The sequence below is a fragment of the Passer domesticus genome, chromosome 2 (assembly GCF_036417665.1).
Source record: "Passer domesticus isolate bPasDom1 chromosome 2, bPasDom1.hap1, whole genome shotgun sequence".
Taxonomy (NCBI): domain Eukaryota; kingdom Metazoa; phylum Chordata; class Aves; order Passeriformes; family Passeridae; genus Passer; species Passer domesticus.
In genome coordinates this window covers 19196413-19268501 of record NC_087475.1, presented here as the reverse complement: position 1 = coordinate 19268501, position 72089 = coordinate 19196413, and the positions used below count along the sequence as shown (strand labels likewise).

Below are 72089 nucleotides of genomic sequence, written 5' to 3'. Positions count from 1 at the left end.
CAGGGTAGAAATGAGGGGGACGCCTGCACAGATGGGCTCCGGTCTCAGCCAGGACATGCACAGATGAGGGGCAGCCAGAAACTGTTTCTTAAACCCCATCTCAGCGGTGATTTGCCTTTCAACCCACAGGCAGGTAGCTAACTCCCCTCTGAGCTCCAGGAGCTCTGGGAGGGCCCCAAAAGCAGGTAAAGGGATGTCATGGGCCTTTGGGGTTTGCATAGGGCTGCAGGTGGGGATTTAATGTTCACATAACCTTTATCAGCCTTCAACACTCCAGAAGGACCTGCCCAAAAACCTTTGAATAAATTGCACAGTAAATTCACAGAGCAAGATATTTGTGTTTCATTACTGGGTCTGCTGTATTGCTGTCTGATATATTTCAGCCTCTGAGCTTCAGTTTTCCCCAGAAAACTGCAGAATAATATTTCTGTTCTCCCTTTTTTTTGGCATATGGCATTATAAATGCAGTTTTCAAGGATCATAGCTGTGGTCAGAATTCCCAGTATGGCAGTGTTCCTTTTTTTTGTTAAGTACCTGACATCACACCTAGTGCACATTTTGGCTAGATTGACATCTGCTTTCTTCTCTTTTGTGGTGGAATATCAGTTTGATTCTTGTGAAGTTTCAGGATATGATTGATCTAAATGTATGTTTTTATAGAGCATGTGCACTACTGCAGTATTTTAACTAGTTATAGCAGAGTTTATGAAAGAAATTATTGAAGAGGTTTGTAATTAAAATAATATACTAATACAAATTGAAAAGATACTTTTGCATTTATTTTAAAGAAACAAGCAATGGCAAAGACCAAAATAATTAGCTTTGTTAGAGCATCTTGGTTGTACTAAAACAGTAATTAAAACCCAATTGTGTTCTTTGTATTACTAATGGGAATCTTCAAATTAATCAGATACTTTTTTTTGCCTGTTTTGCAATGCAAGCCACATAATCAGATTTTTGAAAACTGAAACTTAATTCTCTCTTTCAGTAGCAAAGATGGATGAAATAAAGACAGATGGGTTTTCTTTAACTGAAAAGTTTATTGAACACCAAACACTTTTTCAGCAGAGACACATTCATATTTCCAGGCTGGGAGGTAGAAACAATCAAAATATGTAATAAGCCAGGAACTATTGTTTAGTGGAGCTTCTCTTGATTTGAGTAGGTTCTGTATGACACTGTTAGGCTATTTATGTGTGAAAATTACATGCCCTGAGCCACTGCTTAAAAACTTATCATATTTCTAAAAGTCTGGTTTAAACATATGCAAAAGAAAGGAAGTACAACAGGGATATTTGGAATCTGTCTGTTTTGGGGGGGATTTTTGAACCTTAGTTTTGTGACCAAGAGTATGGACATGCTCTGGTCCAAGCTACTTATGAGCAGCTTCATCCAGGATATCATCATAGCCAGGGAGGCAGGTAGGAGAAGGAGACTGCCAGTGAAGAAATAGTTGAGCCTGTTCTTTTTTATTTAGAAGTGTCAGCACATCTTAAGACAGCAGACAATGTCTGTGCACTACACTGCAAATGCATATAAAATGCCTCTTCTGAATGGATTTCTCCTTCTTCCAGGGAAGAATACATAGAAAGTAGGAGTCAGTGTGAGCTCAGCTGGACTCTCCATGGTCAATGACTGTTGTATGACTGCAGCATCTTATGCTCAAGGACCATGGTAACGACCACAGTAATAACCACATTTATTTGTTTGATAGAAGAAAAACTTTTTGTATTAAATTACATGGCTAATTCACTGGGGCATGTTTAGTGTGATGGAATTTGCCCCTAGTTGCAGCATCTGGAAGTTAACATTACAGAATGAATGAGACTTAGAGGTGCCAGGGTGTCTCTGCTGCCAGTGAGAGCTCTGTGGGCAGTGTGACTGGTGCTGGCTGGTGCTCAGCACATGCAGCTGGGAACTAAGTCTCCAGGCATCCATTTAGGTGCTTGTAAATAATATATTCTTCTTGCTCCTCTAATGATGGATAATTTCTTCTTCATTCTGCTAGAATAAGGTATTTTATTGACCAGCATCATCTTGTGAATGTTCCTGCTCATTGCAGGGGTGTTAGACTGGATGACCTTTAAAGGACCTTTAAAGGACCAAACTATTCTGTTATTCTAGGATTTACCTTCTTGCAGCACTTCTAGATTTGTGGGCATTGCAAAACCTTTATTAGAACTGCTGTAACTTGCAGTACATTAGTAGTGTGCTACTCAATTTTCTTCTGTTTTGGATAGAGTGTAGACTGGAAGCCACAGAGTGAGTAAAAGTGCATTGCAAAACAAATAAATCCATAAATGTAAGTCAAGACAATTAATGCTAAGGCATAATCAATCCTATCTGACTAGTGAATAAACTCACTAAGCAGCTAACAGAGAAGAAATTTATGCATACAAGAAGAAATCTATTAAATAGAAGTTATGAAGCTTTTCTCCCTTTGAGTTTGTGAGGGAAATAGCCTCACAACTAAAGATTTTCTATTTCATTTACATATTTATATTCTAATTTTATATGAGGCAGTTACTGTAAGAAAGTAACACAAATGATAAATCTGGGCAGAAAAACCTTAAACTATACCTCAGTTTTCTTCCATAGGAATCATAGTGTTTACTGCTCTGCTAATGCAGGAGCTGAGCTGGAGAAGGAGCTTTGAGAATGTGTATGAGATGATAGCAACCATTTGTTCTTGCTTGGGTCAGTCCACTCTGTATTTTAATAACTGGTCAGTTCACAATGTATTTTAATAAATGGGCTTCCAGTGGGGCAGGATTTTTGCTAAGATAGAAGATCTTGTCCTTATATTTGTTTTCCACATAGATACTCTCTTTTCTTGGGTGCTACTTTTTAAGATGGCTTCACATTTCAATCACTACACTATGTAAGGGTCTCAGATTAATTTTTTGGGGGTTTGGTGGTTTTTTTTTTTTTGTTTTGTTTTGGTTTGGTTTTTTCTGTATGAAATGGGAAAGACTTTGTTGTTTGGTTTTGTTTTCAAATCTCAGTTGCAAGGGGAGAGACCAGAATCACAGATATTTTACAGCTGTGATTCTCAAACACAGTGAGCTGCCCAACTCCTACATGGCAGGAATTCCTCTGTGTGTTGGAGGGCCTGAGCATGACTTGGTTGGAATCACACAGAAAGCACGTGGCTGACTGGGGAATCTGGACAGTGAATTGGCCTCCTGTGTCTCCAGTGAAAACAGGCTTGGTGTGCACGCACTGAACAGCCCTCCAGCAGCAAGAGGTGAAGATAAGTGACCAGAGGGGTTTGGAGAGGGTGCTGCATCTCAGCCTGGGGCCTTTAATGATTCTAACCTGATCCTCTCTTTCAGCATGGCAGTACCTTATGGCATGAATTATTAGATTGTACTGAGAGGAAGCACTTCATTGGTAGAATTAAAATCCAAAATAGAACTGCATTTTCAGGATTTGTGAGGCACAGAGAAAGGAAAGTGTGTTCATACCAAACATATTTTAATACAAATATATTGATGTCATTACTCCCTGTTTCTGACTCGCTCTCCACAGTGTATGTGTATGAAGAGATGAATTTTTCCTGACTGCACTTGCTGAAAGAATTTTGTTAATCTTCGCTTTAAGCATAAGAGCACATCTGCTACAGTCTTTACACATCTTGCCTTTTATTTTAACCCACAAAATATTCCCTTTAAATTTTAATTCTAAAGACTACAGTATAAGAAAACTTTTTCAAATGGGACATACCATTTGAACATTTTAATGGAGCAAATTCTTTGCTAAAAATCTGCTGTAAAGCTGGTCCTGTTTTATTTAGCAAAATAGACACAACATTGAGTACCCATTTTTGGTTTTTTTCTTTGTAGCACAAATAGCTCAAAATTAAATTATTTGAGCATTAGTGTGACAAGGGGACAAGAATACACCATCAGTCAACTGCTACCCATAGAAAACCTACAAAGAGGTTTATTTAAAAAGCAAATACCTTTCACTTTCAGATGCAAAGCCTGAATGAACAATTGCAATCTAAATAATGCCTTAAACTGAGTGGTTTTGCATTCTTTAGGACCACTAAAAATGTGAATTCCCAAAAAGAAAATTCATGCATTGAGACCATTCTGCTACTAGGTGCTCAAGACACAGTCAGGACTGTTACCTCTATGTCACCAGCCTACACAGACATTCATCCTGGTTAGACAGTGTGCCATGCACTTAATAAAGGTCTTCTTTCATCCTCTGCAATCTTGTGTAAACTGTCACTTCTCCAGAGCTTTGCAAAGTGTGGATCCAAGCATGCAAACTCCCAACCATACAACAGGAACTTGTACCAACACAGTCTGGGTACAGCATTGAGGTCAGGCCTGGAGTTCACTGTCCTACTGCTGGGGACACCAGCCACCAGTAAACTCCCAAACCACCTGTTCCTTCAGGGACACAATAAAAGAGAGTTTACTTGAGTGACAGGAGATACCAAGATTTACAAATTTTCCAGTACTATCAAGTACTGAAACACAGTTAAAGCCTTTGGAAATGAAATATATAGGGGTCTTTACTCCACCAGCTGAATTTGTGCTGAGGTCAACAGCTCACAAATCTGTAGTGGAAAGAGGAATAGAAGTCCTTGTCTGCTGTGCCTTCCTGATATATAACTGCATTTGCTCTGTCCCTACACATGAACACCCCACATCTGCCCCTCTTACACTGTGTGGGAAAAAGTAGTTGTGCCACTTGTGCTAGTTCATTTTGCTATAGCTTGGTGTCAGATATATTTAGGATGGTAACAATACCCTAACACAGTTCTCTATTACCCTGCCCCAAATCCTCAGATGAGGATTCATTTATTCTCTGCTTGGACATGTTTACTCAACAAGCAGCAATGATTCTGCACTGCCAGCTATCCATGACATTTGTGACACTTTAATGGCAACTGTAATTTCCTTTCATGCAAAGAAAGAGTTCTGGCAGCACAGCTCAGGAAGAGGGATCATCTTTTCTGAAAAAGAAACTGCCTCAGGAAGAAAATCCTCATTTTGTGATTATATTTGAGATTATTTTTCTCCACAAGAAATTCTCAAAGTTTTCAATTAAATAAAATTAAGACAATCAATGATAAATTTTGGGATAGACACAAGCTTTGTGCTTGTGGTATACAGCAAGGATATAAGAAGTCAGTGATTAGTCCTGAAAAAGAGACTTTAGATGCTCTCTTTCCTCCATTCCTCCAAAAGTCTTTGCAGCTTGGTGTTTAGATCCTTCATATACAATACAGGAGAGTCATGTTCAAATCTTTGCTCAATGTATATTTAAATTATTTAAACATAAAAAGCTCCAACAAGGGCAGTAAAAGAACTCTGACACAGGAATCCCTAACCTTTGTCATCCCCCCCCCATTCTCGTCCCTCCCCTCCAAATAATAGTCTTTGTGGTCAAAGTAACTTCTATTGCCCTTTGCAAACAGTGCCACAGCAAGTGTTGGATGTGGAACTCACACCAAGCAAATGTGCTGTTCACCATCTCATGTGGCTGTAAGAGACTTGATCCTACCTGGATATTCCAGCATGGAGCAAAGAAACCCTTCCTGACTAAACTGGCCAAAAATATTGATATGTTCCCATGAAACCCTTCTTTTGAGATATGAACTATTAGTTTTCACAAGAGAAGCCCTCGGTCAGTTCTAATCACCACCTCTTTGCACACTTGGTGTTACACATAGCACATCTATCAAGATAACACATAACCCATCTTATCAAGAATTCTTGTGGTTTCTGACTTTTTAGGTGTTTTTTTCTGTTCCCACTGTAATTTTCCCCTTATGCCAGATGGGGCCAGCTTCTCATTTCTCCCACCATCCAGGAGAAGAGCTTAGCTCCTGGGACACTAACACCTTCCAGCTTTTCACTGTTGTCCCTGCAGGTGCAGCAGACACTCTGCTGTCACTGGTACAATGGCATAAACTTGCCTGCACCCTGCATGGTGTTCATTCAGCCAATGTCAAAGTGGTTCAAGACCCAACATGAGAAGCAGGGCCTGTGAGAGGGAACTTCTCCAATTTCTTAATAAAGGCTTTGTTCACCCTGTCTTCTCAACTTGGCGGTCTATAGAAGACCCCTACCACTCTGTCTCCTTTGTGACTTCCCTCCTGATCCCATATTATCATATTTTCCCTACCAAGGTTCCATGCAGCTGAGCTGCCTCACTGTGCAGCACAGCCCACCAGAGCACTGGAGTCTCAGGGAATATCCCACAGCATGTTGGCAGCAGCACTGACTGAAGAGGCAGCTTTGATGCAGTGTTGCTACTAGCAAATGGTTTACTGCCCAAAGGGTTTTCTTAGAGGTCTCCTACTTCTTAGCTCTGACCCAGAGATGATCAGTCTGGTGACTGGTTTGATAAAGCCATGCAGAGATGGCACTTTTATGCTTCCCTTTACTTACAGAGCAGTAATCAACTGCTAAGTCATGTTTTAGGCAAGCAGCTCCTACAGCAGTTCAACAAATGGGAGATGTTCTTATGAAGAGCAGACTAAATTTGTCCATTCTGTAGCTATTGGAAAAGTAACTTTTCTCAGTTGCTTTCAGGTTGTGAAGTAGCTTTTTATAAGAGCATCTTAATCCACTGTTTGGCATTGCAAGTTTCACACATGGACCATCTGCCTCTTGTTTACCCTCTTCTCTCTGGTCCTTCTCTTTCATTCTCACCTCATGTTAAATTTCTGGCTGAAGATATGCTGAACAGTTGGTCTGAACAGCAGAGCCACCTGACATCTGTTTTCAGAAAACAAAGCTAATCAATTGACAACTCAAGGACCAGACCTTTTGGGTTTTTTACATACACTTCTGAGCAGCTACTGACAGCAGTGTTGCCAAAAATCTGGACATAATGCTTTATAAGAGCAATATCTCATCCATCTGAGAAAACTCTTCATGACCCTATTACTAAGCCCTCTTGAGCATTACAGCTATTATACTCTTACCAGTATTAAGGACTATATGCAAGTCATTCCTTCTTCATATCCTATAGAAAATAGCATTCTGCATCACACATGGAAAACAAAGGTCATTTTATATCATAGATGACATTGTATCTGTAATCCCAGTGTGCACACAAATGTTTATCAACAGCTTTCTGGTCTCTCTCAAAACAGGTACAAAGACATACATATATGCTATAGGAAAAGAGGCCTTGGGAAAATATTTGCTCACAGTAGTTTTAGAATACATCTGAAATGTCTATGTAATATAAGGAAAAATATTCAGAATTTCCTAATGAGACATAGAATACCTGAAGAATAGGAGACTAGAACTTAAATTTAGTCCTAGGTCTGACTGCTCTGACAAATAATTGCCTGCCTGCACAGCAGGTACTTCAGCTACAAGGCTGACAAAACACTTGGCAAGACTCTTGAGGACTGAGTTACTTGGTAAGGCTCAAAGCCAGCATGAGTGCCATAACTAGAACTGAGAGTTGCCTTCCTTTACTAAATTAAATATGTATTGCCACCTACTGGCTATATTGCTATGTTAATATAGCAAACCAGTGATTTCAAGGGTAGTACACTTGTGTTCTGTCCTCGTGAAAATTACAGACACCAATAGTAGAATAATTAAAAGTTTGTTTCCATCTTTTTTAGTGAGGAAATTATGCTTGAATAGTTTTTTCACCTTTTACAAGGTATATGAATAAAAACAGTTTTGCACATTCAGAGGTTCCATCATGTGGCCATATCTGGCTATGCTAGAAGGTATAATGTGACTGTTAATAAATATAATTAGTCTGGCTGTTTGACACAATATGTCTCAGGGAAGAGAATATATTTTTATTCTATTTGACCAAAGCAGAAGAGCTGGCTGGGTGTAGGTACTAGGAATGTAATCAAATTTAAGCAAGGCTGTGGTCACAATCTACCTGAAGAATGGTCATGCATCAACAAATCTACTGTATAATTTCTGCTCTTAGCAATCAGTGAATTAAACTGCATTAAAAGCACTGCTAATTATCTATCTAATCTATGAAGCAGCAAAGCAGACTGGCACCACATTCTGGAGAAAAAAAATTATAAGAGCATAGTTAATCTGTAAAATAATATAATGCTGCAATAGTGCTTTTTTCCAAGAAAATCCAAACAAGATCTAATTCAGGGATTTTGGTAAATGGTAAAGACAAATTGCATTTGATTCTGGTCCAACTCAAGCTTTGCCAATAAAAACCCAAGAATTGCCTAGGATGAAGAAAACCACCTTCATTTACATTGGCTCTAAATTTATTCTGCCACCCTCCTCCAGCTGATTGATGCTGTATCACATAAATGTTATTCTACCAATTGAGCCAGTAAAGGGCTTTTTCAAAGCTTTGATGTAAATTACATCACTTAAAAAAAAGTTCAAATGTGGTTTGCCTAAATTTATATGGAAACAAGTCAGAGAGTGCTCACTGAACCTGCACCAATTGAATGGAGAAAGGCAGTAACCTTTGCCTGCTGATGGAGGTAAATAGTTGCAGAAAGGAATTTTTTAGTTAAGTGTAATCAGAATCACAAGAGGATGTTTTTTACACTTCCTAAATTATAGCTTATTACATAGTATTGTAAAGTAATTTTACCATTTAGCTTAGTCTGCAGTAAAATGAAATGTCTCTAGTCAAAGATGAGATTTTCTGAAGAGGAGTTTCAGATACAGTGATTTAGATGTATTGACTTTATATGTTCAGCTGATTTCCTTACATTTATATATTGTTCTTGTGCAGACTACCCCTCCTAAATTTCACATAAGGTTATGTCTTCAGATTTCATTAGTGTCAAGCAGAATGCAGTGGAGGAAAATTACATATTCAGCAGAAATCTGTATTAGATAACTACATAAATGCTCTTTTCAATAATTGGCAGCAGCAGTAACCATTTCTAGTGGGACATGTACCAAGAAGCAGCCTCAAACAAAGAGCTACTTGACTTCCATAAACAGAAAACTCCTCAGTCCTTTCCTCCAATTGTTGGGATTTACTTTGAGGATTTCTACTGAAAACAGAAACCGTGTTCTCAGGTTCAGAGAGCTCTGAAGTCATTCTTCAGAAAACACTTGGAGAATGAGCAGTTGATGTCTTAGAAAGCATCTGTAAAACCATCTGTGAAGGATAGGCTATCATGGGTCCCTAAACAGTATTAGGTATTAGACCATGTCCTCTGAGCAGCTACAGTGTGCTGAAGTACTGTGCAAGCACTGCACAGTTACTGCAGCCTCACTGTTTGCCTCTTTGCCAAGAACAGTAAGGTTCTGGAAAGACACCAGGGTTAGATTAGATATTAGAAAAAAAAAATCTTTGCAGGTGATGAGGCACTGGGGCAGGCTGCTCAGAGAAGCTGTGGATGCCCCATCCTTGGGAGTGTTCTAGGCTAGGTTGGATGGTGTCCTGAGCAAAGTGGAGTGTCCCTGCCCATGGTGGGGCGGGGGGTTGGAATGAGAGGCTCTTTAAGGTCCTTCCAACCCAAACCATTCTATGATCCTATGATAGCTCTGCTGCAGCACTGAGCTCGACAAGCAGCAGCATCCAAAACACTTCTTTCAGGATGAAAAATTATCTATAATTTTTTACCCTGGAGGTCTATAATACAAGTTCCTTTTAATCTCTCTATGCTGTACTTCTGTTTTAATATTTTCCCTGTGCTCTCTTACCTTTCTCACAGCTGTGAAAGTTACCTGTTGTAGGCAGCTAAATTTTCAGATTTTTGGCAGCTGGGAAGTTTAACACAGCACACAGCATGGCAAAACAGGATATTTAAAATATGGTGAGGACAAAGTGCTACCTTTTGTTTCAGTAAAAACACCTTTCAAGGAGAGACAGTGAGGGGGACAGCTGCTGTGTGCTGGAATTCCCGTGAAGACTAACCTGTGAGCAGCCAGGGGATGGCGACCTCGACTCACACAACCACAGCTTGAACACCAGAATGCTGAAAGACTTGCACAAAATAAGTACATCCAGCCACTTACTCTTCATCCAAACCTATGGCAAGTAGTGCCACTAAGACCTACAGGCTGCGAAGTCTGATGTTGATCCACCATGCAACAAGGAGGATTTTTCAGAAATATTTTATTAGAGACTTTGGAAATATTCAAAGAGAATTTAATAATCTGAAATAGCTTAAGGTACATCCAGTGGTATAATGAATAATGGCACTTATAAAAACCAGTGATCAATTTTATATTCAGATTGTCTGTACTAGTTAGTTTCAAATTTGTACACTTTTTTCTGTTTCAGGTTTGTTGGTTTTTTTCTCAGGTATCAGATTAAAGTCAGGATAGCTACTGTAGAACAGATACAGTCATAGGTATTTTATCAGGGAGAGAAGCTGAGTTGTATTAGAAGTGACACTAAAATAAAAAGAAGAAATTTTTTTAAAAAGTCAAAATCTTGTCAGACAACCATGGTTATAGCCCCTGAATCTGATTTGGATGAGTTTAATAAAGTGGGAGCTGAATTTTCTTCAGGCATGTCACAGTCTGAGATCTCTGTGCATAAGCAGGAGGTCAGGCAAATATGAATCACATCAGCAAAACTACAAAAAAAAATAAAACCCACACAGTGCACCTTAAAAAATATTTCAGGTTGCAGCTCTACATTCTAAAACCATACTAAGTTTTTAAATTGCTTTCCATCTTCAGACCCATTTGAATTCAAATTCGCTTTGTGGAAGAACAGAAGACATCAGAACAAGAAATGACAACCTACAATTGTGTGGGGACAGGCCAGCTCTCATTAACTGAGTATAGAATTACAGTATATTATACAAACTTCCAAAGGATAGCTCAAGCATAAAAGCCCAAAGAGCAGCCAAAGGGGTCTCTCTGAGAGCTGTTGGGCACTGATTGCTGTTGGTGCTGAATTCAGATTTTTGGAGGGTCTGCACTTTTGAGAAATGCTGCCACAATGTGTATGTAGCTAATTCCACCAGTGGACTGATTTTTACCTGTAGCATACTACAGTTAGAGATGATGAAAATAGCAGAGAAGCTGAATGTTGTAGTCATGACCTGGATGTTTAATTTTTGTTAAGCTCACAAATTCTTAGAGAATTTGTGCGCTTAATTATTTTTTGGCTTGTCCACACAATAAAGTCAAAACACAGATAAAGAAATGTGTGGATTTACAGCCAGTTATTCATTGGAGTCGTGGAGCAGCTCTCTGTATGTTCTAAGGTAAGATGCTTCATACAATGCTCTGTAGGTGTTTAAGCAGAGAAATAGCATAAGATGTCTAGATAGTTTTTAAGTTCACAGCTTCATTTACTGTGCACTGACTTTTCTAGGCAAACAAGCTTGTCTTGATCAAGAGCAGGAGAAGAGAGCGTCTCATGGACAAGTTACCAAGGAACAGGAAAATAATTGAAAGTAGCAAAAGAGTATGTTGCAACTAAGTAGTGTTCATCCTGTTGCCTTTTAAAAATCTTTCTAAATTTTTCATGTGGCAAGTGGCTGGCTGCTGCTCAAACTTTCAGACTTCAGTGCCATAAACAAATGCAAGAAGATTCCCTGATCTAATTCTTTGAAGCTCTCTGAAATGCAAATGATCCCTAACAAGCAAGTCAAAGGCTTCTCCCTTAAGAGGGAACTGGAAAAGCAATGGAAAGGGGCAAAAGACAAAGTTACAACTAATGCAAGGCAGAGAAAGCTGCCCTGGCTCTCAGCACTGAGCAGCACTGGCTCCAGGCACAGAAATGCCCATGTTGTTATATCCTATGGCATCTCCTGTGTTTGTGGGGGAAGGGGAATAGCTCTGGAAATATTCAGAAAGCTTCAGTACAGCATTGGCAAGTTAAGTTATGGCAGAGGCTTTCAACATGTGGTCTGTGAAATCAGGAAATAGGTCTGGAAACCTGTCTGAGAAGAGTGAACTTACTAATGTTAGGAGGCTGCAGTTTATCCTCAGGTCTGAACTTCCACTGGGCAAGCTGGTGACAGTCTGCAAAGCAGCACTCCACGGCTGGGGAGAGGCTCTTACAGGACGCCTGGACACTTCAGCAACTACCCGAGAGTAACCTGTGAAATACCATCAATAGGGCCTGCCTGAATGTGGTCAGCAAGGAAAAGCACTCTGTGTTTGCTGTGTGGGGTCAAGAGCACAGACAGCAGCCAGTGCTTTCCAGGTAACTTCTCTCTTGTCCATTCATACCTTAACTTGCTCTCACCTTACATCTGCCCCTTGCAGCTTCCTCTGCCTGTGTAGCTGCACCATTACAATAAAAATGGTACAGTTTCAAAACTGCTGACTTTGCAATCTGTTCAAGATCCGTCTGACCAGGCAGTTCTGTGTCAATGGGTAAATGGACTCACAGCACACATGCAGACTTCAAAAAAAGCTTCAAAAGGTCTCTGGGTAAGGAAAAAAAAAAAATAAAAGCAAACTAGCAAAACCGGAATATATGATACTTCTATTCATACATCAATTTCAATTTGCCATATCAGATTATGTTGCACCTGGATGTTTGATGTTGTCAAGGATGATTTAAATTAAAGTACAGCTTATCTGTTAACACAAACCCTCACATTCCCTCAGACTCTTCAGTGCAAAGATCATATCTTTGACTTTCATGAAGTGCCTGAAAAAGAGCCCTAAAAGCCATGAAAAGTATATTTTCTTTGGAAACAGTGATGTGATATATGAATTGAAATAACATCGAATATATAAGAGAAAATTCTCTATATTTGAGGACAAGATAATAAAAGCAAATAACAACCGGATAATTCCATTTTTCCTCACGATTTCAGCCCATACACTGAAGCTATATTTCATCTGAGCTGATGTGCTGATGTCATGCTCAAACCATAGGCAAAAATTTTCAGTGTCAAAAAGTGAAAACTGCAATTTTTAGACATTAGACTAAAAAACTGATACTGTAGAAAAAACTGATACTGTAGCTGATTAATCTACTATGAATGTTTTTGCTTGCTGTAAAACAAAGGAATCTCTGCTTTAATCTGGTGATTCTAGTTATTAAAAACTCTGCTTTAGGATGCTTAAGTCACATTGCCTGCGGAGATTAGGAGAAAAAAATCACACTAAATATTCATTACTCTTTACAATTGTCAGGTTTCAGAGCTCTGAAAGCTTAATCCTCGCATCAAAAACCCTAGTCTCTCCCAAAATTCTCATCCTAGAGGCCAAAAACCAGAAATAATATAAGAACTCATGGAACATGATATGAACATTAGCATATTTAAAATCTAAAGACTTTATCAGATGGCCATAGCAGATGCCATCAAAAGCAGAGCAGAACAAGCTGTGTGTAGTAGTAATTAAACACTTCCCTATGTGGAAGCAGTTGTGATTTGTAGAAAATCTGTAACAACTTCTTTAGAACAGGTTAATCATACTTCTAATCCAGACCCCATTCTACTGTGTCCCCATGCTGTTATTTTGCAGTGTTTAAAACAACAAATTCTCACAGCCCCTTCAGAATCTGCAGTGCTGGACCTTCACAAGGAAACACAAGGAATGTTGATGGTGCTTCTCAAAGAAGGAATTCCACCACAAGAGTCCCAAACTCCTCTTGACACTCAAAAATTCTACTGAGTTCTGTATTGCTACTGTATTCTAAAAGGCACCTTCTTACACAAAAAAGGAAAAGACAGACATGAAGTAGGATAGTATTATATCGGGGGAATGCTTTTTTAGCTTTCAATGTTTAATAGGAAACTTAATTATATAGATCTGTTATGCAATGCATCAAAAATTGAATTGTAGAATATTACATTATGGGAAATATTTTAAGTTAAGGATATTTTCCTTAAGAATATGGTCACAATATCACATTCCAAAAGGTATTCAGGTAATCTGTAGGGTGAAAGCACATAAAGTGAGAGGAATGTTATTTTGCTACCCTAGTAATGAATTCAAAATGTCTCATGGGTACTTGAACAGACTCATGCAACTTCTGGTGAAATCAGGAGCAGAAAGGAAACAGAGACCACCCAACCACTCCTGGAAACTTCTTCATTTTCTTGATTTTTGATCTTTTCTTCTTTTTTAATGTGAGTGAAATTGACATGTTTAGGAAAGAACATGAACGCCTCATGTGTCCTGATGTCCCACACTAATCAGGGACTCTGTCTTGGGGCCACCTCAAAGATGAGGGCTGAGGGCAGCAGCCAAGGTACATGAGAGGTCATCATGCACTTGAATGATATCCCCCAAAATCTTCACTAAAGCTGAATTCTTCTTTTCCCACAGTTCTGGTAGGAGTGCAGCACTAGGCTTGCACTAGGCTGAACTCAAGAAGATTTAGGATTTACCACCCGTGATTCTCGGTATAATTTTTCCTGAGGCATTCCTGAACTCTAGAATCTCAGGCAATAGTAGTCTTCTAGCCAGGACTATAATTATCTGGGAGAAATATCAAAGGTGGTTTTCACTTCCTACAGCAAATGACTGCTTCCACTAAAAGCTTGTAACACAAGAACCCTGCTCAGCCCCTCTGTTGAGGGATTGAAACTTACACAGGGAACAGGCAAAGGGCAAATCGTGTGTGCTGCTCCTGCCTCTGAGCAGGAATCCTGGGGGGCACAGACTGAGCACAGGACCCCTGGCAGGGGGAATGTGGTGGGCTCAGGAGTGGGGGAACAAAACTGAGCCTCTCACAAAACTGTCTGCTCTTAGCAAAAGGAGAATAGGGAAGAGCAAGCAATGAGGAAGATCAGAGACAGGGGACAGACCCAGTGTCTGGCACTCAGAGCATCACCTTTTACATGGAGACAGTGGGGTGCTGAACGTATGCACAGGGTGAAGGTGTGCACAGGGTGAAGGTGTGCACAGAGCAGGCTAGAAGTGTGATTGCATTTTGTTTTATGTCAGCGTGAGAGGAAGGCTGTAGCTGAGTTGTTGCCATGGAAGCACAGAAAAAAACAGAGCAAAGCAGCTCTCCTGTGAGATTGGCTGTTCTTTAATTTGAGGTGTTGGCCAACAGACACTGCTCTGTTGTGCTTCCACAGCAGTGCAGCTGCCAGGACTGCATTTCAGGAATCTCAGAACTCAGTAAGGACCTCCTGAGTCCTTCTCAGTCCAGTTTACACTACTCGTAAGTGTGGGAGATGTTGTGTTTTCTGACCTTATTATTTAAATACCATCTGGAAATTAATTTATTGACTCACTGTGCCTTTTTAAAGCAATTGTGGCAATTGAATGCACTGTGAGAACTTTTGAGAGTTCTCACTTTTGAAAAGCCACATACAAACCTCCTCGCTGGAAGAAAGCCACATTTTGGCAGAGTTATCAATTGGTTAATGGCTTTGTTTCATCACAGAAAATGGGGCCAGAGACCTGAGATATGAAGGAAGTCTTTTAATAGCAAAGCAAAATGAAAGCTGGGAATTGCTTCAACCCACTAGTGTGAGGACTGCAATTTTTTTTACAGTGTAATGAAACATAGCAAGTTCTATGCTTCTATTCCTTACTATGTTTTCTTTAGTCACTGTATTTTCAGTTACTTCAAGGCCCATTAGTTTATTTTCCTCTCAGATTAATTTGTTTCAGATCTATGTTCTTCTTAGTTAGACACAGGGAATTTTTAAACATCACTTTTGGGGACTCCTAATCTTTGCATTGCCGTGGATGAACCCATTTAAAGATGGACAAACAAACCACTACCACTAGTTAAATCCTAAACACATTTCCACTTGTGCTACTTCTTTAATTTTCATACATATCTGTAGCCCATTACTGCTCCTGACAAGGGAAATGCATCCACTACCACACCAAAAGGGTACAATATGCATATCTGTAGATTATTACTTTCTTTTCTTATATAAAAAAGGAAGTTACTGGAGTAACTGGTTATAGTGGAGTTAACTGTGTGTTCCTTTATTCATAATTCTAATATGCATGATCAATAACTGCAGCTATCATGAGGTGTGTATCTGATTGACAAATAGCCATCTTTGAATGCAATAATTCACACATTTCCCAGATAAGGCAGAGCTAGAGATAAGCATTTTACTTTTGACTACAGAGTGGCCGGAATGAAGAGACTAAACAGCTCAGCTTCATTAACTTGCCTTTCATAGACCTTTTAAATAATTATTATGCTTTTATCAGTATCAATTTTCAGCAAATCACCATTTCATTTAAACTGAAAGGAGCTGTACAAATAAAAGAAAGAAAAATTACTTTTCTGAAAGCTGAATTGCACATCCCTGCAGATGACTACAAGTGCTAACACTCAGGAGCTTCTTCTCTCCTTCCCATTCTTTTTGATTCTTGCCTAATTTTCCTCTTAAAATTGCCTCTGACATAAGCTTAACTCACTGTAATAGTTGTTGTGGTTTATGCTTTGACAAGATGCAAGATTAAGATAAATAAGTTTTTTAGATCTTGTTTTCTAATTTCCAGATTGCTGCTTTTAAGATAAATTCTGAAGTCTGTGAAGAGCAATCAAAAATTAAGAAAAAGGTAAACTAAACAAGCAATAGAATAAGAGTATTCTTTCACATAGCAAAAATGGATACAGCAGAAATTAAACTGCCATAAGATAAGAGGCTTTTTTTCAGGACCCTAAGGGAGTCTAATTAACTTACTTCCAGAAATGGGATAGAAGCATCATACTGATTTTACTGTCAGGTATTTGGCTAGAAATCAAGAGCTTCAGAAGACATTAACGGGCAAAAAGGTAACATCTGACAATATTGCAGACAGGCTCATTTAAACTTTGGGCTCCTTAATTTAAGAATTCCTGAGGACATACTGAGAGCAGACAAATTATGGGCTGCAAAAAGGAATCTGAAATAAGTCCCAAAGATTAATCATACCAAAAATAGATTATCAGCAATTTCTTTTCCATGTAGTAAGGGCTACCAGCAGTCTGAAAAATGAGCAATAAGGTTGAGAATTCAGGTTGCAGGGTTTGCTCTGACCTGCTGAGGCTGCTGTAGGATCCAAGCTGTCAGCATATCAGCATTGCATGTAGGTACATGAAACCATTACTGGATAGAGGCATGCAGACTCCTCATTTCTATTTATTACTTTTTCTGCCAAGGTCATGAAAAACTACCTGATGAATGTGTAATATTCCAGATGATGTTACAACTGATAGAGCAGGCCACATGCAAGTCTTTATTTATTATTGCTAACCGACTGATGGTCTTTTCAGGGGTGAATTTGGGTCAGTGTTAATTTCTATGATTTCTACTTTTGATTAGCAGTGTTGCCAGTGCCTTCTCCTATAGCAGAAAATGGTCCATCATCTTCAGGAATTTACCATAGGTAAGCCAGAAAACTTAAACCATGTTCTTTCTTTTTTCCACAAAAAATATCAGAAGGGGAGAAGGTTGTTAATGGAACAAGATGCAGTTCTCCTGAGACAAAAAGTTTTCTAAAGGAATGTTATTTATCAATAAAATCTACTGTATTATGCTAATTAGATCTGGTAAAGTACAGACCCTTTCCAAACATATATCTATGTTCTCTAAGGAGAGTAGGTTTGGGGGGTAGAAATTCCAAACCCAAGATATTTCAGAACTATGATAGAGATACTGTAGGTTTCAGCAATACTCTATAAAGAAGCATAGAACAAGAACCACTGAATTCTTCTGGTTTCAACAGATGTAGCTCTAGTTTTAACATACATAATTTCTAAATAGTCCTGTTGTTCCAACTAGAGCTGCTATGATTTCAATTCTCTCTGTGCAAATTCTCTCTTAGCCCTTAGAGCAATCAAATAATTGAAATTATGTAAAAGAGGATCCCTTGAGACCTACAAAGTCACCATGACTACAAAGCAAAATTCAGAACGATACTCAAGGAGACAACATAATGCAAATGACCATTGTAAATGTCAGAACATTTCAGTAAGTTGTTATCTCTACATATTGATGTAATGACTCTAAGAGAAGAATAGGAATGAGCATCCTCAGATAAAATCACTGTGAATGTAGTTTCTGTTTCAGGAAAATGAGATTAAAAAATACAAATAAGTATCACTACTGTCTTTAAAGGATAAAAAAAAGGGATAGATACCTAAGGACTCTTACTTCATTTATTCCACAGCATGGCTTCTAGGCCAAGATGGTATGCAAAATAATTGCAAGGAAACTGGCTGACTACTCAGAAAAAATACATCCTCTAACATCATCTGAGTGTCATGAATGTGTAATTCCTCAGTCTGAGTCTTCAGCACACCTACAACATTTTGGGCAGACTCTGGAACTACAGATCAGCTGAGGAAACAGCCTTGAGCAGTGCCAATCATAACATTCTTATAAATTGCGAAAATTTTAAAATATTATCCAGATCTAGTACCAAGTGAAGTCATACAAATCCACTATGACTTCTCTTTCTGATCCTGTACACAGGACACAGGTTCCCAGTGACATATCCAGAGTCACAGCACATCTTTCTGAAGAGTAAGAACCAAAGGCAACTTCCTCTCAACTTCCATAGACAATGGCCAGTCTTTTTTTTCCAAGGCAACAAAACTGCAGTTTCAAAAACACTTAGCCCTGAGCATTCCTGGACACACTGCTCTGCACCTGGAGCTGGAAGGTATTTGCTTCCAGCTTTGGTTCCAAAATGCATTCTTTCCAGGCTTTAAATTTCAAGATGATGTGAACAGTGATAAAAGATAAGGATGCACCTGTGAGTAACTGACAGCTACTAACCTTACACCTGCAAGAGATGCATGAACATACATACATGAACGCAGAGTTGAAATATATGCTATTTATTCCCATATGTGAAATATTTCCCAGTCCATTCTTACCCCTCTCCAGGATCCAGACATGCTTAGGCAACAGTATAAAGGAAAGATGAGACATTCACAGATTGCTGTGGGGAAATTAAATTACATTACATTTTTCTAGCTAAACTATCAATGATCTTTCTAGTTACATGCACAAATCCAGGATCATTTTTAGATTTAGCTTGTTCACTTTATGCCAGGAACTCTTCTCTGGATTCCAGTGATAATGTCGTAGCATCTCACAAGGTTATTGGTATCCTTGCCTCTGAGCATGGCTCTGCATGAGCAGACTGCCAAGGTATATGACAAGAATAACTAAGCAGGAGATGGTTTGAGTGTCACAGAGGTCACTATTTGGAAGTTCCTAAATTGCCACATCTATATGTTCCAGTCCCATGACCTGTGAGCTGTTTCCTGCAGTGCTGAAAGAAGAGCAGTGTGGAGGTGGCTGGGAGAAGGCATTCACTGGAGAAGACATTCACATTCTTCATGTGTGCTGTTCTCTACTCAGAGCAAGCACAGCAAAGCTACAGTTTCATTATAAACCTGAATCAAAATCAACAAAATTACAAAGGAGACATTCCTCTGGCTTTAAGGATCTTTGTGTTAGGAACAATCCTTAAAAAAGTATAAAATTCATCTTTCCAGATCTGATGACAATCAACTGGTCCAAAAACCAATAAACTCAAAGTATTCAGTTTTATGTGTTTACATAGTATTCAGTCCCCTTCTTGATGGGCACCACCATAATAAGAAAGATTCTAATAAAGTGTCACTCAGCCCAGTTATTTCACAATTTGTCTGCCGTCTTACAGTTACACAGTAAGAGGATACATGTTGTAAAGTGCAGTTATCTCCAACAGTTTGTCGGGTGCCTACAGCTGTAAAACAGAAAAGCTGTTTGGTCTTCCCAGGTTGTTTGAGTGACCTATCTGAAATCAGACTGCTGCATTCAGACTGGAAACTGGCACCAAAATGCAAAATTCTTGATAATACCCATATAGACACTAGCTCAGCCAGCTAGTGGGAAAGGCAAATGGGAAAGGGAAGGGTGAAAGTAATTTCAGAAGAGATGTGCAGATGTTTACATATATTTTACACCAGTGAGGAAGCCTCAAAGCTAAGACTTATTTTTCAGACCACTAATTCTAAAATATTACTAGTTGTTTTATAAGCGGGACAAAAATATTTTATCAACATTTTCTTTGCTAAAAATGCTAAGCTGAACCAAAGACACATCTCAGAGATTGTTTTGGCTCACAACTGAAGCACACTCCCAAATTCAGTAAGGGAAACATATTCTCCATGCTGTACAGTCACTTTTTATGATTCTAGCCAGACTGTTTTTTCTACAATGCAGATCATCATATTTTCATTGTTAAAAATGCTCAGCACTACTGACATCTTCTCAAAGCATTTGATATGAACTGTGATAACATGTTTCTTTAGATGTAATTCTGCACACTCAGTAAAAGTTTGTCTTTTAAATGTTGGAGTTTGAAGTATTTTTCTCTGGTAAATTCCCACTGCCCAAGCTGTTTTCAGGCAAGGACAACTAGCAAAAAAAAAGTATTCAGTGTCAGGTAGATAGAATATACAAGTACAGATGTTTGCCATGCAACTGTGTAAAAGTATTTTCAAAGAATTTCAAAAGTTTTGGTTTCCCAAGCTCAGGAAAACTCAAGGTTTGTTGATTGTTTCAAGCACCTTTTCCTGACAGTACTCAGTTCAGATATTCTTTCTTTTCTTTACCCTGCTCCTAGACAAAATGTTTTCTGCACAGTCTTTTGGGCTTTTTGTGCTCCTACTTTTACTTTTTTGATTTTCCTGCTCCCCTTTCACAAGCTTTTACTTGCAAGCTAGCCTAGACTCACTCACTGTCCATTAGTGTGTTATATACTCATGTCTGTGTTTGCTCTTGAGAATCATATTTTTTCAGATATTTTATAAATCTTCCTGCATTTACATTAAGAGATGGGATAAGTTCACATCCAATCTTTAACAAAATATTACTGCTGAAATAATGAGCTGAAGGCATACAATTGCAGGTCATCCTAAGGTTCTGGGTTCTTCTTGGTTCTAAAAAAGTCTATTTGTTGTTAAAATTTCATGATACTTTGTCTGTAAAACAGTTGGCAGTAAAGAATAATTTGCTCTGTACAGACAGGAGGGCTTCTTATCTGGAAAACACTTCAAAAATATCCTCAGATATTATGTGCATGATCATACATTCTTGCTCATAAAGTTACAGTGTCAAAGTACTTTTCAGCAGCATATGAATTCCATGTGAAAGCTTTGGTAGAAATATTAACATTCCTTAGCTAATCAGTGAGAAGCAAGGAAATGTTAAAACCAAGACTTGTTCTTGCAGCCACCAAAGGGCATTGCACTGACAAGACAGTAATTTCTCTAGTTATGTTACCACATAACACTACAGGTCAAATAACTGGGTTTACACTTCCACAGCCCAGCTCAGATCCAGCACTTCCCTCTTTTCCATCACCATCTGCTTTCACTGCAAAGGCTGCTGCACCTATTTAGTGATTCCCTAATCAGTGTTCAAGCAGATTTATCTCACATATGTCCCCCTATGCTAAGGTATCTCCTTTAGGTCCACAACAGTGAGGAAAAGAAATTTCCTCCACAGCAGTTCATGTGTGTGACATGAAAGCTAAATTAAATGTCAGGTACCTGAAAAATATAGAATTTATAGTATATTTATAGTATTTTACTATAATCAAATCAAAACACACCTACAGCCATTTACTCATGACTGAAAATGGTGACACTAGTAAAGACATTTCTTTCAGTGAAACAAGAAAATACCACTTCTGACATGGTCCCTAAGAACTATTTTGAGTATAGTGACTTAATTTGCCACTTGTTTTAAGATTGCATAAGTTAAAAGTTGTATTTTGAGCTACTGAAAATCCTAAATAACTCTATCACAAATTAGGTGAAAGTGTCTGGTGCCTGGAAAATTGCTGTTCTTTGAGGAGACAGTAGTTCTTCATCAGTATAAGTTTGTCGTATTTTACCAGTTAAGGTATGTTTGGAAATATGTTAGAAGCCTGCTTTTATCTGTGGATATTGGACAGACATTGCCCAAAGGGCCAGATGAGACTACTTAATTTACTAATGATCTGGATTATGATGATTTGATTCTACCAGAAAGTTAGAGGTAACTGGTGTGTGTGTAAGGAGGTGCTTTGAACATTTTCTGGAGAACACAGGAGAGTGGCAGCTGAGTCGTCTGCCCAAGCTGGGCTGTCTGAAAGCCTGTGCCTAAGTGATCCTTCCTTCACCTTCCAGCAAGGACCTCGTCACCTTCAGAGAACCAGCCTAAGACTGATCAGATGGAATTAGATAAGGTAAATCTCACTTTTCCTAGCAATTATATGTTTCCATATAACTTGATAACAACCAAACCACTCATCATGCAGAAGTAGGGGTTTACTTATAACAGAACATGTGTGGCAGCTCAGTAACTAATGCCAGATGATAATCTGAGTGATTATCTGATCATTCAGCTGTTACCTCAGTCAGCAACTTTCAAATACTTGGGAAATGAGTCCTCAGGAGGCCCTTTCAGAAGGCTCCTTCTTGCTGCAGTACAAGCAAATTCAAATTCAGACTGTAATTCTCTACCTTCAGCCTTTATTGTACAGTGGACTTATGCAGTGATTTTCTTCAGCTGTGCCACTGCTGACTGAATAATCTTGTCTTTAATGCATTACTTAAGTGCTTGACTCTGCATAACTAATTTGCTTAATTTAACCTCAAAACCAAAATGATGTGACTGAAAAGCTCAATATGTGTTCTTAATTTACATTTCAACAGAAGACAATAATTCCTATACTGCTCCAGGATTTTACAGTAAGTGGAACTTTTCAACAACAGAATTTCAACGGACTTTTATCACCAAAACCAAGGGTAGGACCTACATTGCCCATGACTAACAAGCTTCAGCTCTTTCCTTGGCAGTAGATTTTTAAAATAATATTTTTAGTAATTATTTTTATAGTACCTCACAGGCTTATTACACTTACAATCAATTACCTTTTCTCTTTACCCACAATACTAAGGTTCAAGACATACTCTGACAAAGTATTGCACGATTTCAGATCAAGAAAGTGCTACAATGCTGCAAATAGTCACTTCTACTTATTGTCAATAAAAGATTTGATTAATTTAGAGCTATGATTGTAGCAGAGGGCACCCTGTAGCAATCATCTTGACTGTGACTCACTCCAACTTCTTTTCTAGCCACAGCTAAATGCTGTTAGTCAACACAAATCTAACAGAGTCAAGCCCACAACCCAAAGCATGTGGAGCCACCACCTGCTAAATAAATAGATAATAAATAAATAGATAAAAACCAAGTGTCAGGTAGCAACTTTGACTCATCTCTTTTCAGAAAAACTTCTACATATTAAAGAATGGTCTCCTCATGCAATGGCTTTGCAATGTGCAAGTTCCTGTACAATGTTGTACAAACTGCCTACAAGATCTTTCAATCAGGGTAACTGTTGTGCATGATGTATCTAAACCCAATATTTTTAAGGAAGGAAGGATGGTCTGTTAGGTTCCTTTTAACAGTCTTTTGAGTATGCAAAACATTTCTGGGATACCAAAACAAGGCCTGGCAAAACATAGAAGACAAATATTCAGGAACATATTCAGGTACCTGCAAGAGCTAAAAGAAATACAGTTTTATGTTTCAGAATAATACAGCAGAATCTAACCACTATGGAGATGAAAAAGCAATAGAAACAGAAAAGACAAAGAAGTGTCTCAAATGCCTTTTTACTAAGTTGGAGGACAGATGACTTCACAGATGAGAAAAAGAGTGAGAAGCATTTTTGGTTTGTTTTTTTCCACGAAGTGTAGTCTCACAGCAGACACAGTATAGTTTATGTTTTTGTCTCAGGAGGTTGGCCATAGAGCCAGCTCTGAAAAACCGTGCTGTAAGGCCAAGTTTCTCCCCGAGATGCACATACTTAATTCCCATTGAGAAGACAAGCCGTAATACATCCCAGAATCTGATCCTTTTCTGTTCTCTGGTTTCCTGGTTGCTATTAATGGGTGGACTACAACCAGAACACCATTTACTATTTGTCAAACTTCCCTACTTACATGCCAAACTTAGGTGGAATTAATACATTTCAATGATAATACTTCATTTCTCTTTAAAAGTTTGCTACAAATTAACTCCTAATTTGGTGAAGCAAGTGCCCAAAAGACACGAATATACAGGCATCCTTAACAAACACCATAACACAATGTCTCAAGAAATGAGCATTGCATAAAAGCTTTAATGTTTTTGAACTGGTTTCCATTAATTTTTATATCCCCAGCTCAGTAATGCTATGAACACACTCCTTCCTGTTCTGGTGCTTGAGAGAGGGTAAATGCTACCTTGAGACCTGTATTTTACTGCAGAGACACAGAAACAGAGACATTTGTGATATTAAACATGTGCTCAAGTGCTCAGAATTACTGTGGAACAGTGTTATCCCTAGCTGAGGGAAGCAGCATCCCCCTCTGCAAGGGCTGCAGTCCTGAGCCCCATTCAGAGCCCTGGCAGACCCTGACTGTGACAGGCTGAGTGTGCCCCAACAGAGCAGGGAGAAGCCAGGATTAACACAGCCAGATATCCAATTTTATGTACATCACTGCACACAGCTTCACGTCTGATGTAACATCCTCCTCAGAAAGCTCAGTGTGTGCAAAGCAATTCTGTCTACAACTAGCGGGGCTTGGGTCACATTCAGCCTGAAATGTGCCATTAAGCTGGTAACCCATAGGCATTGTGACCAAATACCCACCATTCAGCCTGGCAGAGCACAGGACACTGGGTCCTTGTTTAGCTCATGGTCTGCAGGACATTCCCAGCGTGCTCTGGACACTGTCTCCATGTATCCTGAAGGAAAGGTAGGGTATGTGTTTGCTTTCACTGGGGAGAAAGAAGATTGACAACCTTGTAAGCTTTAAAACAGCCATACCCAAACACATAATTTTATTGGCATATCTTTAAAAGCAAAATAGACCTACTCTGCTGTCACTGTTCAGAAAGGAAAATTAATCTAAAACTCTGTTGTAATATCAGTTTTTGACATTTTTGGCATGATTCACCATTTGCTAGCTATAGTATTTTCCTACTATAAAAATAATTTAGATGCCAAAAATTGTAATCTAAAAAAAAAAACAAGTTGATTTCAATTTTAAAAAGGCAGAGATAACCTTTTTTTAGCACTGTGAGAGGAATAAAATCATGTCAATATCAGTGTGTACAGAATTTAGACATAATGGAACAGCATTTAAGCAACCACGCCATTATCAACTCTTGGACCAAAGTATGGACTTTTGTTACCACATAACATGGGTCATTTTCTCATGTAGTGTATCTGCCACCATATAAGAAACAAATGCTACAACCAGGTTCTAAACCCACAAAATTTCAAAGTTTCAGGAGCTTGAGAAAAATGGTGTACCTGCTTTTACTAGACTAGATAGGGGCCTGAACATCCCTTTGCTCTGAATGCAGACCAGATTCAATGTCCATTTTTGTAAGCTGCCTGGTCACAATTTCAAATTTTGATTTCTGTTTATGATAGCATAGGCTCAGTTCTGCTGTGGGAGGCAATTCTAATATGAATAAAAAGTTATTTTTAAGATCTGTCTACAAATCTGGAAGCTAGCCTGTTGAGCTGTAAAATCTTTTTCCACCCTTTGTTTCCTTTTTCCAGCCCTTCAGGTCTTTCTAGAAATAATCCACTCAAAGATAAGCAATAGTGTAGGAGCACATTTACAAACACACTTTCAAAATGTGGAGCATATACTCAACATACATAATCCAAATTTAATAGAAAGATTATCTCAATTTGACAACTGTAATGTTATCACTTTGATGTTATAAAAGGCCTCCAAGTTTACAATGCAACATTTACTATACAAACTCATTTTGCAAGGAATAGCTTTGTAGTTGTAATAATCCTCTTGACAGATTTAATGGTAAATTTCAAAGCTGAAGAAACAACACTGTTTATTCTTTTTACTGTTAATTTGAAAAGGATTTTAAAAAGAAAAAAAAAGTATTTAGATTAGTATCTCACAATTTCAAGAGTATTTTGTTACAGCTGGCACCTTTAGGAAAACCCTAAATATGCATTTTTGAGAGTGATGTAGAAGAAATCAGATAATAATAATTCCCCCTTTAGCAATAAAGGAAAAATATTTTTCCACCTTTTCTCAGCCTCTGTTACATCTAAGCTACCCCCCAGTGCCTCTCCATAGTGAAGTTAATAACAAAGTTGTATCTATTTAAAGTCTGTAAACCCACAAAATGAAGCAAGTATATTGACAAAAATACATGCACATTCACCTTTTTGCTCACTAATGGGGCCACAGGAAAAGAAAAAAAAAAACAAACAGATAAATTAATAAATACATTTAAAACCATAGTTGTGGTTAATTAAGACTTTCTGTTTTTCTATACCATGAGATTTTTTTTATCCAATTTTGGTACTATGGAAGCAAAGATAGTGTAAAAGTACACAGTTTTCCATATGCTTCTGGCAGTCTTCTTTGCATCATTTAGTAATGGAGCAGAGGGAATCCCATTTCAAAATAAACAAAACAAAACTTTGCATATAAATATATTGGAGTAGAAAACTCATTAATCTCCCTCTCAGACCTGGCTCTCTGTATCAATACCTCACAGGAAAAAAGCATTCTGATTCTTGTAAAACAGCAGCACAATAGAGCAGCTCTGAGATGAAAAATGAGCAGATGGAGATGGAAAGTGCTCAATCCAAAGCTGCAGACAGAAAAATGCACATCAAATTACAGTCCAAAAGTTCTCCAAAAGTTAGAAACCTCCTATAAGACTGAAGGGGTCTGGTCAGGATTTGGGGCATTCTTAGGTCCTACAGCATCAATGCAAGCAGGTTGAAAAGAGAATATGACCTGCCTCCAGTGTTTACCTCATTTAGTGAACTGAAGCCCAATTCCAAAATCCTACCACTTTTTGGATTTCTGTATCCTTTAAGAGCATTTGACTGACAAAATTTTGACAGAAAGGATTTTTTCAAGTTTTGAGCATCTTCTTGGATTTCTTGTTCTCTAGAAATGAACCATGCCAAGGTGCTGTCTTTTGCTGAAGACAGGTGACATGTCATTTCAAATGCAAGCTCATTTGTGTTTATGTGCATTGAGTTATCTCTTTACATCCATAGGTGTAGCAACGACATTTTCTGGAAAATCCTTTGCTAGGATTTTTCTCCTTTTCTAGCTGAGAAGCCTCAGAAAAGAAATGTAAACAATTAACTATCTGATGGCTGTGGAATGTGGTTTAGACATTGTTTACCAACAGGTGCATCTTGGATAGGTTCCTGTGAGTTGTTTCTACGTAATAACCAATCAAAGATGCAACTGCGTTGGGCTGTCAGAGAGTAACAAGCTTTTGTTATCATTCCATTCCTCTCCTGTCCTTTCTAGCCTTCTGATGGATCCTTTTCTCTCTATTCTTTTTAGTATAGTTTTTAGTATAGTTTTTAGTATAGCATTTTAATGTAATATAATATCATAATATAATAAATAAGCCTTCTGAAACATGGAGTCAAGATTCTCATCTCTTCCCTCGTCCTGGCACCCTCGAACACAACCATACATAGGTATATGTAAATATATGTAAGGGAAAAGCTGGAGGGCATGGAGGCTTGTCATGGAACAGGTGACAGAACCGCAGGGAGACATCACATTGAAGCCACCTGATTGTTTCCTGTGAAAAGGCAACCTTGGTGGCTGGCCAAAGCACAGCCTTTGCCACAAGCCCCTGATCAACAAACCAGTGGCCAGCAAGGCAGGCAGGAGGCTGGACAGGGTGGTGTCTCAAGGAGTTGTGATGAGTCGTGCACAGCCCCACTGGCAGGCAGTAACCAGTGGCATCCCTCCCATCCCTCCCATCCATCCATCTATCTATCTATCTCTCTCTCTATCTATCTATCTATCTATCTATCTATCTATCTATCTATCTATCTATCTATCCATCTATCCCATTAATAGAAACACACAACTTATATCCAAGGTCTGAGAAAGAATGGCATGAGAAAAGGTAGGTTTCTTCCAGAATAAAATTTGGGGATTATTATTAGTACTAGTAATAAGAATTTTCTCTGGAGATATGCAAAAGTGATATTCCAGTTGTTCCCTAGGTTCCCATTTTGATTTTTTTGTTCTTTCTCTGAAACAAATCTACTGTAATTGAAAGGAATAATTTATGATTTACACATCTTATCAGCAGGCTGTTGTGGGAGGACAGATTAGTGAATTTTATTGCTGTCTTTCTTATGAAAGAATGAGACAAGAAAATTAATAACCCAGAGCTTTCGCAGCAATGAAGAAGGAGATAATCTTCAGGGTGACCTGTCTGGGGATTCTGAAACACGTAGTAGAGGAGAGCATCCTCCTGAGCTGTGGAGTGACAGACATAATGCAATTTCTTTCTTACAAGTTATTTACATGCATTGGGATTTATGTCAGTTTTCTTTAAGGCATTTACTCACTCACTGTTCTATGTGCTGTGCCATCTTTGGAGGGAAATAAATTCAAAAATATACAAGTTTTATTGTCCAGAGGAGAATTTTCCCAAGTTACCAAAACTCATTTCCACTTCTTCTCAAGTCTCTAATAACAAAGGCACTGTCCCAGGAGGAAAGAATGCAAGTTTTTCAGAATCATACAAAAAAATCACCAAGTTAGGTTATGCTAAATCGGAGAAGGTAGAAAAAAACCATTAACATTAAGACATGCAATGCAAGGCAATTTCTTCATCTTTCAACAAGGAATGTAATTTAACAGTGTGATGCAGAGAAACTGTTTGGTGTCATTGTGACCATAGATGTTGGGTTAAGTTGCCTACTGAAGGCAATGGATCACTTCTTGTTTATCTTTGATATGTCTGTGATCACAACCTGTAAGTCAAAATCAACACCTGTTTCAGAAACAAATTAGAAGGTAGTACAGAGTATCTGCTGGTTTGTGCTGCCATCCCAACCCTGAGTATCTGAACCCCATTATCAGGCAGTACCAACACAAGGGAGGAATCCATCCCATGCATAAACTATGTATCATCAGTCCCAGCTTGTGGATGCTTTTGTCATCAATTACTTTTTCATCTTGGCACTATGGTGCTGTCACCCTTTCACATGTCAAATTCCACACTAGCACAAGCAGCAAACTTGAGGAATGGTCATGGTGAGATTTCTGCTGCTGGCCTGTCTGGAAAACCTTCAGATGCTGTAATTGCTACAGTAAATGCTAACTTCAGGGTGTCTTCATGCCTCTAACAACTTGTTCCCATCTTGCTTGCCCACACCATGGTTATACCCAGAACAGTTGGTGACTGCTGGCAGTTGATGGCACACTTCCTAAATATCAAACCTCCAAACTGAGCATGTTCTACAGGTCATCAGTAATTTTAATTTTGTTTTGTTGAACATGAGGCTTGTTAGAAGAGAGAAGGAGAATTTCGTATTCTCAGTCCTTGCAGAGATCTTTCTCAGCCAGAAGTACAGGTCAATTTAATCCTCAAAGGGAAAATAACAAAAATAAAAATATGTGAGAAAAGATGAAAAAATATTTCTTCTCATGGGACTCTTCTTCAGTAAATTATTTGCTCAAGAAATCCATCATAACATTTCTGTATGGACCTGAGTCATGAAATCCATGCTCAGCCACTTGGTTCCTGTCACAGAGCAGGGGTTAAAGGTTGAAGTTTCTGAGGAATGCCCCAACACACCGGAACTGACCTACTCACTCCTAAATCAAGAGCTCCATTCTAGGCAAATAAAACACATGGAGTTATGAAAGAGAAAAAAAAGAATGCATTGTGTGCATGACAAAAGAGTACAGATTTTGATGTGAGATGTCTGGGATTTCTCTATTTTGTATTTCCTGCCATTTTTCCTCACATGGGGCTGTTTTATCAATTAGCAGCACATGTGTGAAATAAAGGTTCAATTAAATGGAGAGAACCAGCACAATTATGCTCATTAAAACACAGAAATATACTGGCATTTATTCAGTATTATAATCTGCTTCCAGAAAGCAATGAACACTCTGTGACACAAATGCAATTGTTTCCTAAAGAAGCGATTTTCTCCAGAGACCACTATTGTTCAAGGCAGGAGATGTAACTTTGCTCTCTTTAACATGCTTTAGCATTGCTGTGGAGAGACAGGGCACTGCCCATTGGTTTCCACTTCCAAGAGATGCAAACAAAAGTTGCCTCTCTGTACATTTTTAACTGCTCAGACTTATACCATAAACAGCATTATTTTCAAGAACAGGAAAGTACATATCCTACATAAAGGTCAATGAGAAAGACAGCCCTCTTTAAACACTGAAACAAAATGTTTTTAACACTCTAAAGCTCTTACTTGTTCCTTCCTTTTTCTCAGCAAGATGCACTGGACAGTCAGAATTTCTGGGTCACAACTCATATTTTTACTTTTAATCCTCCTTTTCACAGCATTCTGCAGCTTGCAGAGCCCACAGTGTCTACACAGCTTCCACTGTCACCAGGGCTCAGCATCCAGATCTAATGCACTGGATGCCTCCCATAGGCCAGACTCTCCTTTTAAACCAACTGCATATTTCGTGATTTATATCTAACCTTAATAAACATGTATCTTTTACTGTAATGGTATTGGAAAGGGAAGACAGCTTTCTGATAGACTCAGAATCATAAAGAAGGATTCATTAGCTACAAGTGTAATTTCAAACCATGGCATATCAATTTCTGCTATTTCTAGTGAGAGGAAACAATTTTTTTCATTGTGCTGATTGAAATAAATGGTAAAGATATTCAAATCCAAATTATTGAGCAAGGTAGATTGATTCAACTTTCTGGAAAGGAGCAGTTCACCTGTTTCATCTCATATCAGAACACTTCTGTCAATATATGATTAATGGATAAAGAACTCCTACTTTTGGGATTTTTTTCACAGAAAATGGTGATTATTTAACTCAGGTAGTGGTTAAGGTGCAGAAATGTTGGGAACCACAGTCAAAAAGGGCAGAATTACTTGGAAATGTATAAATATACTTCAGATTTGCCCTTCACATACTCACAGAACCATAGTGCAAGAGCAGAATTGAGACTGTAAGAAGTACAGTGGAAGCTGAAGACTAAATAAACTTTTCCAGTCCTCAGTTTCATCTTGAAATCTTCTGGAATCCATGCACTTATTTTGCAACAACTTCTCACCATCTGCCTGCAGGAGGTGGCACTTAGAAAACACTTGTTGCAGTGAGACTGTCCCTACACTACACATGCCCACGTGGATCTAAAATGTTTGTAAGCATCTGTTTGCTGAGGAATATCCCGGTGTCCAGACTCTCATGGTGGTCATTTACACTGCACAAACACAATTACAGATCAGTGACAAAAAGTCTGTAATTCCACCCAGCCCAAACTGGACTTTTGTTTAGCAAGGCAGGATTAGCCCTCACTCATAAAACATCTGAAGTCGCTACACATGGTCAGAATGATGATACACAAAACACATGGTGCCCACTAAAAGCACACCAAGACAATGGTTGCAACTGCTGATATGAGTCTGGTTTTGTTATCAGCACTGTGGAGCTCTGCAGATTACATCATGCAGATGGTTTCTACACCTGGCATCCATTCAACCTGCACATATACTTATCCACCTCCACCTGTCTGCTTAGCCAAACCAGTAATGGGGGGGAAAACAAAAGCCAGGCAGCATATAAATCCATCTGCACTGAATACAGAAAGTTAATATTAAATGCTGTGCCATGGAGTACTTTAGATTTCAACATGGAAACACTCCCATTTAGAGAAGCAGGGAATTCAGGCCACAGTTGAAAAAGGAAAACTGAACACTCTTACATGTTCAAGCACAGCAGATATCAGCAGGATACAACATTTCTAAACAAAACCAGCAGGTATACAGCTGTCTACTCAATTCTGCCATCAATCAGTGTTGTCTTGCACTGTTATCCTACAATATCTATTTTCTTTAAGTCTATATTATGGGGTCCTTGCTTCCTGAAACACAATGGCATCAAGATCCCAGAGTTTGTTGACAGGTGATATAAATGAAAATATATAGGAAACACCAACTCAGTTGAAAAAATAAATTTCTTTTTCCAGAATAAGAATTCTGACATGGGGCACTGATAAATATGTAAAAGGAGAAAAAAAATTTAAAAATCATTATACTCCAGGGATAATGATTTCATTATTTTTCTCTTCAAAAGAAAGATAATCCTCAAGGTGAACGTTAAAAGCATTTTCAGTCTTGGCATTATGACACATAGCCTGGCAGTATTTGAATGGGACATAGACATGGCCTCTCCTTAATGACTTTTATGCAGCTATGCATAGGAGAAGGTGTGTGGTTTTGTTACATTCTCCTTTCCTATGAGCTTCCTGAGTTGTGTTGTTTGCCAAATTATGTTCTTATAATGAACCACACATAACTCTTGTCTTTTCTTGGGGAAAGCACCAGTTATTCCCACTGCGTAAATCCTGCACAGCTGTAATTCCAGGGTTTTCCTAGAACTGTAACCAGGATGGAAAGACTTGTAACCAAGGTTTTGAGGTTGCTAAGAATTAATTATGAATGGAAACATGTGTGAGAAAAAGAGACAGCACTAGAAGAAAACAGGAGAACAAGGGTTAAAAAATAATGTAATGAACAAGGCAGTTCCCAGTCAATCACACTGAGGAATGTGTCAAACCCACACAACACACATTGTGATAAGAACTCAGCAGAAATTACTCATTAATGTAAGACATTTTGAGAACATAGGAATGGATGGCAACAAGGCTGCAGAACATCATACACACCATTCCTTCCTCTTATCACAACAGGAGAATAAACACTGTTTCTAAATGGACATGAAATATTTCTTTAAAAAGTAATTCATCACTGCCAACCCCAGTGAAGAACCTCAGAGCTGTGACAAGGACTCAGTAGCCAGTTTCTCTGGTCCTTTGTGTCCCACAAGGTGTCAGACCACTCAGGCACACTTAGTGCTGTGGTAAGTGGAAATAAGAATGACTGAAAGTAAAATCATCTTACTCAGAGCTTTTGCAAGCAACTTTCACCTTTCTCTTGCTTTTAGACCTGATCTGCTTTGCTATATCATCTACCAACAAACTTCTCTGTATAACATCTATATTAACACAATACAGCCATTTCCATAAGGGTGACCTCTCTTATGAGGTCTTAAAAGAGCTCAAAAGACTTTTAGCCAGATAATGAAATAATCTAGAAATTAATATTCCTCAACACAATAACGTTATTAACTTCCTCATTAAGGATTTTCTTCTTATAACACATATCCCACATTTCTTGGGCAACGGGTAAAAGCAGAACTTTTCCATCTTCCTGAACTCAGCCCACACATAACTGCAGATGAAATGAAAGAACACCAAGCAGGCTGAAACACTGATTGCTTTTGAGCTTACATTATGTGTCTGGACTAGCTGAGAACCATAGTGTGCATTCATGGGAACAAACTGTTTGTTAGGGGTGTCAACAAGGAGGTTCTGAAATATTTTATATATTTTGAAACAACAGCTATTATTTTAAGAGCAGTCATTTTTCAGTTACTGTGTGGTAAGCACACCACCCATGTGATTGAAGACTGAAGAGTGTAAGAATGGGATGTTCCAGGAGGTCAGGCTTCCAGGCAAGAAACTGAGCATCATGACAGAGCTGCCAAAAGCCTTCTGGAGAGTTTATGGTGAGAAAATAACAAAGCTCTTCAAGAAAAAAACTGGGAGGTCTTCTTTCTCTGAAAGTTAAACACGGAAACTTCCTAATGAGCACTGTTATTGTTTTCTGTTTGACACAGAGGATAACAGAAAACATATGTTTCTGCAGGAAAGGAAAGGAAAGGAAAGGAAAGGAAAGGAAAGGAAAGGAAAGGAAAGGAAAGGAAAGGAAAGGAAAGGAAAGGAAAGGAAAGGAAAGGAAAGGAAAGGAAAGGAAAGGAAAGGAAAGGAAAGGAAAGGAAAGGAAAGGAAAGGAAAGGAAAAGGAAAGGAAAGGAAAGGAAAGGAAAGGAAGAAAGGAAAGGAAAGGAAAGGAAAGGAAAGGAAAGGAAAGGAAAGGAAAGGAAAGAAAGGAAAGGAAAGGAAAGGAAAGGAAAGGAAAGGAAAGGAAAGGAAAGGAAGGAAAGGAAAGGAAAGGAAAGGAAAGGAAAGGAAAGGAAAGGAAAGGAAAGGAAAGAAAGGAAAGGAAAGGAAAGGAAAGGAAGAGGAAAGGAAAGGAAAGGAAAGGAAAGGAAAGGAAAGGAAAGAAAGGAAAGGAAAGGAAAGGAAAGGAAAGGAAAGGAAAGGAAAGGCAGTTGGACATAAACACTACGGCTTCAGAGTACAAATTTATTTACAATATGTACACAGCTGGGAAGGGGGAAGAAAAGCAGCCAAATTATTTTCCAGGAGGGACTTAAGGCATACACTTAACTTTACGCTGCATATTAACAACAGATAGATGTTAAACAGATGTTTATTTTTAAAAATATCTGGAATAATACATCTCCACATATAAGCTTAGGAAACATATGGTCGTGGAAAATTTAAAGAAGAGGAATACATGCTGAAGGAAAAGGTTCCAAGACAGAGTGTTTAAAACCAAAGAGACAGATATCTACTCATAAAGGCAAATGACTGAATCATAGAATGGTTTGGGTTGGAAGGGACCTTAAAGATCCTCTAGTTCAAATCCTTCTGCCCCAGGTTGCTCAGAGCTCCATCCAACCTGGCCTTGAACAATTCCAGGAATGGGGCATCCATAACTTCTCTGGGCAACATTTTTAGTGTCTCACCACCCTCAGAGCAAAGAACTTCCTCCCAATAGCCAAGTTAAATCTCACCTCTCTTACTTTTAACCTGTTCCCCCTTGTCCTTTCACTATCTGTCCACATAAGAACATCACTCTCCCTCTCTTCTATGACCCCCCCTTTGAGTATTGGAAAACCCCAATGAGGTTCCTTGGGAGCTTCCTCCCAAATGCAGAAATGAGATTTAAGTGCCAACTGGAAGAGAGAGGGACATGGAACAAAAGTGCTGAGTGGTCAAAGATGTCTGTTCAACTCCAAAAACCTGCAAAGATTTCTAGCCCTTGGAACAAAATAGCAGATGAGTTTCAAGAGGACAGTTCTGATTATGCAAGAAACACAGCTCAAAAATCTACCTGGATCTCAGGCTGGGATCAAAACCAATGCTAACAGTTTTAAAAGCACCAACACAAAAAAATGAAATGTGTGCACTTGTACATATGAAACTGCATCCACCAAATGTTTATGTGAACAGTCATTACTGAAAAATAAACTAAGTTTTATAAAACATGGCATATTTAATATTGCATAGATATTGCAATAGGAATATAAGATGTTGCATATATTTTCATATATATTCCATATATATCCAATATATTATATTCATATTGCAATACATTCATATTTCAATATGAATATAATACATTGCATATATTTTCTAAAATATTTGCATATTGTAATTTTTTCATTTGACTTAATTCTACATTACTTTTATTTTTTTTGTCTGATCTTCTCTGGATTCTCTTAAGATTTCTATGAGGGCAAGTGTATTCATAAGTTTTATGAGACCAAGAGGTAAAGGACACTGACCAAATGAATTCAGGGAAGTCGATGAAATTCAGGCAGTTCAGCTGAAGAGTAAGAACATGTCTTCCAAAACTTTCATTTGGCATTTCAGTATCACATTTGACTGAACTCTAGACTCCTCGATGATTCCTGTATGGCTGCTGGGTAGTGGAGAGAGCAGATGATCACTATAATAAAAGCCATATCTAGATTATTTTGGCCAACAAGAGATGCAACCAAAAAAGAAAATAATTTCTCATTTGGTAAAAGGCTCTGTTTTGTAACAAAAAGTGAAAACAGACTACAATGTCCATCTAGAAGATATCTAGATGTGAAAAACACTTTCTACACATGTATGAGGCAAGGTAGTTCTGTTAGGAGCATAGATAGGAGGAGGAGTATTTTCAGAAAAATTATACAGCCACATTTTTAAGCACTGAAGATCAAGGTTTACAGAAAAGAGCCTATGAAAAATAAAAATAAGTGCAGACAGATAAAAAACTTAAGTCCCTTTGGAAAGATTTTTCTCCAAAAAGCCAGTATTTATTTGTTACAACACTGGTACTCTCCATAATGCAGACACAGGTGATGTTTCTACATCCACATTCTAGTTCAAATCAGAATTGCACTTCGGAAGTAAATCTTGTGACAGACTGTTCAACATGCTTAGGTTCATGGACCATGTGAAATGGACTTCATGGATTTTAGCTGAAACCTTAAGCTACCCTTCAAAAGCAGACCTGACACAACTGAACCAGTAATGAATATCAATGCCAGAGAAGCAAATGACAGCAAAGAAAACCTTGAGAAGACATTTCCATGCATATATTCATCTATGATGTCCTCAGATTTTTCATTAGTTCCATGTTGTCTTCCTTTCATTTAATGACCTTTATCTTAGCTGCCAAAATAAACTTCATCACCTTTTGCTGAGTTCTTCATGCTCTCCTGAACCAGTCATCAAACAAGCACAAATATCCTTCAGCTCAGCTGCTTCTGCCAAATAAATTTATAACCTCTCTTGGAACTCCAGGCTGTGGAATATAAACCCAACATGTGAAACCTCTTATTTATATGTTTAGAAAAGTGATCTCCAGCCCGATGGTATAATTTTTACAGGCTCTTATTCATGCTGTGTTAGGCCACCCACCATCATGATTGTCTGATTTTTAATTATTTAAACCTAGTACAATACAAAGCATTTTCTAAACACTGAGCTTTTATGCTTGTAATTGGTTTTGAGCAGAAATAAGAATTCCCTCCTAGAAACCCTAACTTGTTTAGATATGTACTGAGCCCTCCTTAGGGATATCTGGGATCCAGGCTGATCCTGTCAATGGATTCCCACTCTCTGCTACACAAAGGACAGCAAGCATTGCCCCACGAACCACAGGGCTGGGTTTAACCATGGTAGAAATCTGAAAAATGTTATCAAATATCAAAGGAATGTAAACACACCACTTCTGAGAGTATTTTATAGTGTCAGCTAAAAAGTAGGTTGAGGTTACAACTAAATTTTCCTATTGGCAAAGGTTTGTTAATCCTGGTGCTCTGCCTTTAACAATCTAGTCTGCCAACTTTTCCTCACATGCATAATCTCAGTGAAGCAATATTACTAGGTCTCATAAATCTCTGGATATTTGATAGTTTCTCTAAACCCTCAGATTGTAGTTAAATAATTGCAAGAATTTCAACTTTGAGCATTATTTCTTTTTCTCAAGATATCCTGAAGCAATACTCAGCAAACCAAAACAAAAAATAAGCTCAATTGATTTTATAATCATGATCCTATTCAGGAATTCCAATTCAGAAATACCATTCATGACTTCTTACTGTTTTAAAATAGTCTATTAAAGCTGATAAAATGATCCATGAGAAAAAAAAAACTCAAATAGTTTCTTTTATTTCTCTATTTATTCTACTCCCTGTAAAACCTGTAAAATAACTTGATCTGAAACTACTTGACAGTATAAATGGAACTTCACTAAAAAAAAGGATATAGCCATGATTGCTATTATAGCAATATTTCAGTCCTTAATGCTCTGAGTTATTTTTTACTCTATCTGTGCTTAATGTAAATGTTTTAGCTGAAATATTTCTATTTCAACTTCATCAGTCCTTTGTGATTCCTAAATAGAGATTGAATAATTCATATTTACAACATAAGAAAAGTTAGAGTATTACATTAACCCCTGCTCCAAATATCAAGACACAGAGAGAACCTGAACTCATGATAGCAGAAGTGTAATCTGAGAATTCAGGACCAAATACCTTTGTGATGTGAAACCACAAAGATCCTCCTGTTGATTCCATGAAGTGACACCAAGTGTGTTCTTCCCCACTAGGCTGAGGTTTCAGCTTTGTTACTGAGCATGCCAGCACTGAGATGCTCAAGGGGACCAAACAAGGATAGAACCTGGGATCCAAGTAAAACAGAAATCTACTGTTAGATTTTCAATACAGTAATCTCTAAAGGCAGCAGCAAATTAGCAAAAGCTGAAAAGTAGCAACTATGGACTCATAATAAGTGCAAGATAAGTCCAGACTCTACCTGGTTTAATGCCCTTTTTTTTAATTATTATTTTGCCACCTGCCACCTGTTACATTTTGATAATTCAAATAAAAAAGACAAACCATCAAAGTTAAAGCTCCAAAGTGCTGAATTACAGATAGTCAATTAATATTTAATATTTATTAATATGACAAAATAAAGGTATAGATTACATGAACTTCACATTTTTTTAACTTAGTATGGCTGAACAAACTATAAAATCACTGTGGTTTTGTCTGTCAGAAATAAACACAAAAGCCACTAAGAGGCACTATGTTATTGGGCTACCATGTGGAAAGTATTATATATAAAAGGATCGCCAGTGACTGAATTATTTTTGTTTAAGGCTAATGTAGTCAAGCAATGAAAGATTTGTGTGTTAGTACATAGAGAAAGTATATGAGGGGAAAAAAATGTCTAAATCTTTTTGGCAGGAGACCTGAAACCAAAGAAAATCACATCAAAAACCAGGAAGCTATACCTATAAAATCCATCCCTGAAAATCACACAGTGGTCTCCTATTGCATTCATTCATAAAGCTGCTGGAAACGGCAATCCCTGATGCACATGTGGATTGTGTAGGTATCTATTAAGATAGGCCAGGTGGGAGAAAAAGGAGGCATTATGTATTAGATACTTGGTGTTGGGTTCTTCACAGGGGACTCGCAGAACTTTTCAGAGTTCAAGGCTTAATTTGAAAATGTAACCCCTTCCTTTCTGTGGGAGGGACACTCAAAGTGGGGAAAAGAAGGGCAAATCTACTTGTCTTCCATAGCCTGGTAGACCATCCATTCCACCCTTCCATGCCTTTGAGCATTAGAGCTACTGCCTCAGAGGAAAAAAGCATATTAAATCATGGCACAGCCAGAGCTGTGTCAGGGCCTGTACTTCATGAACTTTCAGCCAGCTCTGGAGCTTGGATGTCCTCCTCTGCATGTTCCAGGGTCTATGAGTCTATGGAGCTGTTCCACAGTAGCTTTCAGAGAGAAAGTACCAAGTGAGACAAGTAGGAAATAGAGAGGTGCCAAGTGATAAATAGAGAGGGCCAATTACTCCTTCATCTTTGCTTGCTGGTGATGCTCTTGTTGGTATAAACCAGTATGTCAGACAAGGAGGAAATGAGGGGGGATGAGCAAGACTCCCAACCTGCCCCCCCCAATTCAGAGCTTTTATTCATCCAAATGGGAAATGGCATCTTCAGTGGGCAAAGCAGTCTTATTATGGGGCCTCACTTTGGTCCAGAGATTAAAAACTGGAGTACAACACATAGCTAAGACCCAAAAACTAGGGACGGCATTTCATGAAACAATAACAAGAACTGTGTTCAGTTTAGAAATAGGATTTATAATTGTCATCCCACTAATTTCTCATTTTGCATTCCAGATATCAAGAAAATACATGAACAAGAGCAGCCATGAGGTGAGCTTTGGAATCAGGATCGTAGGAAGTACAAAAAGGTTTTCCTAAAAGCTGAGGGACATTCCTGTAATTCATATTATGTATGACACTAGAAGCCACAGGCCCCTCTTGTATCACCTTGGTATGAAAGAGCTCCTGTGAGAGGTTGGGAGGATAGTCCAGAAACTGCCCATTAGCTTTCACTTGAGAGACAGCCATGACTACAATAAGCATTTCCCTAATAAATCACAGGGAATGGGGGAGACCCAGGGGCCAGTCCCATTCCAGCAGGCAATGTGAAATACTACTTAGGGACCACCAGGGCAGACAGACCTATCCACACGTCACTCTGTAAGAAAAAAAAATATATATATATTTTTGAGGAAATAATTATACCTCATAACAGATTACATGCATTGCAGTTCAGAAATTATTTGTCTTCTGACCAAAAAAACTTGTCTTGAACACCAATAAATATTTTAGTGGCAAGCTTAGACTTAAATGATACATTCATATCTATTTGTTGGAATAAATATGCATAATAAAAACCATGAGTCTTTGAATTCTGTTTTATGTACAGAAATGTTTCTACATGGTGCCGATTTAACTAAAATCAAAAGACTACTCCTCCCATACAAGAAGACAAGTCTAATGAAGGGAGCTGGGGAGTCTCAAGGTGCTGCTGCATTTCAGAAAGACAGCAGCACAGCTGCAAACCAGTGGCTTTTGTGTCCAGCATCCAGGACAAAAAAAGTCTTTATCGTCCTGTGCAACACAGAAACAGTATTGCACAAGTTTGTTTCCTTTGAATAGATTGAATTTTAATAACATATCATTTGAATCCTGGGGCTAGATTTGCCATCTTTTCGTAACTCTGACTTCACACTGCTCCTCTCTGCAAGGTGACTTAAATGTGCTTTGGAGGAAAGTACTTTCAGAAGTCTGAAGCAATCAGCAGTAGATGTCAACAACTTGGCAGAAGTTTATTCTAAACAAGATTTTTCCTAATATCCAGGTACTTAGCAGCTTGGAAAAAGTTCAGGGATGGTCCAGCAAGGCAAATCCTGGAAAGCTTTCGGTGCAAATGCATTTTCCGATGATGGAAACCCACGGTAGGGCTGCCGCGGGGGCCAGCGGGTGCCGGTGTGGCTCTGGGGAATCACCAGCGGCCGCTCTCAGGCCGGGCCGGGGGGTTTGTACCGGGGTTTGTACCGGAGCTCGTACCGGGGCTCGTACCGGGGTTGGTACCGGGGTTTGTACCGGGGCTCGTACCGGGATTTGTACCGGGGTTTGTAGCGGGGCTCGTACCGCCCGTCGCAGCGACACGCCTTTCCCGGGGGAGCATCACCGCGGCTCCGAGGCCGGCTCCAGGGCAGCCTGCCCCGCTCCGGCCGGCACCCCCGCCCCTCTCCGCCCGCCCCGGTGCAGGCGGGTCCGCCCCGCCCCGCCCGGTTATACGGCCCCGTCGCGCCGCCCGCCCGCGCTCCGGCGCTGCCGCCGCGGGACGGCCGGAGGGACAGCCCGAGGGACAGCCAGACGGACAGCCGGACGGACAGCCGGACGGACAGCCGGACAGCGCCGGGGTCGCGGCCGCGCCGCCTGCCGCCCGTGCCCGGGCGATGGTGCCGGCGCCCGGGAGCGCCCTGCTCGCCGCGCTGCTCGCCGCCGGGCTGGCCGCGGGCAGGTGAGCGGGGAACCGGCGGGGCGGGCGGGGCTGGCCCGGGGCTGGGGGCCGCTGCTCCCCACGGGCCCGGGGCTGGGTGCCGCTGCTCCCCACGGGCCCGGGGCTGGGTGCCGCTGCTCCCCAAGGGCCCGGGGCTGGGTGCCGATGCTCCCCAAGGGCCCGGGGCTGGGTGCCGCCGCTCCCCGGCCCCGCGGGTGTCGGTCCGCCCCGGCGGGCGGTCCCGGGGCCGTGGTGCTGAACGCGCCCGCCCGGTCCGTGCGCTCCGCTCCCCCGAGCTGCTCCCACCCGAGCTGGGCGCGCGTGCTCTGGGAAAAGCGGCAGCTTAAGTTGCGGTGCCAGTGGGGGAATAGCTGCCGCATCTGTGGAAAGGTGTGAGCACCACCGGTTCTTGGTCTGGCAGCACAAACGGCCCTTCACCCGCCGCCTGTCACCACAGATGGGCTCTATGGAGACAGGTATGCGTTGGAAACAGAACGAGATTTTGAGAGAGGATCAATAAAACCACCTACTCCACAGCAAGCCGTTCCAGTGTTCCCTCTCCCAATTCTCCAGAAGCAGAAGTGCTGCAGCAAGGGAATAGCTCGTAAAGGGAGAATTCACAGCAACTGTATGTGAAGCCTTCATGATGTTTTCTGGTTTATTTCTTTAATATTAGATCTGTGAATGGAAACGTTTGTCATCAGCAAGTGGCAATGTGCTGTTCCAGGACATGTGAGGCTGTTGAGTGGTCAGCTTCTCAGGAACTAGAAGTTCATGAAATCCAGACCTGCTCTTATGTCTTAGAGAAGGCACATTTGTTATTCTATACCGCCTCACACCATTGTCGAGGGTGAAGGAAAAGGACTGTCCTCCAGGAAGAAGGGGTTCCTTCCAGTCAAAAAAATGTGGTGGAGGGAGCCTGTCCAGTCTATTATTGGGGTATTTTCATGTGAAATGTTTCTTTTCTTCTACCTTCTGTCATTTGTATTGTTGCTGTTACTGTTCATTTCCTCATCTTATTGCTGTTTCCAGTAAATTGTTCTTACCTCAGCCTGTGATCTTTGCCTATTGTGCTTCCAATTCTCATCTCCATCCTGCTGCAAGGGGAAGGGTGAGGGGAAACTGGGGGAGCAAGAGAGGGTGGCATGTGGTTGTGGAGAGAGTTGGTGGGGGGACTGATTTGGGGAATCCCATTCCTAAACCATAACAGCAATACAGGTTACAGCAGCAGTGCACCTTAGTCCCACTCAGTTTAAAATGGTGCTAATGGCTCACAGCAATCTTATGACAGCTAATGCAGCCATCTCTTTATTTCAGTCTCCTCAACTCCGGCAGTCCTGGGTTGTTGTGGCTAGTATTCATCCTCACTGTTCTTTGCTAAATGTCTCATAATGCTTTCAGCAATACTGGAGCCACATAAAATCAATTACTTCTCTCCTCCCTGGGCACCCTGGGCTGCTAAGTAGCCACTTGTTACCTTTAGCACTGGTGCTGCCTCTCAGAGGACAGAGTTCTTCAGACAGCACTTTTCCACTGCGCTGTGATCTGACCTGCACAGTGTGCCTTCTCCTGCCTTTCTTTTTTGGTCACATTTTTTTGGTTGCAGATTCTTCAAGGCCAGGAATTTTTTGCACACTGGCAGACTGTGATAAGTCTGGCCATCTCACTCAGGTACTTTAGGTAGTTCCTCTGAAATCCTACAGGAGTATGAGACAAGGAGGGATCAGAAGTGCCCTGTGCCTCCAGTCTACATTACTGCTTCCCCAATATCCACGAGGGTCCATGTGATATTCCTCCAGATAAGGTCTGTCTACCTGAAAGAATCTCCTCTTTCTAAATTAAAAAAAAAAAAAGCTGAAGTTCTGATAGAAATAGCTAAGCTGATGTGTGTTGATTCTTCATGGGTGAGAGGGACTAACCTGGCAAAACTGGTTTTCCTCACAGATTTTGGGATCTAGTTGATCTTTCCCTCTGCCAAAGGTAAGTTTTATCTTGATGCTTGTAGTGGAAGTCAGAACAAATCTTTTAACCTTGTCCAGGGCAATATCTATAGAGTTCAGCTACGTTAATTTAATTTGCAGCTTTATGGAACGTTTCCCAGTTTTAAGGAAAGTTTGTTCTGAAACCTTGAGAGATACTGTATACTTTATAATGGCATTATTTTTTTTTAAATTTTGAAATAAATTAATAACTAAAACATTACTGAATCAGTTTTTCCTGTGAAAATGAGCACCTTTTGGAAAGGAATGAGATCCTGCTTCCTCCAGGCTTTAGGCATTTTAACCTCCCAGGGGAGTCATAGCACTATCCAGATGCATTCAAAGGGATTTTCTGAGATTCAAGCAGAATGTACATTTACTATTATTGAATTCAAGGCCACTTTCTAGTCTGCAAGCAGAATATATGTTCTTTAACTTGTATACTTGCAAGTGATATAAGGCAGCAGCATGTGGATAACAAAATGGGAAAAGGTTATTTTACTGTCTATAGGATGCAGAGGCAGGGTGCTGATTTGTCACAGACACAGAGTTAGAGCTGTTCAACACACTTGTTCACCTGTCTGAAGCTGTTCATGTACCAGAACATGTACTCCTGTGAACTGCATCACTGGCAAAGGTTGGGTGGCATCAGAACAATCTATTCCAGCACTGAAGCGTTTTTACCTGCCAGGTGACATGAAGGCCATCTCTTTGTATAGAGTATCTCAGATACATGAGCTTATGCATTTCCTCTGAACTCCTTTCTAGTTCCAATGGTTCAGCTACTAAAGAAAACTCTGGAGTAACACCTTGTGTCTGTGAAGTGTATGCATATATTTGTTCTATTAGTTCGCCTCAGTGGTGTTTGCAGGAACTGTTTTGATGTGAGTGCAGCCATTACAGATAAGTGCAGGAGGATACATGCAAAGTACTCCTGTAATGTGATAAAATATTACCTTTTTTGTGCCTCAGACTAAAAAATGCAAAAGGTCATGCCTGATGGCTTTTTTCCACCATTTTTCCCACCGTGAGATTTCTGTTGCAGTGTATTGTCTCCCCTCAGGACCCCAGATCACTTACTACAAAGCTCTCACCAAACAGGAATTTTCTGGGTCAAAACCAACATTTTGGACTCTCTGAAGAAAATGCATTTTAAATTATGACTTGGATAAAGCAATGGGGACAGAGGATTTTGGATAAAGGAAAGAATTTCATAAAGGGAACAGCCATGTGGTGGACAACTTAAGTAACAGCAAGCAGAGCGAGAAGAGAACTAAAGCCACAGCACAGAGGAGGTCTAGAAGATTTACACAGTTGTGAATTTCCATCTGATTTATAATTTTGGCAACTGATATTGCAGGTTTTCCAACTCTTGCAGCTGTTGATCTGCACAATGACTTTGACCCCCCTGGACTTATTGGCAGGTGAAATTAACATTAATTTGTATGGTCAGGGACTCTCATGCAACCAGAATTCTTGGGACTGTCTGCACTTATGAAATCACTTTGCATGTATGCAGTGGCTATGAGCCTGCAAGTCACTAGCTTTTATGGGGCCAACTGATGCTCTCAACAAGCTTTTCTGTAGAATCAGTCTTTCATCATCTGAGGCAACAGTGCTGTCAGTTATGGCATCATATATTTGATCCAGTTGTTCGTGTGACACAAACTGAGGCAGCCCTATTGACTTCACTGGTATTAAGAGGACTCATTCTAGCAAGGAGCTGGCTGTATTTTTTGCCGTGTTTCTCATTAGAAAGGGTTGACCTTGCACAGTTAATTTATTACAGGTGAAACATTCCCATCATCCCAGATTCTCTGATCAAATGGAAGCTTGCATTCCTGTCTCGGAGCACTGCTCTAGGTTTGGTGAAATGAAAATGCTTGACAGTGGATAAAACATAAGAGAATTGTACAGAGGGGTATGCAGAGGAATGGCCTAGAGCATTTTCCTGCTGGAGTTAGTGTTTGTCCTTCCTTACACAGCTGGAGAGCTCGTGGGCAGCTGGGGGCCGTGAGCCAGCCTGGGGTGTGTCGCTACGGCTCCAGGTTGGATTGCTGTCCTGGCTGGAGAAAGAACAAGGGCCACTGCGAAGGTAACATTAACTTTCTTCTTGGTTCCTCTTTGCTGCTGTGTATTTGGTACTAATAAGGAGGCTTCCTACATGTCCGCCAGAAGTTACAGAAGGAAAACTCCTGAGGAGTGAAATCTCCAAATCTGTGAGAGAGCAAATAAAACATGCTTGAGAGACCATCTCCTCAAAAAAAGCAGAGCTTTGGTTAAATAACACCCAACCATAACTTGCACGTTCAGAAATTCTTAGATCCAGAAGGCACCATCTGTTCTAACCTCCTGCACAGCCCTGGTCAGTGGCTACACTGTTACAGCTGTTGAGTACGTGCCATAAATGCAGTTTTCTAATGCTGTATAAGGACTCCTAAAATGATTTAATATTGGTGTCCTTTAGATTACACAGCCTCTGAGAGCCAGAGGGTTTTAACTTTCCAGGAATATAAATAAAACTCAAGCAATAAGTGCCCCTGACTTGAGCTTGGGTAGCCAGCCAGCATTCTGGTGTGTGGATCATTTGCTTAATGAAGAGACAATGACTCTTAAGACACTTCTAATTTGCGAAAGTTCTACATATGCCAAGGAGAATGCAGTGTTGAATCTCTCTCTCCAGTTGTATTTGGGCAAAGCACAACAAAATCATAAAATATATGTTTTAGATCTTTTTAAGATGTTGCACTTGTTGTCCCAGAGAGTTTGGCCTTTTATATTTAGTGAATTTGTATAGAGGCTTAAATTATTCATTGCTGAAAATCCATATACTAAAAGGGAAAAATGCTAAAATGTCTCTGCTCTGTATATATGATATGCCATTTTTAAAAAAGAAAAAGGGATTATTGTAGTATTTCTCGCATTGCTTAATTGCACATTAGTTTTCATGCAAATTAATACCTGGAGTGATAACTGGCAAATGTAGCTTTTGATCAGCCAGTGGAGTAGGTTGTCTTGTTTTAAAGCAATAGGTTTTCATAAAATTTGAATACTCTTCTTTGGCAAATCACTTTAAGCCACCTAGAATGTAATTCTGCATTGTAAATCCAGATGTGCTGGTATTCACTGCTTCAGTGCTAACACTGTAAGCTGGTCTTTTGCAGTCTCAGTTACAGAAGAGAAATGTGTCCATGCCATGGGAGAACATCCCAAGCAGAGATGCTTTGGATCCCAGGGGAGCAAGCTGGTCTTGCAGTGTGGCACATTGCATTCAGGGATGGAAGAAGTGTAGAAAAATGCCTCAGTCTGCAGAGTTAGTAACTTCAATATATCTGAATGTAGCTGTTAATATAGGGAAGATACTTGAATTCAGAAAAATTAATTTTAATATTAATTTTACCATATAGTAACTAAACTTTCCTGTAGTTTACAGATCAGCTTAACTACATAAGGAATAAAGATTCACATCTTGGTTCACACTCTTTCCTTGTTTCCTCAGAGATAGTCCCAAAAATCCATGTTTGCTCTTTCTGAATAACCCCCATGCTGACAATTAAAGTGATTTCAGAAACCTTAAGGCTTATAAAAGTCAGCATTTAATTTCTGATTGATGATCCAGAGGACTTAGAGTTGCTTTTTAATGCATCCAGGGTAAATGTAGCCCTCTCAAATTATTGTAAACATGATGCAAATATACTGTCTGGGATGTGTGCTAAGGACAGTTGCCTGATGACAGATGTGCTCTGGATGTTCCACCATGGGATAGACACGTTCCTCAGCTGTAACTGAGGAGATCCAAGACTGTAAACGTCTATAGGATTATGTGTCTCCTTTGGCTCTAGGAGAGTGCTGTTGCCTCTTTCCTGCTCCAGATGCCAAGCGTAGCAATTCAAGCTGCTGGCCAGCTGCTTCTCACATAGGCTTCCTAAAGAAAGGAAAAAGGCAAGAGTACAAAACTAAATGTGGCTTGGAAGCATTGCTGGAAAAAAAGGAAAAAATAAAGGAAAAAATAAAAGGAAGAGACCTTTTGTCTTTACAAACCTGGAAAAAATTAAATTCTTGTAATTAATGTTAGTGCTACTATTCTCAAGCACAAAGTGTTAATCAGTAGTTACTGGGCTCACACCGGAGGGAGAGGTGTGGAAGCTGTTGAACTTGTGCAAAACCTTTTAGGCAACTAAGCAGGGAAAAAGTTCTCAAATAGAATATTTCTAACTTTTTTTTTCTCTCTCCTTTCTCTGCCTGACTCCACCAGCTACCTGTGGACATGGTTGCAAGTATGGCGAGTGCATGGGACCAAACAAATGCAAATGTTTCCCTGGATTTACAGGGAAAACCTGTAATCAAGGTTTGTGCATATGCTCCAGAAAGGAGCCTGTTGGTTTTGTTTCCTTATCTTGTACTATGGTTTTAGCCATCTTCCAAAGCAGTAAACCAGGATATTTTCTTGTTTATGTAGAAGAACTTAAGAATTTAAGACTTTTGCATCTCCAGCATCCCAGGCAAGCTCTAAGACTCCTTCAGCAGACAAAAGTTTGAACCTATATGGTTTATCTCCTGTGGGCTGATGACAAGGGCAAACTCATGTTTATAGTCAGAGGATTAAAGTACGGAGAGATTATATGGGAAGGTATCAGAAGAGATGGAAGCCAATTTCATGTTATAACCCATGTTATTGTCTTAACTAGCAGCCCATGTTTCTTTTCAAATTAATCTTCTAGTCAGAAAGATGTATTTGTAGACGTATAATTTATCAATCTGCCTGGGCTGTTTGTATGATGCCCTAAAGATGTGCTATTAAGTATTTTGGTAAAATCCATCTTTTATTGTTTCTCACAGGGAAAGAAATTAACTCCTCAGTACACTAGAGAGGGAAGAGAAACAGCAACTGTGGCTATATGTAATAGATATATAAGTACCACTTACAACTTCAGCCTCTAAACACAGAAGTTTAACCTCAAAAATTATTTGGCAGCTGAAATGTGCTAAAAGGCAACAGAGAAGCCCTCAGCTTTTATGTGCTTTCTGTGCAGTAACTCCATGTACATTTGACATGCTCTCCATAGGCAACCTGATCACCTGTGCACTTCAGCAGTTCTGAGGCTGAGGCTCAGAGGAAGCACTGCACAGACTCCCTGTTACCTCCTGGGCTTTTCTACCTTCTGAAGCAGCAGCAGGAATTTTTCAGTGGGGTGGTGGCTGGTACTGGCCAGGAGTGTCCAAGAGCTGTTTGTTTCAACAGTATGGCTGTGTAGGTGGTCATGTTCCATCAGCCAGGAGTGTTAATATCCACTTGTAATTTACTGGCAGATGTAGCCTTGGTCTGTCCTTACAGCAGAATGTCCTGCTGAGCAAGCTCAACATGAGCTAACTAAAATAACAGAGATAAGGGGACTGTATTAGTCTGCCATCAAGTCTGAGCTACATCAGCCTTATCTCCATAGGTTCTTTTTTAGAGCTGTGTATGCTATCTGTGCATTGTGAGAGATAGGTACAGATAAGCACTTTTGAAAATGTATGGTTTATGTGGAATAACTTTTGTGGTCTAGTTTGCTCTGTAGTTTCTTTGTTAAGAGAGTCTTAGTTATTTAGTGGAGTCACAGCAGCACAACAATCCAGTGTGATTTGCAAACAGACAGATTGTCCTTTTTCAAACAGACCCTGTGAGAATAAGAGAATGCAACCCTCTCTCTTCCCTGGACTGAGCTGTAACAAGCACTTGTGCACCTCCACAAAGTCTGTGCTTTGAATGGCCTGGAGGCTTTGTTCCTGTGGTCTGCAGGGTGTGGCACAAGAACAGATGCTTCTCCCATTGGAAATGGAGTTGCACAAGCTCAGTGCTTCCTTGGAGAGCTGCATCTATACTGAAATTATGTTATCGGTCTAAACACATATTGAATGGGCTGCATATGCTGGTGCATTCTATTAATGAGTTCCATCTATTTACTAATAGATGGAACTATTTACTACTTACAAGAGGTAGAGGTGTTAGGCCGTGGAAATGAAAACCACAGATGTTGTCCCCTTGTCATAGGCCAAATATCATTGTCAGCACTACTCACCCTATACCACACAAATAAACGTTTTAGAATTCTCATTTTCTCCCTGTGAAGGATAGATGTTGGGAATTTGAAATTTATTTAGTTTCTGAAAAGCCTTTAAATCCTGGATTTTGAGAAGGATTTAGGATGTTTTATTCTCAGGATTTTGAGATTTTTGAGATCCTTTTAAAGTCACATAATTATTATCATAAATTGTATTTCATTTCTGCTACTGATAACCTTGGTACCGGTGTGTAGCTCAGAAAAATTAAAGTAAAAATCTTTGTTTCACTTTATCTCAAACTGTTTTGCTATTCTTAATCTCATGTTTTTGCTTTTCTAATACAGAGGTCAACTGGAGGGCTAGAACCAGAAAAAATCCATTTAAAAAACTCCCAAAAAAAGATTAACTATGATTCTCTCCACCCCTCCACTTCTTCCTAACAAGCTGCCAGATGTGGCCAGAGTTTGCATTAACTTTTCAAGTGTAGAGGTCTGTGTATGTAGGTTTTACTAGCAGTCTTTCAGCCAGATGGTCTGCTAAATTCTCTTCTTGCAAGGGGCTGGCTTTATTTTCCATCCAGACAATTTCACTCTGGGGAACTCCACACATTAGGCAATATTATCCACCTCTATGCATGAATATATGTATAAAAGCCCAGCACTCACTCAGTTCCAATGACTTCTGCAGATCTGAATGAATGTGGACTGAAGCCACGTCCCTGCGAGCACAGATGCATGAACACACATGGCAGCTACAAGTGCTATTGTCTCAACGGGTACACGCTCATGCCAGATGGCACATGTGCAAGTAAGTAATAGAGCTGATGGAAAAGGCACACCACGATCATCTAATCACATCTAATCCCAGCAGATTTTCCTCTTGTGATGAACTGATTCAGTTTATTCAGGATAGGGTCTTTGCCCCTGCTCTCTGGTACTGTCACAGCTGAAAGAGGCTTCCTGTTTGGTAGTTGCTGGGTAAAGTAAACGAGGTCATACTTATATTTTGGTCTTCAGAGGTGTTTTGGTCCTGACAGAAGTAAAAGTCCTTGATAGTGTTGCTTCAGATGAAGAACAGCTAGTATGATCTCAGTGTATAGTCCTGCCAGTTCATCTGTTGAATAAGGATGAATGTATTCAAGCAAAGCACCAATACAGATTACTTTTTACTGTGCTGAATTTCATGCCATTCTTCCTTGCTTTACCTTTCTGTGCTCCACAACTGATTTATTTTATCTGTGTTAATATGCTTTTGACAGTTGCTGTAAACTGTTCTTGCAAACATTTGCTGTATGATCTAAGGCTTATCTAAACTTAGGAAAATAGGTATTTCTACCTACATTCTTTGTCTTTAAGTCAGCATGAAATGGAAATCATTCTGCTTTTTTAGCCAACCTGATTTTTCAGACCGGAAGAAGCTTCTGATTTTTTGGTGAGAGGGTTTTGTTTGTAGAAAATATCTCATAGACTCCTGAATTTTTTATATGTTAATTTATAATTATATATATAATATATAATTATATATTATTTATAATGAAGGGATTTTTCTTGTTCTGATTAATTTCTGTGTTTATCCATGTCTAACTTTAAATTGTGTGATTCCTGCCTAGAATTTTGCTCTTCTTGTTATTTTAAATACTGTTTTCAGGTTCTAGGACATGTGCCATGGTGAATTGCCAATATGGATGTGAAGAAGTCAAAGGGCAGGTGCAGTGTCTCTGTCCATCAGGTGGCCTTCAGCTGGGACCAAATGGAAGGACATGCATTGGTATGTTTAGAGATCTCACTCTCAGCTTCTTTTCTTCAGGATCCCCATAAAAAGCCATAAGATTCTGGGGAAAGCTTAGGAAGTAGTTAACCCTCCTTGCTGACTTAATAATGCTTTTTGTTACTCTCAGTGTGATGTAAAGTTTTAATATTTAAAAAAAAATATTTTTTCTTGAACTATTGGCCATGCGATTCTTTGGATAACTCTCATCCCCAGTAAATAATGCAATGTTTTGACATGATTTAGAGTCATCCACAGATTTGGTTTCTCCCTATTGGTATGAGGCCATTAATTACTGTGCTTTGCCTGCAGGAAGCTGCCCTGCTGACATAATGTATTATAGGATTTGGGCATTTAGTTTGGATAGGGCTTTCTTTTATTGTGATGACCCACAGTACAAACTTCTCAATTTTTCTCCAGAACCCTCAACATTACCTGTGAGTTTCCTGTGATGAAGAAATCATTGCTTATAATACTTGGTACTGTGTTCTTCCATAAAGTTAGTTCACATTTCACTGCTTCACTCATAAGAACACGTGACAAAGCCATCACCAAATGTGAAAATATAAGATTTATTTATTAAGTTTATCTGTGACAGCCAAGAACAAATCAGTCTCATGCAAATCCCAGTGAGTTTTTTCCTATTTTACCTTCTCATGGGTCTGACCAGCATCCCTTCTCCTGCTGTAGACATTGATGAATGCTCCACTGGCAAAGCTGTCTGCTCGTACAACCGCAGGTGTGTCAACACATTTGGAAGCTTCTACTGCAAGTGCCAGCTGGGATATGAACTGAAATACACCAGTGGCAGGTACAGCTGTGCAGGTAAGGGCTAGCCCATGGATGTTCCTTCTTCGTTCTTCTTATTCCCACAGAGCACATCTTCCCTGTGGTTGCCCCCAGCACATTGTCCTGTCCTGGGGATGCTGCCTCAGAAATGGGTAAAAGGTGTCACACTAAGAATGTTCTTGATGGGACTTTGAATTTTTCTCTGTTTTGGTTTTTTATTTTTTGGGGTTTTTTTTTTTCTGTAGCCTTATGAAAAACAAAATCACTGGCACTTGCAATTTAAATTCCCTCATTGTGTTGAGTCAAGATGTGCAAGAGCTTGTTCTAAGTTGGCAACTGTTGACTAAAAAAATGCTACTTCTGGTAAAGGTTTAGTTAAAGAACCATTTTTTGTTGTCTTGGTTTCAAACTGTGATGAATAAGCAGTCTCACTATATTTTTTTCCTTTCTCCATGTCGTTATTGAGGAATGTGAAGTAAGTGTCTTCATGACTGTAAAAACAGTTATTTGGATGGTTTGAACAGAACTTGAGGGGAAAAAAACAGAATGGAAATAGTAGGTTTCAATTATTTTCAGGTTTCTGTTGCATGAACAATTTTCTTCCTAACAAAAATAAATACAGGCAAAAAGTTATCTTGACATGCTCAGGTGCTAAAACAAATGTCAAAGCATGCTTAACTCCTGTTTCAATCCATTAGCTGAATGCTGGAAGAACAGCAAAATATAAGTTACTGCAGCAGGTGCTGCAGGAGTAATCTTCAAGCTGTTGACTACACAAGGGCCTGGAAGTGTTGGAACTACTACACATGCATAAGAAAGAGAACTAATGGGATTTGTTTATATTTAATTGATATTGGAAGTGAGGAGTGGGAGGAAGATCATAAGGTAGGTTTGGAGACTTAAGTTTGCATTTCATGTCTGCAAACCCCAAGAGACTTCAAGTGAGAAAAATATTTTTTTTTTTCTCATACGTATGCATGGGAGAAAAATCAGAATGGTCTCAGTGGTGAGGATTTTATTTGCAAACCTAAATCTCACTTTCAGACACACCAGACTTTTGAGTCAGTCTTCCTGCTACTTGTTTGTTTGCTGACTTACATTATGAGAGGACCTGTCAGCTGCTAAAAATGATGCAATCTGGGTAAAATGTGAGTGGTACAAACATTTGTGCACCAACATGACTCCCTCATGTGGAATAAATCAGAAACCTCTTTGTAATGGAATAAAATCAAATATTCTTGGTGCCTGTACATTTTGCTGTGAGTTGAATGTAGTATTTTCTACTGAATTTTCCTTATAACTTTTTTTTCATGCAGCATCATATATATATATGCTGGAATGTGAGAGGCAGCTTAAAGATCTTGACATCTTGGCATGCTCAGGGTTACCTTCCTTTGCATTCTTTCTACAGTGAATTAAAAAATGAGAATGTTTTGGTGAGCTCTTTAACTGCTGTCACCGATTCTCTTGGTGCTTTGTGCATTTTGCTAATAGAAGAGCATGTGTAACCTGTAGTTTGAATCCTGTCCTCAGTCAGAAAATCAGTGCATTCACCTTGTCTTTACTGGGATGGACATTTTCCATGGATGCGTACGCCAGCATCTGTGTGTTTGGAGTGACACCAAGCATTCTGTCCTAGGGTGAATCCTTCTGCCTCTGATGGCCACTGCTCTGGCTTGGTCTAACATTAGTGCTTAAAGTACCTGGATGAGATGGGGGCACAAACAGGCTGCCAGGAGCCTTGGGTTTCAGCACAGCTTTCACTGAAGCGTTTCTATCTCCTCCCAGATGTAAATGAATGTGTGACAAACACACACAGGTGCAACCTCCATGCAGAGTGCCTCAACACCCCAGGATCCTTCCAGTGCAAGTGTAAGCAGGGCTACCGAGGCAGTGGGTTTGATTGTGCTGGTGAGTACCACTGGATGGCAGGAATTGTATTGTTTTTCTCCAATAATTGATCATTACAAGGCATGTTCTCAGAAAAGTCATGCTGAACAGTGCTGCAATACCAACCAAGCAAGACCTCTCCACAAAATAACATATTAACTGCATGACTCACAGCATAGTCAATACAAGTATCCCTTGTTCAAATTAATTTTGTCTGTAAGTCTTCAAGTCTCATCTCTAGGAACTGCAAGTAGAACAGAGAAATTAATTTGTCTTGAAGAAACAGAGAAAATAATTTTAAAAAATCTACTGTGATTTCTCAATGAATTCCCAAGGTTAGCTGCTTGGAGGGATGTGCTGTCCCTTCCAGAAAGCTAACTTAGCAAAAAATGAGAAAATGGAGAAAAGCTGTGACTTCTCTGTTAAATTCTTTTCACTTTGTTTATCTATTGAATATGGAAGACGTCCTATAAAGCTGTCATTTCCTACTTTAACTGAATATGACCCTTCAAGAAGAAAGAAAGAAAGAAAGAAAGAAAGAAAGGCTGTCCTTGTCTTTATATTTAAAATGAACCTTTTAATTTATACCTTTGTTAATCCTGGCAGATGTTTCTCCTGCAACATCATTAAAGATGTTTTCCTCAAGAGGACACTTAACCTCTGCTCAAACATTTTAAAAGTTTTTGTCTGTAGCAGATGAAGTCTACATAATATATAAATCTTTTCAATTAATGCTTGATCAGATATGTGTTATGATTATACTTCATGGTCACAGATGTTCTCTGAGTCCCTCTATTGTTCATGTTCCTATTCCCATTATGGTAGCGATTTAAACTTCCAATACACATTGATAAATTAATATTTTCACAGAATATTTTGAATTGCACAGGACCCACTAGTCCAACTCGTGGCCCTGTACAGGAGAGCACCATTTTGTTAAGTTTCAACTTTCAGTAAAAAAATGTTAACTTTTAACAAGCAAAAATAAACACACAAAAATCTAGCTGTTACTGAACCATTTGATATGGACAAGATTACCACAGCAGAGCTGTTTAGAGCATTCTTCTACTCAAATTCAATGTTATGAGCCAGGTTCCTTGCTGGACCAGACCTCTTGTGATATGTCACTGCAGCTCACTGAAATGGAAGGATGCATTTGATTGGGCATCAAAGAAAACTGACATGACACATCTTGGTATGGTTTTGTTAAAACAAAGTGCACCACAGGTGAAATGTTAAACAAATACGTCTCTGAGAAAAATAGTCTGGGGGTTTTGTTTGGTTTTTTTTTTTCATTTGCCTTTTTAATGAGAAGGTAAAAAATTTCCAGAGAAATTTTTTTACTAACTCCATGCATAGTTTTTGACTAATTCATTTCTTTTTGACTAACTCCATGCATAAAATACTCTTTCATCAAGCAAAAACAATTCAACAACAATGATTGCTTACATATAAATAACAGAAATATTTTCAGTTGTGGAAAGAAATTTTTTGATGTCTAGCCCTGTAAAAAAAATCAGTCCTGAAGTCAGTTGTTTCCTATCGTCTCATGGATGTTTCTCTTACATCGTTTGCCCTCTGCCTACTTCCTCCTGTCATATTTCCAGTTACAGAAATCCATTTGTTGTTTAGCAGAGAGAGGATCCATGCCATTCATAGAACTTAACACACTAAATGAAAAAGAGATTCATTATGAGAGGATAGAAGAATAACATGCAGTAATGAGAGCAATCAGAGCCACAGGCAGGTCAAAAGTTGAGGGTCCAGCTAGAAAGAGAAGATTAAAATACAATCAGCAGTAGGTAAACCCTGAAATGCAGAGATGCTAAATAGAGACTGGTTTCTCTGGTGGTAATTCTCCCACATATACCTTATATTTTAAAGGGAAATGGAGGAGTTTCTTTTAGCTCTGACTGTTTCAATAGCTGACTTTTACTGCAATCCTCAAGAACATCTGACCAGTGTAACTCACAGGGACAGAACGTGTCTTGCCACTGGGGAAAATGTTTTTTTCAAACAGTGACACAAACAATTGGATGTACCAGCCAAAAGTGAAACACTGAATGTTCTCCATGTCATATGGCAATTGTGGAAAAGCTTTGCCTTTAATGCAGCAAAAAGAAAATTTGCTATGGGGTTTAATGGGATGAGGACACCATCTTGGGGGTTTAGGAACTGAAGGCTGTGGCTTCACACTTCTTTTGGTGACAATGCCTACAGTTCCTGTGGCCCATTCCAGTTCCCAGCAGGGCTTGTGCTGCAGCTGAACAAAAACCTTCTTAAATAAGACTCCAGTACTCCACATAATTATTCCCACAGAGATGGAATCCTGTTTTCACAGGGAAGCATTAGTTCTTAATAGCAATTGTCTCTAGTATATAAAAAAAAAACTGGCTACCATGGAATCAGTATTTGCTTTTTTCAAAAAATGAAAACTATTTTAATATATAGCGTAATTTTTGGATTATGAAAGGAGAGCAATTAAGCACATTGCTTATAATGAAATTCCTGTGGCTACATCTCATGCTATCAAATAACCTAATAATTGACATAATATATAATTCATCTTTGCAAAGAAGGTGGTGGAAATTCTTTCATTCGATTTCTATGTCAATACACTGCCTTGGAGAAAGCTGCTGAAATGTCAGGCTGCAAACACTGCTGCTGGTGATATGACCTGTGATTATTAAGGCACCCTTTTACCATTTAACACTGCTATATCTGTGAAACATTGGAGACCATTTCTGAACAGTCTGTAGCACACATGTTTGAGAATCCATAGGGATGGACAGATTTGAGCAATCCCTAAAAGGGTCCTAGTCATTTCCACATCTGGCCCCTATCTTGCTGCAATCTGTTGCTGTTCTCAGGTTCATGTGTTTCCTGATTTCCTTTTGTGCATTGAAAACCCACATTTCCCCTGCCACATGCTTTTATTTATATTTCAGCTTTTATTTAAGAATAGAGTCTCACAAGGTTCCATAAGCAATTAAGATTCCTAGGGAAAAAAATAACCTATTTTTGATTCACTTTTTTTGGTCTTACAAAATAACAGGAAAAAGGATTACTATATTTAAGTCTAGAGGTATCACTCTAAGGAGCTCAACAATAACATTCCTGTTATCGCCCAGCTAGAGGCAGAGGTTACTTTGCTGGGTATCAAGTGTCAATAAAAATTCATGTTGGCTCTCTCTCTGCCTCTTGTATTACTCATCCATTTTTTGCTGATAGGGTAACCCTTAGACCCTATATATAACTTTGCATTCTTATTAACTTGCCAATCTTGAGAAAGGTTGGTTTGACATAATAAAGTTTCAAAGCTTCAGAAACAATTGTTGTCATATCACTGCTGATATTCTTAAAATTTATTTCAGTATGGAGTCAAATACTGTTGTCACTCTTCAGTGAGTAACACTTAGGCTTTTGTCACCACACATATCCTACTAGATGCCTTGCTGGCTGGTATAGTCATGTATGAAGCACAGTCCAGTGTAAAAAACTTGCCCTGATTTCTCAAAGTATCCTTCCCTAAATAAGACAGTAAAAATTTTAGAAATTAAATAGGGTAGCGTCACATATTGGTAGATGATGTTCCATGGTGCTTAGAACAAAATACTAGCCCAGAATCTGTCTTTTAACCTATCTATGAAAGCTTTCAGACTCTCTTAAGAACATCTAAAAGAGGTTGATAACTTTTAGAATGATTTCTGGAAGTATGTCATGCTTATCTTTACTCACATCTACAGATTCCACCTACAGGTGGTAGATTGTTGTCTGTCTCCCTCAAGACTTCTTCAGCTCTGATACAGAGAAGCTATAAAGGGAGCTATGAAAGGATTTGTAAGCCAATCTCCTGGGCTTGTCTCTCACCAGGTTTTTAAATGCTCTGTGAGGTGTGAGGGTGGAAGCAGTGGGGTTCCTGCTGGAGTGCAGAGCAAGCTGTCTGACTGCATCCCCTGGATGGTCAGGGCCAGAACCAGCTGCACTCACAGGGTGTGTGGAAGGAAAACAGACTCGTCTGTCTGCAGCACAGTCAGTGTTGGCATATACTCTTTATGTATTTTTTTCAACTCAACTTTCACAACTTGGTCATTAAACAACCTACACCAATCCATTTCTGCAGGTTTATAATTTTGTATAATTTCTGTGAGTTTTTCAGATGACAGAAAACTTTTATTTTAGCCCTCAGCCACTGTTTGCCTTTGTTTTTCTACTTCTAATTCTCTCTATTTCAAAGAAAGAAAATACCTTTGAAAATGGAGTTATTTCCATATTAGGGCAATAAACAGAAACTGCATCCTTCCTAATCAAAGGTAGGCAAGGAAGAGCTGAGCTGAGGTGGAATACTCAAAAATGCAAAAGAATACATTTCTTTGCACTTTTTCCAAAATTCTCTGTGGTCACATGGACAGATAAGTGCACATGTGTTTGTGACCAACATGTCTGCATTTATCTATGTATATTGAGGCAAAGGGTCCTGAAAAATCACTGCCTCAGGTGTAGCACCCCAGAGCACCATAGAAGGTGAGCTGCTCATTCAGGCAAGTCCACAGGCCATGGATTCAAAAGAACAGACAGAGTTTAAGGTGTTGCATCCTTTGCATTAGTCCTCCAGCAATTTATGGCTAGATATAAAAAGCCTTAAATCTACACCTCTGGCTACTCTAAAGATGAATGAAAGTTGGAAGGAGACTAGTGCTGTGTCCTGAACTATGCATAGTGTCTAGAGTCTTTGTCTCCACAAGGATGGAGATTTTCATAGCACAGCAGCAAATTGGAGTCTGCAAGCACATGGGAATTTATACCTTTTCATCCCCCTATTTTTGTCACTCTTGTCAGCTGATTTTCCACTCTGCTAAATTTTGCACATACAAGGAGATTGGTTTTCTGACACCACAGAGGTTATTTTGGTGAACTGTAAGAATTTTCCATTTTGTGAAGAAAACTTCAAAGCAGAAACCAAAAGCAGATGTTCAGATTTGCTGAGCAGTCAATCCTGTAGCCTTGAAAATCCCCATAGCCCCTCTGTGAAAAGGGTGAAGTTTCTTGTTACTGATAGTCAAGAGGAAATTTGTTTGGAATTAAGCTATCCTGTTAATTCTTATTGCTGAATTCTGAGTTTTGACCTAGGGAAACTTACATCCTTTATGACATCACCCTCCAGAGGATACTTAGTGGAGTATTAGTAAAGAGCTTATTTGCAAGTATTTGACAAAGAAGCCTATAAGTTTTATCCAAAAGAAGGAAGAACAAATCCTCAAGTTTGACTTTCATTTTATTGGCATCTGTTTACTCCAACAGCAATCTCAAAACCACCTAAATGCTACAGTGAGCACACCAAGAGTCTGAATTTTTTTCTGACATACTAAATAGCATGTAGCTGTACTTACCATAAATAAAATGTGACAAATTCACAGTGATAGGATTGTATTTTCCAGAAGTGAATATAAATTCAGAGAACTTTCCTCTTTTTCTACTAGACTGCAGTTCTATTTTATTTACTAGTGTTTTTTCTTCTGCTGTATCTTCATGAAAAGAGGCACAGAGAATATTGTACTACGCAAGGCTCCAAGTCCAGTCCATCTGTCTCAAAGTACTACTATAAAATGTTCATAAATACAAAGTGAGGAGCAAAACAGGAACATATTCTTGCCCTGATAATATAATCATTAGACAGCAGAAGCAGAGGGAAATAAAAATAGCTGTCTTCCACCATAATTTTTAATCCTAAAAGACTGTAGGCACTGCAGCATCAATACTGATTGAAAATCAAAGATGGGAAGCAGTTTATGTTTCTCTTTATGAAAGAGCTTTTTTATAGCACACTGGAACTGCTCAGCTTTCATTGTTCCCTAGGTAGTTCACATAAAAGACTCAAACTTGTCAGTAGTTTAGGACATGGTTGTGCACAACATTTGATAGTAGTATCCAAAAGGATAATTCCAGAATAATTAAAATAACACCACTTTATCCAAAACTATAAGATACAGTATTTCACGTCCAAGAGGAGTCATAAAATGGTAAATTCTCAGGAAATGTTACATTTATGTTCTAGTCCATCTTGGGATTGCAATTTGGCATTTTTGGATTCTTCTCTGAATTTTGGTGGTTGCCCCTTACAATTAAATAAGAGCTAAAAGAAATATGATGGAGGAGTTGATGTATATCTTCTCAAAATATCCTCCATTTCAGTAACTTCCAGCCTGCCATGGCAAGAAAATTAGACCAGAGAAGTTCACAAAAGACAAGAGAAATGCTCATTATTATTAGGCTGCAGTTGTTGTGCAGAGGATCCCATCTCCATGGACAAGTTTAGTCCAAAACCTGAACAAGGATTTTTGGGGTTTTTTGCCTCAGCTCCAGTGTAAAAATAATTTGAGTAAGGGGCTGTATGGTCTGTGTTACTGCTATGCTACACAGGAGTCCAAAGACATCATTACTGAGGGTTGCTTTGGTCTTTTCACTGTAACTCAGACAGAGCTGTCAGTAGTACAGAGCTGAACATGTGCCTGAACTTACATCTCATAGTAGAGAATTTAATTCTGTGGCTCTCTGGACCTTGTAAAGGACACCACAGCCCCATTTAAAAACATTGTCATTGCTGAATGATTCCTTAGATTAATATTTTCTATTTTCTTCTTGGTTCTAGTTATCCCTGAAAAGTCAGTGAAGGAAATTGCAAGAAGCCCTGGAACAGCTAAGGACACAATTAAGAAACTTCTTGCACAAAAAAGCAGTGTGAAAAAGCATAAAACAATTAAGAATGCAATCCCAGAAGCAGCTGTAACCCCACCTTCTAAGACCCACGTGCAGTTGCTGGACTATGAAGGTGGTATTGATCTTGGTGGGAGCTACAGTGAGGAAGAAACTGCAGCTGCTGCAGAAGAGGAGGCTGAAGAGTCAGATGAAGAGGAGAAGGACGATTTTGAAAATCAAATTGATGAGCGAAGCCTTAGAGGGGATGTCTTTTGTAAGTTTATTTGTTTTTTAAAATATCTGGCTTCAATGTAAATATGTCTGAACTAAAAAATCATCACAAAACATTACACTTTATCAGAATTTACTTGTAGAAAATGGATCATAGAATCATAGGATGGTTAGGTTCTAGTTAATGCTTTGAAAATACATTTGAAGACTTTGAAAAACACAGCAAGAAATTGTACAGCATATTGGATCTAGATGATCTTCAAGGTCTCTTCCAACCCAAGCAATTCTATTATTGTAACTGGGTTTTAGTACAGTTGTCTCAGTCAAACATTCTTCAAGGTAGTGGAAAAAATAATTACGATGAAGAACACACATGTTCAATATCCCATTCATTAAATTTTCTCTTTCCAAAGTATAGAAAATACTATCCCACAGCAATTCAAATTATAATAATAAAAATGAGAAAAATAAATTAGCATTCAGTTTATTGATATTTAACCTGGAAAGAGAGATAAGTATATATTTTTTTAAAGGAAGGATAATTTTAAAGTCCTCTGGAAAAAATGGTCTGTAATATTGTAATTCTATAAGACAGCCAAGAAAAATTGTAATTATTAACTTAATACAGTGGAGAACACAAGCTTCCTTGCCAAAGGCATTCTCCTAAAATTGCCTTCTTTCTTTGTTTTCATTGGTAATTGGCCTGTTTCAGTTTAAGTTGAGGATATAGACTAATATGGCTTCCTCAAATTATGCTAGAGAGCTGATAAACAGAACAAAATCAGGACTTTGCTTACCAAACTCCTCCCTTCCTGCAAATATTAACAGTAAATGCTGATGGCATGTTTCAAGTTTGCTGACAATACCAAAATGGGGAGAATGACCCATTAATTGAAGGGCAGCACTGCTATTAAAGGGATCTGGCCAGGCTGTGCAGGTAGACTGACAGGAACAATATAAGGTTCAAGAAAAGCAGATGGAAAGGGAGAGAAAAGCCTCATGCAACATTATGGATTTGGGATGACTGCTTAGGAAGATGCTTTGCAGTAAAAGGCATGTTTTGCACTTCCCACCACAAGACAAATGAGGACACGATGGATGGATGGATGGATGGATGGATGGATGGATGGATGGATGGATGGATGGATGGATGGATGGATGGATGGATGGATCTCAGACATCTCAACAGGTGTCTTTTTCAGCCTGCTCGCACAGGTCAGGAAGGATTGCTAGGAATACTGCCCACAGGGTAGGGCCACCCTGGGTTTTGGTTGGAAGGACAAAGGTCTCTGCTGTCTCTGCCTGGTGATGCAAGGAGAACTCGTTCTCCTGTACCGGGCTACGGGACCTGAGGCAATTGCAAAGGGTGGACTATGCAACCTTCCAGCTGAGTACTCTGTGCTACGCTAGTTGGAATGCACTAATTTTCCAGATTTCAATTTGAGTGAGGGCACACATGGAAAATCCTCTGTCCATACGGAGTCAAAATAATATATTGTTGTCATGATGATTGGTGAGATTCTTTTTCCAGGGCATTCCCAACCAAACCAGGGCATTTGAACACTATATACCTGGGCTAGGCAGAGAGGTAGAGTCTACTTGTTTCTACAAAAATTACCGCTACAGCTGACAGCAGTAACAATGAATATTACTGCTTGAAAATATTAAAGCATTGTGGTTCATCTGTAGTTTTGCCTATACTGCCTTTGTTCCAGTCACATCTGACCAGAATTTTCCCTTATAGATGTGAGATTCATATGCTGAATTTGTTAGAGAGATTTTATTTTGCGAGGAGATTCTGGCAGAAAGTTGGTGTGCTGCTTCATGCAGAGATAGCAGCGTGCCCAAGATGTAGTTTCATTAAGTTTGTGAACTCTGTATTATCTGTGGCTTTCTTGTTTGACACCAACTGTGATTCAGGGACTTAAAGCATTGTGCCATTTTCATTTTCATTTCAGGATACCGTGTTTTCCTTCCTCTTAAATTTCCATGTGGTGTACTTGATCTTTGTTACCTTAAAAATTCAGTCATGATTCAGGCGCTTAATTGCTTGAACATTTGGCTTTAAAAACACTTTCAATTTTAATGATATTGAGTGATCTTTCAGAGAACATCATTAGCTCAAATTTACAGTTCATAAATTTTCACATTTTTTCCTTTCTTTGTTGATGTCTATTCAGCAGATTCCTTTACTACAATATTAAATTCCTTCATATAATCTCCTCAAGTATTCACATAGCATCTGCCTTTTGTATTATTAATATTGGTATTGTTTATCTTCTGGGAAGAGTAGTTAGTTAGGAAAAGATAAAAAAGTCTCTTTAAATTGATGTATTATTTTATCATAGTAGTTTTACTACATAATAAATACATAGGGAGCCATAGAAAAATATTGTAGGAGAAAAGGGAAATATATGGAGATGGAAATTGTTAAAATAGGCCCAACTACCAAAATACTGGACCTTCATGAGAATTGCTATTTACCGACTTTTTTTTTATAACCCACACAATAGTTAAAAGACAGCAAAGTGAAGCCCAAAACATGTAAGAAATGTCAAAATTACGGTCATCAATGAAAATTTAGATTTTTTTCTTATATTTTTGTATCTTATGATACAATTTGAAATTCCTTCAAATTACTATTTTCCATGGGATTCTTGCCTTGTCCAATGTGGAAGAATAATGTGTCCTCTTGTGAAAGGTGCAGTTTAATAAATAGCAGTATTTATTTATTGATAAGCTAATTATTTATTGATAGTAATATTCATCACTAATGATTTATTCATTATTATAAAATAATTTAGTAAAAATGAGAGCAGTATTGGAAAAGTATTGGAAAGCTCTTTATTACATGAGAAATGCCTTTTCTGCATATGGGAGAAGACACAGAGAGCTGGGCCAAAGGACTTGGTTATATAAGCAAGGATTGCAGAGATGCTACACTCAAGCTCCACTGAAATAACTAAGCACAACCTTAATTCTGACAGTTTCTAACATTTTAGTGCTTTTTGGCTATCACTGGTAATTCAGAATGATATTGCCAAATGCAACTAAATTCTATATTCTGTACTTCATCAGTTTATGAAATTCACATCATGCTTAGAAATCCTGTCGTATCATGTAGCTATTTTATTACACAGAGACACTCACTTCAGTAGCATCAAGAATGATAAAGAGGGATTAATATTTAGCAGTACTAAAAGTGGACTGTTTCCCTTATGGCTTCACAGCTCTTGATGCTGAACAAGAGAACTCCCTTAGTTAATCATGATGTTTGCTCTCATTCTTTTCTGGTAATTCCACCACTCTGTGAGCTATTAATGCTCAGACCACAGCTCAGTTCATAGCTATACATGACTTCTGGCAAATGGAATTGTTTCAGAGCAGGATATGGTAGCAGAGAAATGGTATATTCCTGTGAGTCCATCCTAGTGGTATACCATATACATAGGAAGCTTGAGTGAAATTTACTACGTCTTATATTCTTCTTGATTTTTTTTTTTGCAGTGCCCACTCTGTTTTTCTGGGTTTTGTTTTTTTTTAATGGGTTTGATGACATCAGTGGTTAAGAACATGTGGCACCATGATATGAAGGGGTTTGTATGTAGATATTACATATTAGCTGTTGTTGCATATAAATTGATGGGAGGGCATCCTCAGTACAGAAAGAAGGATGGACTCTGCTGTGCCTAGAGTGCAACATATGTGTGCTTTTTCTGGTGAGAGCTTGTTCTTAGGGACCATGAGAGGAGACCTGCCTTTTTACAAGACCATTTGATAGCAGAAGAGCTAAAAAAATTAATTATGACTCCTGCCTATTACTTATGAGGGAGTGAACTTTGGATCCTGGCTGTGTGTGAGGACGATCTGAATAAAATACAGGTACTTTTCAAACATAAGGTATATTTGAAACCTTTCTGTAAGCTGAAGCTTGCAGTTTCTCATAATATGCAGCTGATATCTGTCAGTAAGTGCAAAACCTGATTGTAATGCCTGACTGAAAACAAAAATAGATTTGGAAACAAAACTGGAGTCTTTTTCTGTCCATAACAGCTCTTCGCTTCATAGCACATGGCTACACCTGCACGTATCTCTCTCAAGTGAATTCAAGTATAATTCAATAACTTAACAAATAAATCATTCTGGCAGCTGTTGTCTTCTGTTAAATCACTCCACTCTTTCCAGAACTGATCATATTTTAATAGCTGTCTTCATTTTGGCAAAGGTTTTCACAGTCTGAGCCTCTTTCACCAAGTACAAGGCCAAGTTTATGGTTTGAGAGTAAACGTAACACCAATCTGGATGTGTCTATTCCTAAATGCGTCTATGTAAACAAAAATTGATTTGGAGGAAGATGTATATTAATTCTTGCCTTAAGTATGAATATTATCCAGGTGATCTAAGCAATGGACTAGGTTAGGGGGAAGCTACAAGGACAGCACGAGATGACACGCTCCTGGCAATTCATCAGAAAGCTCATAAGATTGCATGAATCTTCTCCAATTCATCACTTCTGGAAGTGCCTCCAGGCCCCTTTGTTAGTGTGTGTTTTCACTGGTGTACACAGAGCAATTTTTTGAAGAAGCAGAAAGGTTTAGTGGATGGCATAGCCTTTACGGTGCTAGGAGGCTCTGGATTGCAGTCGCTTCTGAGTATATTCTTAAAACTGAGTATGGGTGAGCATGTTGGAGTATTTAAATGGAAAGCCCTAGCTCAGTCAAACTCATGGGAAAAAAAACCTCCCTTCTGAACAAATGTGCATCCATGTGAAAATAATGACTTTTAAAATATTTGGCATTTCCATATATGATGCAATGCTGAGTAGGGAAAAGTAATTTCCATAGCTTTTCTTAGCACAGCTGCCCATGGGATGGGGCTGAAAAATGAACTTCATTTGTTTCAGGCTTTCCACTCATACATTCTCCAAGCAGTAATCCAAAGGCTTCTTCCTCACTCTTCTAAAATGACTCTTTTAAACTCCTCCTGTTTTTATAGGTGGTCATGAACATATCACAGGTATCACCTGTTTATGCCTTTGCAAAGGATAGAACACTGGAAGCCAGTCTTCCCCTTATCTCATGTGTGATTAGTTATTTTCACAGGGTATGCATAAAGAAGTTGAGATTTATGATTATTTCTTTAGTGAGTGCACTTATCTATTAATCACTTAAAATAATACAAAACAAACAATAATAGAATTTTTAATGACTTATAGTAATCTAGAGATCACTTAGCGTAAACAAGAATATGGAATCCTCTGTCTCACCAGACAGAAGAGGATTTCCCTTCGTCTCTGAGGTTGAGAAATAATGCTTCTTGAGTAACCACCTCTTTCAGGCCAGTGTCTTAGAGAACACCCCTGACATTCATTGGTGCTGCTTTACCAGCTCTTCCAGTCAGCACCAGCTATCACTGCCCTGAATGCAGATCTGTGGGCCTTTGATGCCCTAATTACAAAGTCTCTGACATTATCCATTTTTTGAGGTTGCTGTTGGCAAACAGCTTCCTGCTGTCTGGTAGAGTTCAGTTCCATTTGATCATTATAACAAGAAAGCAGATCAGGCCACTGAAGAAAAATCACCATTTTATCTGTAATTTATCTTGTGAATGCGTAACTCAATAAAGCTGTAGCTCCAGTGCTTATAGGTTAGAAGGCTCAGTGCTGTGGAAAACAGCAATTTAAGCAAATTTTTATAATTCAGAGTATCTAATTGCTGTTAGGAATATGGGTTTTGTGGTGGAGTGGAAAATACATATATTGACTTATTTAAATAAATTATGTCAGCTGGTATAAAGGAATAAAGTTCCATTTTCTGTTCCTGTGATGACTGAGTACTTGACAAGCTGTTTTCCCTAGCTCCCAAGGTAAAAGAAGCAGCTGCCTTTGGCCCTCACCTGGCACAGAGGACAATTCCAGTGTCGAGACCAGAGCAAGAAGGTGGCTTACTTTTATCATACAGTATTATTTTCCTGTGTATTGTATCTTTTTGTGACAACCTGTGTTAGCCAAGTCAGAACTAGTTTAAAAGCCTTTAACATAAACCAAAGATTTTGTGAACACATTGGAGAGAGTATCTGGCCAAACTATGCTACCAGTTCCAATGTGTCCTTTTCCAAGCATACTTTTACTGTTTATAACCCATGCATAGAAAGTTTCCCCATATTAGAATTTGACTTGCAATTGAATCAACAGAATTTCACTTGAATAATTTCATAGTCATGAAAAAATAAAGTAGCTTCTATTGTCTATAAAATGAAAACATATTGTATAACACACAATAATCTTAAACAAACAAAATAGATGTGCTGGTTGACATTTTTTTCCAATTTAGAAAGCAGTAGTCTCAGAAACAATGGATTTAGGCAACAAAGCTCTCCAAATGCCATGTACCGCATGTCTCTGTCTGATGATAAAATACATTTAAATAACAAGAAGGATGCTTCTTTCTGAGGAAATTCAGATGGCTGATGTATTACTCTTAATCTGATCTGCACAGTGTCCCTTTGTGTGTGTGGTGCTTTTCATCTGCACAGTCATGACGGCTGTGGTGTGCTCTGGCTGACACCCTTTTCAGGGTGCTCTAAAGGTCAACTGATCTGGGCTATTCCCAGCTCCATGTAGTTGGATTATCAGGTGCTGATGTAAGGGATTCTTCTCATGGGAGGCCAGTTTCTCCCAAAGGATAGAACTGGAACTTGAGCTGATTGCAACTACAGCAGTATAACAAATGGAGAAGGGAGATCTCTAAAGCTGGCAGATCTCAAACAATTCCTGATGCTAGAGTTCAACACTAACAGCTCCACCTATACTTGGGGATTTGCAGGCCATCAATGTACAGAAGTCACAGCATATAAATTTATGTGCAGGTGTGAGTAAAAAGATACTAAGCTAAAGAAAGGATTATTGCATAATATTTTGATTTTTGGCAGTTGCATCTCGGTCAACACCATCTGAAATCAGATTATAATTTTAGAATGATCTGTACATTAATAACTGTATGAATAAAGAGCAAAATGTTTTAACAGTACTTAGGATATGCTTCTAAGTGCTCCTATTATCTCTGCCAATTTTTTTTTTCAGTTGATTGCAGCTTCAGTCGAGGGGTTTGTGACTGGAAACAAGATGCTGATGATGACTTTGACTGGAATCCTGCTGATCGAGACAGAGGTATTCAGATATCTGCCATCTAGATAGGCTCTGATTTGATGGCTTACCCTCTGCAAAAAAGGGGGGGAGGGGAAACAGAATCCAGGATTTTTCTTTTCTATCAGTGTGTTATCTTTATAATAGAAGAAAAGGGGCAGAGGATGCTAGGAGTGGATATTGTTTCTTTGAAATGTCCAATAGAAAATAGTAATCCGCAATATATATCAACACAAATAAATCAAAATGTAAGAAAAATTATTAGAACATAACTGTTCAGAATTGCAAACTACAAGGCAATGGAAACCTTATTAACTAGTTGTGTCTCTCCAAGATTGGTAGGACATTTCATCACACATCTGTCATTTTGATGGATGTGAGAATGTAGTCACCTACATGGTTTAAATATCACTGGGATAACTGCTCAGAAATCTCAATCTCTGCAAAACAAACTCAGAATAAGCCAAGGGCAAGGGGTCTATTCAAGAAAAAACAATACATGAACAGGTACCAATGGGAGCCTGCTGAAACCTAAGAAAGAGCTCCTGAGAGCAATGTGGGGCTGCTGAGTGGGTGCACATAAAAAGGTGGGGCTGGACAAATTTGTTTGAAAGGATCTCTCTTTCCCTGTGACACAGAAATGTTGCAGAGGTTGTTGCAGTAGTGACCAGTGGATCCTACAGATCCTGCAGGCTGCTTACACCAGTTCCCACACTCACATTCTCTTCCTCTTAGAGTCTTTCCACGTTAGTCTTTCTTCACTAATCCTTCCTCTTCTGCTCCACATAATTCCCTAAATCCCTTCTCTGTGCTGTCACTTCCAGGAAAACCTTACCCGGGCCTTATCCTGTCTCCCTGAACTTCTGCTGATTATGACTTCATTTATGGCCCCAGATGTTTTATTCCTTTAAGACTTTGTGTGTGTCTGTCACTTCATTGGTCTTCTAGGACATGGGAAATAAGCTGTCAGTTCCCTTGTGAATTTGTCATCAATGTGGAGGACAGTGGAGAGAATATTGACCTAGCTCAAGTACTGAAATCATCTGACCACAGAGGCACAGCAGCATGTTTCAGACTTGCATTTGAAAAACAGATGGTTTTGCTTTCAAAAGATAGTGCAAGGAAGAATGACTGTAATTGCTAGTGAAATATGAACTCATCTCTGTAAACTGATCTGACTTCCAACAGTACAAGTATATTCCTTGCTAAATACACTCCCTGCTGCTTTTCTCCAATGTGATTTTAAATTATTCAAGTAAACTACCTTCAGCTTCCCCTTAGTTTCTTAGCAAACATATTCAAATTGCTAATAAATAACACAAGTGCATTAAAGAAATTTTAAAAAAAAAATTTCTTTTTACAAGGTGATGGCTACTACATGGCCGTTCCAGCTTTTGTGGGGCACAAGAATGATATGGGGCGTTTAAAACTTCTCCTCACTGACCTCAAACCAAAGAGCAGCTACTGCCTGATTTTCAGTTACCGGCTTGCTGGTGAGAAAGTGGGAAAGCTTCGAGTGTTCTTGGCAAACAAAAAATCTGCTCCTGTCTGGGAAGAGAACAAAGAAAAAGATGAAAAGTGGAGAACTGGAAAAATAGAGATATTTCAGGGGGCTGAAACAACCAACAGTGTAAGTATAAGACAGTTTATTAGCCAATTACCATAACCAACATGCTGGTTTGATTTCCTAATTCTCAAGTGTTTTATAGGCATCAGCAACCAAAAGGCTTATCTAAAATGGGAAACAGGAACCCACATTTTAGGGGGCATTAAAGTTATCACTTGGTTGTAATTTCAGAACTGAATCACCCCAGTTGGTTAGAATACTGATGCCAGTAATTCTGTCATTTTGTAAAAATACTGCATCACATCATAAATTAACACAAGTAATCAAAATCTGCCCGTAATACCTCATGCAACAGAAGCCTACATACATGCCTAGAAAAATGAAATTAAAGCATTGAGACCATTCTAGCAAAAGGAGGCATCGTGTATAATCAAAGGGGGCCCATCACCAGAGGAGCAGGGTGTACCAACAGGGAACACTGGGCACTGATGTATGCCTGAAACTGCCTCAATCAGGACTTCAGCCAGGTTCTTCTCAAAATTCTGAGGCCTGCTTTCCATTTGTGTGATGGAACATTTTCAGTGCTGTGTAAAGGCTCCTACTGTAAAACTGAATACGGTGAATGTAAAGGAAATGTGAGCCCTTTTCAAGGTCTTTTGCACAGCTGGAATGATGTAGAAAAGCCCTTAAATAAAAGAGAATCAGAATATAAAATAAAAAACCCAGACATCCTATTCATAAAAAGAATCCCCCTCTTTATATATAGTATACATACTATGCTCAATACATAAGAGAGGGTGTAAATATATATAGAAGAGGCACACAAAACCTGAGGATCCAAATAGATCAAAAATGAGGAGTTGTAATGTCTTGAGTAAATGAAATGCATGAGCAGCACATGCTGTGATGAAACTACATTATTATAAGAGGATTTCACTCAATTTGCATTTTTTACAATAAAAGTAAATAATCTTATTAAAGTAATCCATCTGGTATTGTAAATCTGTGCAGAGGATTTTAAATCTATTTCAAATAATGCACAAAAGCTTTAAAAATGGCAAAGATTCAAGTCATTAAGTCCTATGTTGTAATAAAATATTCTTCATTTATAGCATTATAATTAATTAGGAGTTGCTAAATGGTTGAATAAACTATATTTTCACCCTTAATACATATCTTTTCTTATGACAGGTCACTTTTGAATCAGAGCGTGGGAAGGGTAAAACTGGAGAAATTGGAGTGGACAATGTGATACTAATTTCTGGTCCGTGCCCAGAAGATACCTGATAATGGACATTTAAGTATACCAGATTTAATCCTATTTTTCACATTTTATTAGTAGTGTATTTTTTGTATTCTTTTTTAAATTAAAAAACAAAACCAAAACAAACCTATATAATTGTGCCTTGAATCTAATGCAACAATGCAAACAGAAAAACTGATGTGCAAGATGCAAATTACACTTTTTTGTGAGTACTTCTAATTTTGATACATGAGTTGAGTGTAATACTACTGTATTTTATAATTCGAGGTCAGGGTTTCTGAAGTGTTATTGGTCAAGCTTTTTTACAATTCTACATGCTTTTATTTCTTAAAAATCTTCTTGAGGCTCTTCATTAGTCTTCTATTTCTTTTACTCTACTGCATGAGAACATAAAGCAGTGTTTAAGACAATGTTACTACTTCTGGTGACATAATTAAATTCTTAGTGGGTATGTTGTTCTAAAAAATCAGTGTGCATCACCCTGTGTGCAGTAAGGCAATCACACACAGAGCCAAGGTGTTTGTTTATTTAAATACTTGTGCAAAGATGGGTGCTAAGTAAATCCACAAAGCCAGCACACCAAGCAGAAATGATGACCACTATTTATATGTTGTTAATCTTGATATATTCCACTTATCTATTATATATTCAGTGTTTAATACTCCACTATTGCTGAGTTGTGCTGAGCTGGCTTCTTATCTTGGGCAGCCTTGTGGCCTTCAGTGTTTACTGTTGTATTATTGCTGAGCTGTGCTGAGCTGGCTTTCTTAATTTCTTCTTATCTTGGATGTCCTGCAGTAGCACACCCTTCCTCCCAAATTTTGTTACCCCTCTGGGTCTGTGATATTTGAAGCATGTCAACCTCTAAACTTTAATAAAGTAATTCTATTGACAAATAATTTATCTTAGGCATGAGGTAAATATTCAATTTATTGAAGAAGAAGGAAGAAAGTGACAACATTCATTTCCTTTCTGATGCAGCTAAGAAAGTTATAAGTGGATTCATGTCTTTGAGAAATATTTTCATTACCAATAAAGTATGTAAAATACCTTGATTGTCATCAGTGTCTTTGAGTCACACCAATCAGTGTTAAGAAATGATCCCTTTATAGTTTTATAAGCATTTAATGTTCACCATTAACAGATTATGTTACCAACTGGCACGGAAATACAAGAGCAAAAAGAATGACCCATTATTAATGTTTAAGAAGCTTCACATTATGTACTGAACAAAAGGCTCCTGCTGGATTGCAGGCCTACTTTACCCCATTAGAGGTGAGAAAGAGTGATTTTCATTGTCCAGGAGACAGTATGACCTAGTGGCCACAAGCTAAGTCTCCTCTTACACAACTGAAAAAATAATCTTTGTTGTGAGTTCCTTCATGACCCTTTAAACATCAACAAAAAGAGTGGGGATTATCCACCATCCCTAGGAGCAGGAAGGTGAGCAGAACTTTCTTGCACAGAGCAGGAGCTGCCACCCACTGCCATGCTTGCACATGCTCACAAGTGCATGGCAATGAACACCTATACAACTGAGGGACCAGAATCCAGGTTACATCTTTTCTGAAAGGAAGTCAAATGACAATGCTGTGAAAGATAAGAACATTATTTTTGTCTTGTGATCTCTGTGGAATGTACCTAATGGTCTGGATTCTAAGAGAACAGAGAAGCCCATGGAAAAGCCCTGGTTCAGGCAATGTTCAGTTAAATACGTGTGCACACATTTTCCTCTTGGTTAT

The 72089-nt window shown here is 38.9% G+C and overlaps 1 protein-coding gene across 2 annotated transcripts; it reads left to right on the top strand.

Moving 5' to 3' along the window:
* The first annotated feature begins 40786 nt into the window (after positions 1-40786).
* EGFL6 (EGF like domain multiple 6) lies at positions 40787-71397 on the top strand. Of its 2 annotated transcripts, XM_064407688.1 has the most exons (12): positions 40787-40996; positions 44940-45049; positions 47210-47302; positions 49687-49806; positions 50647-50766; positions 51457-51591; positions 53344-53466; positions 60095-60415; positions 66230-66310; positions 67454-67540; positions 68881-69146; positions 70275-71397. In XM_064407688.1, exons 1-12 carry the CDS (start codon positions 40932-40934, stop codon positions 70368-70370), a joined length of 1617 nt encoding a protein of 538 aa, XP_064263758.1. In that variant the 5' UTR covers positions 40787-40931; the 3' UTR covers positions 70371-71397. The 2 variants fall into 2 exon arrangements, with proteins under 2 accessions (XP_064263758.1, XP_064263759.1); XM_064407689.1 differs by lacking the exon at positions 66230-66310.
* Positions 71398-72089: the final 692 nt, after the last annotated feature.

Bases quoted from the DNA above. Each gene is read 5' to 3' on its own strand.
- EGFL6 (XM_064407688.1), top strand. From the start codon at position 40,932: ATGGTGCCGGCGCCCGGGAGCGCCCTGCTCGCCGCGCTGCTCGCCGCC. The intron at 40,997-44,939 runs GTGAGCGGGGAA...TTCCTTACACAG, and splicing joins GCCGGGCTGGCCGCGGGCAG to CTGGAGAGCTCGTGGGCAGC. The intron at 50,767-51,456 runs GTATGTTTAGAG...CTCCTGCTGTAG, and splicing joins AAATGGAAGGACATGCATTG to ACATTGATGAATGCTCCACT.